Consider the following 67863-nt stretch of genomic DNA (forward strand, 5'->3'; position numbering starts at 1 on the left):
AGCCAATCCCATCCCCCTAGACAATCCCATCCACCAGCCATCCCACTACCATCCCACCACCATCCCACCAGCCATCCCCACCAGCCATCCCACCAGTCATCCTACCAGCCATCCAATCCTGCCATCCCACCAGCCATCCCACTGTCCCACCACCAGACAATCCCATCCCACCAGACAATCCCATCCACCAGCCATCCCACTACCATCCCACCAGCCATCCCACCACCATCCCACCAGCCATCCTGTCCCACCAGCCATCCCACCAGTCATCCTACCAGCCATCTCCTGCCATCCCACCAGCCATCCCATCCCATCCCTACCACCATCCCACCAGCCATCCTATCACTCTCTGGCTGAGTTGTGGCAGATGGAGTATAAAGCAATTCCCTTTGGTTCTCTTTCTCCCCCTGTGGTTCTCTTTCTGTGGTTCTCTCTCTCTCTCTCTCTGGCTCTTTTTCCGTGGCTCTGCTCTGTTTCCAGGAGCGGCTGTTAGCACTGAAGCGTAGCATGTCTTTCATGCAGGACATGGATTTCTCTCAGCAGGCGGCCATTTTAGGGGAGGAGGACTTGGCGTCTGAGGAGCCCCCTCCGGAGGTCATCTCCATGCCCGTGGAGTCGGCGTCGGCCAAGAAATCCAAGAAACCCAAAGACATGAAAGATATGAAGGAAGTCATCAGGTAGAATGGACTGGCCTACTCTCTAGTCCAGTGTCTTGACTTCGGTAGATGTTGGTCTCATGCATCATGTACTTCATCCCCTTCTGTTATCCCGGGCTTGGTACAATGTGATGGACGAGGCCCATAAACCACTGCTGTATGGTGCTCATTGTAGGACTCGTGTATCCTACATGTTCCATCCAACATGCAACATAACCAGGAACTGTAGAGTAACAGTGTGTATCTCTGTGGTCCCAGCCAGGGCCGGCCCGCTCATTAGGCAGGATTAGGCAGCCGCCTATGAGTTTAGCAATTTCTGAGCTAAACTAACCAAGGCGCATTTACAACAACACATAATTCTGCCCCAAAATAATGACAATTTCTCTCAGCCAGTGGCATAAGGGCTTTTTAGGTGAGAGCTGATGCCACACTATGATAAGCAGTGCCCATTTTGACAAAGGAAGAGACTCAAAATATTTATCTTGTCCATTCCTGTCGCGCCTCTCCAGGGTGCTGTCGGAGAGACGCGTCGCTGCGTCACACCACCAACATCCTGTCAATAAAGTCATCTACCACCATGTAACAGATGTAGATAGAAAGAGTAGGTGTCCTTTTCTGTAGCCTACAGGATGGAGATAAAATGGATGACAATGTAATGAGATGGAAACGTTTTTATCGTACAGGTTTCTCCCATCAAAGAGCGTAAATGATGCCTCGTCAAAATAGAAAAGTGCTGACATGTTAACATACAACACATCCTAACAACAGGACAGGTCAAAGTCAAATGGACAATCAGGCTGCTCACAACTTTTGTCCAGGAGTTTCATCCCGTGGGCTAAATTGTCATGATCAGTGGTTTCAAGTTTGTATCCATCAATTTTTCGACGAGCTGATCATAACGAAAACATGAACTACTTGTGCATTTCCCGCTGTGTAAACACACTGCAAATAGGCTCAGGATAACAACTCCTCCTGATGGAGTTGAGTAGCTGATATTCAGAGCTTAAAGAAGTTGATTAGTGACAGGAATCAGGATGAATAAAGCCACTGTACCTCAGTAAGCACGGACCAACACTGACGTCTTCTTTTGATTTGGCCTTGATTTACACGGACGTTGTGTTCTAGTCCAATCCGGATCAACTCTGAACCCATCATACACTTCTGTTTGTTTCAGATTTTGTCCGGTCTGGTCTAGCCTTGATTTAGCCAAAATTATATGTCTATTAATTAAATAATTTAATTAATCTTTTCACCTTTCATTTAGAACTGAAAATCACCTTTTATTCAGAACCTAAACTTCAACATCTGGAAAAAAAACCTATTTTAGACGTCTTTTCAACGTAGTTTTGCTTACTGGGACTATTCTTATAGGGGTGGCAGAATGTGGTCCCAGCAGTCACCTGTATTAACCAGTGATCTGTGGAGTGACCGTGTGCATCTCTGTGGTCCCAGCAGTCACCTGTATTAACCAGTGATCTGTGGAGTGACCGTGTGCATCTCTGTGGTCCCAGCAGTCACCTGTATTAACCAGTGATCTGTGGAGTGACCGTGTGCATCTCTGTGGTCCCAGCAGTCACCTGTATTAACCAGTGATCTGTGGAGTGACCGTGTGCATCTCTGTGGTCCCAGCAGTCACCTGTATTAACCAGTGATCTGTGGAGTGACCTCTGTGGTCCCAGCATCTCTGTGGTCCCAGCAGTCACTGTATTAACCAGTGATCTGTGGAGTGACCGTGTGCATCTCTGTGGTCCCAGCAGTCACCTGTATTAGCCAGTGATCTGTGGAGTGACCGTGTGCATCTCTGTGGTCCCAGCAGTCACCTGTATTAACCAGTGATCTGTGGAGTCCCATCTCTGTGGTCCCAGCAGTTACCTGTATGAGCCAGATCTGTGGAGTGACGCCTGCAGCCTGACTGACAGCACAGCCAGTGATCTGGAACACGTTCTGGCCCTGATCTGTGGAGTGACACGCTGCAGCCCAGAAGTCACCTGTATTAACCAGTGATCTGTGGAGTTTGACCGGGGGTCTTCTCTGTGGTCCCAACAGTCACCTGTATTAACCAGTGATCTGTAGTGACCAGTGTGCATCTTGTGGTCCCAGCAGTCACCTGTATTAACCAGTCTTCCAGGTGCATCTTTTCCCAGCAGTCACCTTTTAACCAGTGATCTGTGGAGTGACTGTGCATCTCTGTGGTCCCAGCAGTCACCTGTATTAACTAGTGATCTGTGGAAATCTCTGTGGTCCCAGCAGTTACCTGTATTAACCAGTGATCTGTGGAGTGACCGTGTGCATCTCTGTGGTCCCAGCAGTCACCTGATATTAACTTCAGTGATCTGTGGAGTGACCGTGTGCATCTCTGTGGTCCCAGCAGTCACCTGTATGACCAGTGATCTGTGGAGTGACCGTGTGCATCTCTGTGGTCCCAGCAGTCACCTGTATTAACCAGTGATCTGTGGAGTGAATGCTCTCTGTGGTCCCAGCAGTCACCTGTATTAACCAGTGATCTGTGGAGTGACTGTGTGCATCTCTGTGGTCCCAGCAGTCACCTGTATTAACCAGTGATCTGTGGAGTGACATCTCTGTGGTCCCAGCAGTCACCTGTATTAACCAGTGATCTGTGGAGTGAAATACCGACTGATGCAGCCTCCAGTGATCTGTGGAGTCCGTGTGCATCTCTGTGGTCCCAGCAGTCACCTGTATGACCAGTGATCTGTGGAGTGACCATGTGTGCATCTCTGTGGTCCCAGCAGTTGTACCTGTAACCAGTGATCTGTGGAGTGTGGAGTGACCATGTGCATCTCTGTGGTCCCAGCAGTCACCTGTATTAACCAGTGATCTGTGGAGTGACCATGTGCATCTCTGTGGTCCCAGCAGTTACCTGTATGAGCCAGTGATCTGTGGAGTGACCGTGTGCATCTCTGTGGTCCCAGCAGTTACCTGTATGAGCCAGAGGGGAAATGCAGCCTGAACAGCGGAGGAACACGTTCTGGCCCTGGTGGAGCACGCTGCAGATGAAGCACACGACCATCAACCTACATGCCCAACTCCAAGGTATATATATATAGTACCAGTCAAAAGTTTGGACACACTTACTCATTCCAGGGTTTTTCTTTATTTTTTAAACTATTTTCTGCATTGTAGAATAATAGTGAAGACATAAAAACTATAAAGTAACACATATGGAATCGTGTATTAACCAAAAAAGTGTTAAACAAATTGATATTCTTCAAATAGCCACCCTTTACCTTGATGACAGCTTTGCACACTCTTGGCATTCTCTCAACCAGCTTCACCTGGAATGCTTTTCCAACAGTCTTGAAGGTGTTCCCATATATGCTGAGCACTTGTTGGCTGCTTTTCCTTCACTCTGCGGTCCAACTCATTGAGGTCGGGTGATTGTGGAGGTCAGGTCATCTGATGCAGCACTCCATCACTCTCCTTCTTGATCAAATAGCCCTTACACAGCCTGGAGGTGTGTTGGGTCATTGTCCTGTTGAAAAACAAATGATAGCCCAAAATCAGATGGGATGGCGTATCACTGCAGAATGCTATGGTAGCCATGCTGGTTAAGTGTGCCTTGAATTCTAAATAAATCACATACATTGTCACCAGAAAAGCTCCTCCACACCATAACACTTCCTCCTCCATGCTTTACGCTGGGAAATACACATGCAGAGATCATTAGTTCACCCACACCATAACACCTCTTCCTCCATGCTTTACGGTGGGAAATACACGTGCGGAGATCATCCGTTCACCCACACCATAACACCTCCTCCTCCATGCTTCACGGTGGGAAATACACGTGCGGAGATCATCCGTTCATCTACTCTGCGTCTCACAAAGACAGTGGTTGGAACCAAAAATCTCCAATTTCGGTCTTCAGACCAAAGGACAGATTTCCACCGGTCCAATGTCCATTGCTCATGTTTCTTGGCCGAAGCAAGTCTTTTCTTCTTATTGTTGTCCTTTAGTTGTGGTTTCTTTGCAGAAATTCGACCACAAGGCCTGATTCACACAGTCTCCTCTGAACAGTTGATGTTGAGATGTGTCTGTTACTTGAACTCTGTGAAGCATTTATTTGGGCTGCAATTTCTGATACTGGTAACTCTAATGAACGTATCCTCTGCAGCAGAGGTAACTCTGGGTCTTGCTTTTCCTGTGGCGGTCCTCATTAGAGCCAGTTTCATCACAGCGCTTGATGGTTTTTGCGACTGCACTTGAAGAAACTTTCAAAGTTCTTTACATTTTCCGTATTGATTGACCTTCATGTCTTAAAGTAATGATGGACTGACGTTTCTTTTGCTTATTTGAGCTGTTCTTGCCTTAATTTGGATTTGGTATTTTACTAAATAGGGATATATTCTGTATAGCCCCACATACCTTGTCACAACACAACTGATTGCCTCAAACATATTAAGAAGGAAAGAAATTCCACAAATTAACTTTTAAGAAGGCACACTTGTTAATTGAAATACATTCCAGGTGACTACCTCATGAAGCTGGTTGAGAGAATGCCAAGAGTGTGCAAAACTGTCATCAAGGCAAAGGGTGGCTACTTGAAGAAACTCAAATATAAAATATATGTTGATTTTATTTACCACGTTTTTTGTTTACTACATGATTCAATGTGTTATTTCATAGTTGTGATTTCTTCACTATTATTCTACAATATAGAAAATAGTACAAATAAAGAAAAACCCTTGAATGTAAAACCTTTACCAGTAGTGTACACATTACCAAGTTTCTTTGTGTGTTTTTCTTAGTTTTTTACTGTTTTCTACATTGTAGAATAATAGTGAAGATATAAAAACTAGGAAATAACACATATGGAATCATGTAGTAACCAAAAACGTGTTAAATCAAAAATAAACACTGTACATAAAGATCAGCTGCTATATGCCCAGGTCCAAGGTACTGTACTCAATACAACAGTGTGTTTTAATCAGATATGACTGCTAGCCTAGAGGTTAGAGAAGCGGAGGGTTGCTGGTCCGAATCCCTGACTTTGAGTTAGGTTTAAAAGATGGATATTTAAAGTGGATGCCAGGGTTGATCTATGTTTAGTTATCCCGGTGACCACATGGTTCTAGTGTCCTGTTGACCACATGGTTCTAGTGTCCCGGTGACCATGATTGTAGTGTCCCAGTGACCACATGGTTCTAATGTCCCAGTGACCACATGGTTTTAGTGTCCCGGTGACCACACGGTTCTAGTGTCCTGTTGCCAACATGGTTGTAGTGTCCCGGTGACCACATGGTTCTAGTGTCCTGTTGACCACATGGTTGTATTGTCCCAGTGACCACATGGTTCTAGTGTCCCAGTGACCACATGGTTTTAGTGTCCCGGTGACCACACGGTTCTAGTGTCCCAGTGACCACACGGTTCTAGTGTCCCTGTGACCACATGGTTCTAGTGTCCCTGTGACCATTTACATTACATTTACATTTAAGTCATTTAGCAGACGCTCTTATCCAGAGCGACTTACAAATTGGTGCATTCACCTTATGACATCCAGTGGAACAGTCACTTTACAATAGTGCATCTAAATCTTAAAGGGGGGGGGGAATTACTTATCCTATCCTAGGTATTCATTAAAGAGGTGGGGTTTCAGGTGTCTCCGGAAGGTGGTGATTGACTCCGCTGTCCTGGCGTCGTGAGGGAGTTTGTTCCACCATTGGGGGGCCAGAGCAGCGAACAGTTTTGACTGGGCTGAGCGGGAGCTGTACTTCCTCAGTGACCACATGGTTCTAGTGCCCCAGTGACCACATGGTTCTAGTGTCCCAGTGACCACATGGTTCTAGTGTCCCAGTGTGACCACATGGTTCTAGTGTCCCAGTGACCACATGGTTCTAGTGTCCCAGTGACCACATGGTTCTAGTGTCCCAGTGACCACATGGTTCTTGTGTCCCAGTGACCACATGGTTGTAGTGTCCCAGTGACCACATGGTTCTAGTGTCCCAGTGACCACATGGTTGTAGTGTCCCAGTGACCACATGGTTCTAGTGTCCCAGTGACCACATGGTTGTAGTGTCCCAGTGACCACATGGTTGTAGTGTCCCAGTGACCACATGGTTCTAGTGTCCCAGTGACCACATGGTTGTAGTGTCCCAGTGACCACATGGTTGTAGTGTCCCAGTGACCACATGGTTCTTGTGTCCCAGTGACCACATGGTTGTAGTGTCCCAGTGACCACATGGTTGTAGTGTCCCAGTGACCACATGGTTGTAGTGTCCCAGTGACCACATGGTTGTGACCACATGGTGTCCCAGTGTCCCAGTGACCACATGGTTGTAGTGTCCCAGTGACCACATGGTTGTAGTGTCCCAGTGACCACATGGTTGTAGTGTCCCAGTGACCACATGGTTGTAGTGTCCCAGTGACCACATGGTTGTAGTGTCCCAGTGACCACATGGTTGTAGTGTCCCAGTGACCACATGGTTGTAGTGTCCCAGTGACCACATGGTTGTAGTGTCCCAGTGACCACATGGTTGTAGTGTCCCAGTGACCACATGGTTGTAGTGTCCCAGTGACCACATGGTTGTAGTGTCCCAGTGACCACATGGTTGTAGTGTCCCAGTGACCACATGGTTGTAGTGTCCCAGTGACCACATGGTTGTAGTGTCCCAGTGACCACATGGTTGTAGTGTCCCAGTGACCACATGGTTGTAGTGTCCCAGTGACCACATGGTTGTAGTGTCCCAGTGACCACATGGTTGTAGTGTCCCAGTGACCACATGGTTGTAGTGTCCCAGTGACCACATGGTTGTAGTGTCCCAGTGACCACATGGTTGTAGTGTCCCAGTGACCACATGGTTGTAGTGTCCCAGTGACCACATGGTTGTAGTGTCCCAGTGACCACATGGTTGTAGTGTCCCAGTGACCACATGGTTGTAGTGTCCCAGTGACCACATGGTTGTAGTGTCCCAGTGACCACATGGTTGTAGTGTCCCAGTGACCACATGGTTGTAGTGTCCCAGTGACCACATGGTTGTAGTGTCCCAGTGACCACATGGTTGTAGTGTCCCAGTGACCACATGGTTGTAGTGTCCCAGTGACCACATGGTTGTAGTGTCCCAGTGACCACATGGTTGTAGTGTCCCAGTGACCACATGGTTGTAGTGTCCCAGTGACCACATGGTTGTAGTGTCCCAGTGACCACATGGTTGTAGTGTCCCAGTGACCACATGGTTGTAGTGTCCCAGTGACCACATGGTTGTAGTGTCCCAGTGACCACATGGTTGTAGTGTCCCAGTGACCACATGGTTGTAGTGTCCCAGTGACCACATGGTTGTAGTGTCCCAGTGACCACATGGTTGTAGTGTCCCAGTGACCACATGGTTGTAGTGTCCCAGTGACCACATGGTTGTAGTGTCCCAGTGACCACATGGTTGTAGTGTCCCAGTGACCACATGGTTGTAGTGTCCCAGTGACCACATGGTTGTAGTGTCCCAGTGACCACATGGTTGTAGTGTCCCAGTGACCACATGGTTGTAGTGTCCCAGTGACCACATGGTTGTAGTGTCCCAGTGACCACATGGTTGTAGTGTCCCAGTGACCACATGGTTGTAGTGTCCCAGTGACCACATGGTTGTAGTGTCCCAGTGACCACATGGTTGTAGTGTCCCAGTGACCACATGGTTGTAGTGTCCCAGTGACCACATGGTTGTAGTGTCCCAGTGACCACATGGTTGTAGTGTCCCAGTGACCACATGGTTGTAGTGTCCCAGTGACCACATGGTTGTAGTGTCCCAGTGACCACATGGTTGTAGTGTCCCAGTGACCACATGGTTGTAGTGTCCCAGTGACCACATGGTTGTAGTGTCCCAGTGACCACATGGTTGTAGTGTCCCAGTGACCACATGGTTGTAGTGTCCCAGTGACCACATGGTTGTAGTGTCCCAGTGACCACATGGTTGTAGTGTCCCAGTGACCACATGGTTGTAGTGTCCCAGTGACCACATGGTTGTAGTGTCCCAGGTGACCAGGATGGTTGTAGTGTCCCAGTGACCACATGGTTGTAGTGTCCCAGTGACCACATGGTTGTAGTGTCCCAGTGACCACATGGTTGTAGTGTCCCAGTGACCACATGGTTGTAGTGTCCCAGTGACCACATGGTTGTAGTGTCCCAGTGACCACATGGTTGTAGTGTCCCAGTGACCACATGGTTGTAGTGTCCCAGTGACCACATGGTTGTAGTGTCCCAGTGACCACATGGTTGTAGTGTCCCAGTGACCACATGGTTGTAGTGACCAGATCCCAGTGACCACATGGTTGTAGTGTCCCAGTGACCACATGGTTGTAGTGTCCCAGTGACCACATGGTTGTAGTGTCCCAGTGACCACATGGTTGTAGTGTCCCAGTGACCACATGGTTCTAGTGTCCCAGTGACCACATGGTTGTAGTGTCCCAGTGACCACATGGTTCTTGTGTTCCTGTATTTTCAGATGGGTTACCTGAGGAAAGAGCCTGATGGTAATCTGTTGTACACTGTAGTGAATCAGCTGAATCCAGAAGCAAAAGGTTTGTTCCCTACTTTTCTCTGGTATTATCCAGTGGGAAACTCACAGTCCCAAATGGCAGCCTATTCCCTATATAGTACACTACTTTTGACCAGAGCCCTATGGACCCAATGGACCCTGGTCAAAAGTAGTGCACTACATTGGAATAGGTCCTGACCATTTGGGACAAGATATAGAACCTGTATAGATGTACTGTATCAGATAAATGTCCAAGGTGTTCTATACCATGTGACACAGAGGGCCTGTTCTGTCTCTGCTTCCCAGAGGAGGAGACCCACCCTGTGGACCTGAGCTCTCTGTCCAATAAGCTCCTTCCTGGATTAACAACACTGGGTTTCAAAGATGACAGGAGACACAAGGGTATGTACAGAAAGTACAAAGCTGCTTAGCGGTTAGCTAACACGTTGGATACATGTCCTGACCATGTAAAAAGTCAATGTGACCTCCTGCTGCTTAGCGGTTAGCTAGCGGTTAGCTAACACGTTGGATACATGTCCTGACCATGTAAAAAAGTCAATGTGACCTCCTGCTGCTTAGCGGTTAGCTAACACGTTGGATACATGTCCTGACCATGTAAAAAAGTCAATGGGACCTCCTGCTGCTTAGCGGTTAGCTAACACGTTGGATACATGTCCTGACCATGTAAAAAAGTCAATGTGACCTCCTGCTGCTTAGCGGTTAGCTAACACGTTGGATACATGTCCTGACCATGTAAAAAAGTCAATGTAACAATGGTCCTGACCTCCTGCTGCTTAGACGTTCTAGATTCTGTCTTTCATAATGTTGGCTATGATGAGAGAATTTCTTCCAAGGCTTCTTCCAAGCTCTTAGACGTTCTAGTTCTGTCTTTCATAATGTTGTATGATGTGGCTTCCTTCTTCTGCTCGTCGTGTGTGTGTGTGTGTGTGTGTGTGTGTGTGTGTGTGTGTGTGTGTGTGTGTGTGTGTGTGTGTGTGTGTGTGTGTGTGTGTGTGTGTGTGTGTGTGTGTGTGTGTGTGTGTGTGTGTGTGTGTGTGTGTGTGTGTGTGTAGTGACGTTCCTGAGCAGTACCTACAACACCCAGACCCTGCAGAACAACTCCATCTACCCAGACCTGCTGCCTGATGAGATGGACCTGCTCTACTCAGCCTACGGGGATGAGACTGGGGTGCAGTGTGCTCTCAGGTTAGTCGATGCTGTAGCAGCACTGGTATCATTACTGGAGCTCGGGTTCCTATTGGACCGTTCTTGGAATCAGGATGCAATAATGAGGAAATCCAGGGATTTCTGGGAATTTTGGGGGAAATTTACCACAATTTTGCTACCCTTCCTGCTGTGCACATCTAACGTGCTGTATGAGAAAGCCTTAACGTTGTAGTATATACTGTGTAAATGCTGTCTCCTTCCTCATTCCAGTATTCAGGAGTTTGTTAAAGGTTGTGGGAACGTTACTAAGCGTTTGGTTGACGGGCTGCTGGATAAGATGACTGCAGGGGACCACTCTAAGGCTGTCTACCAGATCAGACAGGTCTGTACCCCATTAACACACTCATACAGGCTGGGCCCCAAATGGCTATCTAGGGCTCTACCTTTGACCCGGGCCATCTGGGGGGGGCACCATCACACATATGACTTCCTAAAGCACACCGTGGGGTCCCGTCTGGGGGGGGGGGACACCATCACACATATGACTTCCTAAAGCACGCCGTGTGGGTCCTGTCTGGGGGGGGTCAGTCACATATGACTTCCTAAAGCACACCGTGGGGGTCCCGTCTGGGGGGGTCAGACTTCACATATGACTTCCTAAAGCACACCGTGGGGGTCCTGTCTGGGGGGGTCAGTCACATATGACTTCCTAAAGCACACCGTGTGGGTCCTGTCTGGGGGGGTCAGTCACATATGACTTCCTAAAGCACACCGTGGGGTCCCGTCTGGGGGGGGGGGGGTCAGTCACATATGACTTCCTAAAGCACACCGTGGGGGTCCCGTCTGGGGGGGTCAGTCACATATGACTTCCTAAAGCACACCGTGGGGGTCCTGTCTGGGGGGTCACAGTAAGTCCTGTGTTAGGGGGACAGTTCCTGTGTCCTGTCTGGGGGGGTCAGTAAGTCCTGTGGGGTGGGGTCCTGTGTTGGGGGTATTTACAGATAGATTATTTTTCCTGCTACTTTTATGTTAACTAGTCCTTCTGGGGGGACAGTAAGTCCTGGTTTTGACAGTGGTAGATTATTTTTCCTGTTCTAACTAGTGGTAGAAGCTGGGTATATAACTAGTTTTGACTAGTGGTAGAAGCTGGGTATATAACTTAGTTCTAACTAGTGATAGAAGCTGGGTCTATATAACATTATGTTAACTAGTTTTAACTAGTGGTAGAAGCTGGGTCTATATGTACATTATGTTAACTAGTTTTAACTAGTGATAGAAGCTGGGTCTATATGTACATTATGTTAACTAGTTTTAACTAGTGGTAGAAGCTGGGTCTATATGTACATTATGTTAACTAGTTTTAACTAGTGGTAGTAATATGTACATTATGTTAATGTGTTTCAGAAAAAAGAAACATGGCGTTTATGTTAACTTACCGGACGAACCCAAGAGCAACATTTACGATATGCAGGTAAAGTATTTTACAGCTGTTCAATTGAATATGCTTACAGTGATTTTGTTTAGTGGTTGGTGTGTGTGTGAGTGTGAGTGAGTGTGTGTGTGTGTGAGTGTGAGTGAGTGTGTGTGTGTGTGTCCATCCTGCTTGCCCAACATGGTTGACCCTCCAGATGTGTGTGTTTATTTGCCCAGATGGCTGATGGGACAGGTCTGGGAGAGGGCAGCTCAGTGCTGGACTTCATGTCCATGAAGAGCTACTCTGACATGTCTCTGGAGATGTCCATGCTCAACTCTTTAGGTGAGAATCCTACCTGGTTGTAAATCAGTAGTATCGCTTCCATTATCTTAACCACCTGTGTGTTTACCTCCACCTCCCATACAGACATATAAACACACACACAGACACACACAGAAACACACAGGCACACACACACACACACTCAGTCTTTATAGTGATTGTTTACCATAGCCCTATAGTAGTGCACTATACAGGGAATAGGGGGCTGTTCGGTATGCGGACCCTGTCATCTTCACCACTTGTATGACTGTAATGGTCTTCCCTGTGTGTCTCCTCTGCTCTCAGGGAAGTCAGTGAAGAAGGAGCCGGGGCATGAAGACGGGGTCAGCCAGCAGCACTTTGAGGAGGCAGCCAAGCTGCTGCAGGAGTTCCAGGAGGGCCAGGTGGAGAGGGGAGGCTCCAGACCCTCCTCTAACCTCTCCTCCCTGTCAGGGACCTCCGACAGGGACCAGCACCACCTGGGTGAGGACTGCAGGACAACACTGTCTGGAGCTCATCCACTTACCTGGCTGTATCAGTTCTTAAGTCCCAAATGACACCCTATTCCCTATATAGTGCACTACTTTTGACCAGAGCCCATACAGCTCTGGTCAAAAGTAGTGTGCTATGTATGGAATAGGGTGCCATTTGGGACGTAGAAGGTGCTCCTCCACCTGCCTCGCTGAGCCAGTGTCAGAAACATGCAGGATTTGGTCTGTCTGTGCCAGTTGCCATTTTGTGCCTTGTTGACACTTACAGGCTCGGTATATCCCATCAGTCACTTAAAACTGTAAGGACAGATGGTCTGGATAACATCTTCTGCCAAATTCATAAATATCATGTAAAATGATATGAGACATGAGTTTCAACGTTTCAAAGGCTTTGTAGACATGTGATTTATGTGCTTTGTTTCAATGACCGTTGGTTTTTCTATGTTCCTCCTCAGGGAGTCCCTCACACCTGGGTGTTGGTGACCAGTCTGAGATGGTTCATGACCCCTATGAGTTCCTCCAGTCTCCAGAGCCAGGCTCCACATCCAACAGCTGACCTATGAGTTCCTCCAGTCTCCAGAGCCAGGCTCCACATCCAACAGCTGACCTATGAGTTCCTCCAGTCCCCAGAGCCAGGCTCCACATCCAACAGCTGACCTATGAGTTCCTCCAGTCTCCAGAGCCAGGCTCCACATCCAACAGCTGACCTATGAGTTCCTCCAGTCTCCAGAGCCAGGCTCCTCCAGAGCCAGGCTCCACATCCAACAGCTGACCTATGAGTTCCTCCAGAGCCAGGCTCCACATCCAACAGCTGACCTATGAGTTCCTCCAGAGCCAGGCTCCACATCCAACAGCTGACCTATGAGTTCCTCCAGAGCCAGGCTCCACATCCAACAGCTGACCTATGAGTTCCTCCAGTCCCCAGAGCCAGGCTCCACATCCAACAGCTGACCTATGAGTTCCTCCAGTCTCCAGAGCCAGGCTCCACATCCAACAGCTGACCTATGAGTTCCTCCAGTCTCCAGAGCCAGGCTCCACATCCAACAGCTGACCTATGAGTTCCTCCAGTCTCCAGAGCCAGGCTCCACATCCAACAGCTGACCTATGAGTTCCTCCAGTCTCCAGAGCCAGGCTCCACATCCAACAGCTGACCCACACACTGGAGTTCCTCCAGTCTCCAACTGGCCAGGTCACACCAGTTCCTCCATCACTATACCATGATACTCAACTTTCCAAGGCTCCACATCCAACAGCTGACCTATGAGTTCCTCCAGAGCCAGGCTCCACATCCAAAAAAGGCAAAACAAAACTGTTTTAACTCTTTAAAAACATGCTTTATCTAAAATATTGTTTTCTGAGTTCAAACAAATGTGTCTCCAGAGCCATGAAGACTTCTGAGTATCCAACAGAAACTGACTAAGGAGATGGTAGAAGATGCCTCCAACTACTGAGTCTGAGATCAGACATTGTTTGATGGGTAATCTGATCCAACAGATCTGTGGCTTAGACCTAGAGTTCTGACGTCCTGAGCCACACTGGTTGTTTTGTTGTCTGACTCTGTGCTCTCAACACATCCAACAACGAGAGAGAACCTCAGACATGTTGTGGAAGGTCATCATGATTGTACAGATTATTTGTATGTGTGCTATACTTAAGAGAATAAAGTCCACATTGTGTTTTTACACAGTACTGTGTCATCAGGTTGTGTTTTTACCCAGTACTGTGTCATCAGGTTGTGTTTTTACCCAGTACTGTGTCATCAGGTTGTGTTTTTACCCAGTACTGTGTCATCAGGTTGTGTTTTTACCCAGTACTGTGTCATCAGGTTGTGTTTTTACCCAGTACTGTGTCATCAGGTTGTGTTTTTACACAGCACGGTGTCATCAGGTTGTGTTTTTAACAGTACTGACATCAGGTTGTGTTTTTACTCCAGTCGACCCAGGGGAGCCAGGGTAGACTGTCTTTGCAAATAAGCATTTGATTCTATCTACTTGCCTAATTAAATAAAGGTTAAAAATATGTATCAACCATCTCAGTGTAGGAGTGCTGATCTAGAATCAGACTCCCCCTGTCCATGTAATCCTGTTCATTGTTATCTAAATGGCTAAACTGATCCTAAATCAGCAGTCTTTTACTCTGAGACACAGATATATAATAAGGCCCCAGGAGCCTACCAACTCCTCCTTGTGAAGTCCTCCTCTCATAAAGGATGTTATCATGTGGGTTGTGTTGGTCCGCTGTGAAAGGACTGGTCCCTGTGTTTACATGGCTGCCCACTGTTAGTGAGAAAAGGACTGGTCCCTGTGTTTACATGGCTGCCCACTGTTAGTGAGAAAAGGACTGGTCCCTGTGTTTACATGGCTGCCCACTGTTAGTGTGAAAAGGACTGGTCCCTGTGTTTACATGGCTGCCCACTGTTAGTGAGAAAAGGACTGGTCCTGTGTTTACTGGCTGCCCACTGTTAGTGAGAAAAACTGGTCCCTGTGTTTACATGGCTGCCCACTGTTAGTGTTTGGTCCCTGTGTTTACATGGCTGCCCACTGTTAAAAAAGGACTGGTCCCTGTGTTTAATGGCTGCCCACTGTTAGTGAGAAAAGGACTGGTCCCTGTGTTTACATGGCTGCCCACTGTTAGTGAGAAAAGGACTGGTCCCTGTGTTTACATGGCTGCCCACTGTTAGTGAGAAAAGGACTGGTCCCTGTGTTTACATGGCTGCCCACTGTTAGTGAGAAAAGGACTGGTCCCTGTGTTTACATGGCTGCCCACTGTTAGTGAGAAAAGGACTGGTCCCTGTGTTTACATGGCTGCCCACTGTTAGTGAGAAAAGGACTGGTCCCTGTGTTTACATGGCTGCCCACTGTTAGTGTGAAAAAGGACTGGTCCCTGTGTTTACATGGCTGCCCACTGTTAGTGAAACTGGTCCCTGTGTTTACATGGCTGCCCACTGTTAGTGAGAAAAGGACTGGTCCCTGTGTTTACATGGCTGCCCACTGTTAGTGAGAAAAGGACTGGTCCCTGTGTTTACATGGCTGCCCACTGTTAGTGAGAAAAGGACTGGTCCCTGTGTTTACATGGCTGCCCACTGTTAGTGAGAAAAGGACTGGTCCCTGTGTTTACATGGCTGCCCACTGTTAGTGAGAAAAGGACTGGTCCCTGTGTTTACATGGCTGCCCACTGTTAGTGAGAAAAGGACTGGTCCCTGTGAAGTACATGGCTGCCCACTGTTAGTGAGAAAAGGACTGGTCCCTGTGTTTACATGGCTGCCCACTGTTAGTGAGAAAAGGACTGGTCCCTGTGTTTACATGGCTGCCCACTGTTAGTGAGAAAAGTGGTCCCTGTGTTTACATGGCTGCCCACTGTTAGTGAGAAAAGGACTGGTCCCTGTGTTTACATGGCTGCCCAGTTAGTGAAAAAAGGACTGGTCCCTGTGTTTACATGGCTGCCCACTGTTAGTGTCATCAAAAGGACTGGTCCCTGTGTTTACATGGCTGCCCACTGTTAGTGTGAAAAGGACTGGTCCCTGTGTTTACATGGCTGCCCAGTTAGTGTGAAAAGGACTGGTCCCTGTGTTTACATGGCTGCCCACTGTTAGTGAGAAAAGGACTGGTCCCTGTGTTTACATGGCTGCCCACTGTTAGTGAGAAAAGGACTGGTCCCTGTGTTTACATGGCTGCCCACTGTTAGTGAGAAAAGGACTGGTCCCTGTGTTTACATGGCTGCCCACTGTTAGTGTGAAAAGGACTGGTCCCTGTGTTTACATGGCTGCCCACTGTTAGTGAGAAAAGGACTGGTCCCTGTGTTTACATGGCTGCCCACTGTTAGTGAGAAAAGGACTGGTCCCTGTGTTTACATGGCTGCCCATTGTTAGTGTGAAAAGGACTGGTCCCTGTGTTTACATGGCTGCCCACTGTTAGTGAGAAAAGGACTGGTCCCTGTGTTTACATGGCTGCCCACTGTTAGTGAGAAAAGGACTGGTCCCTGTGTTTACATGGCTGCCCACTGTTAGTGACTGGTCCCTGTGTTTACATGGCTGCCCATTGTTAGTGTGAAAAGGACTGGTCCCTGTGTTTACATGGCTGCCCACTGTTAGTGAAAAAGTTAAAAATGGTCCCTGTGTTTACATGGCTGCCCACTGTTAGTGAGAAAAGGACTGGTCCCTGTGTTTACATGGCTGCCCATTGTTAGTGTGAAAAGGAGTCCCTGTGTTTACATGGCTGCCCACTGTTAGTGAAAAAGGACTGGTCCCTGTGTTTACATGGCTGCCCACTGTTAGTGTGAACTGGTCCCTGTGTTTAATGGCCCACTGGAGCCTACCAACTGGTCCCTGTGTTTACATGGCTGCCCACTGTTAGTGTGAAAAGGACTGGTCCCTGTGTTTACATGGCTGCCCACTGTTAGTGAGAAAAGGACTGGTCCCTGTGTTTACATGGCTGCCCACTGTTAGTGAGAAAAGGACTGGTCCCTGTGTTTACATGGCTGCCCACTGTTAGTGAGAAAAGGACTGGTCCCTGTGTTTACATGGCTGCCCACTGTTAGTGAGAAAAGGACTGGTTTACCCCCACTGTTAGTTTGGTCCCTGGCTGCCCACTGTTAGTGAGAAAAGGACTGGTCCCTGTGTTTACATGGCTGCCCACTGTTAGTGAGAAAAGGACTGGTCCCTGTGTTTACATGGCTGCCCACTGTTAGTGAGAAAAGGACTGGTCCCTGTGTTTACATGGCTGCCCACTGTTAGTGAGAAAAGGACTGGTCCCTGTGTTTACATGGCTGCCCACTGTTAGTGAGAAAAGGACTGGTCCCTGTGTTTACATGGCTGCCCACTGTTAGTGAGAAAAGGACTGGTCCCTGTGTTTACATGGCTGCCCACTGTTAGTGAGAAAAGGACTGGTCCCTGTGTTTACATGGCTGCCCACTGTTAGTGAGAAAAGGACTGGTCCCTGTGTTTACATGGCTGCCCACTGTTAGTGAGAAAAGGACTGGTCCCTGTGTTTACATGGCTGCCCACTGTTAGTGAGAAAAGGACTGGTCCCTGTGTTTACATGGCTGCCCACTGTTAGTGAGAAAAGGACTGGTCCCTGTGTTTACATGGCTGCCCACTGTTAGTGAGAAAAGGACTGGTCCCTGTGTTTACATGGCTGCCCACTGTTAGTGAGAAAAGGAACAAGCATGTTGGAGTGGAGTCTCTTACAGACCACCCAAGAGCTATTGTTGCTAAGCTACATGTCCAACCCACCAGTTTTAGCTGGACTGTCTGTTCTATTTAAGGACAATTCTAGAATGGAATCTTGTATTCGTGGAAAGGTAACACAGTTGTTCTGTCACAATGTTCCGTCTCTTCTCACAGCCACTGTATCTCTGTGACTGTGAGGAAAGAGACTGTAATGTTGAGTTCAAAACATCACACTGAAATGAATGTCAATGTTGTTAGTAGGTCTGTGCTGGTTTATGCCCATCAAGTTATGAAAAGGGTTCATTCAGACCATTAGGGACAGGATACAAAGCAACAATATACACTATATATACAAATGTATGTGGACAGCCCATCAAATTAGTGGATTCAGCTATTTCAGCCACACCCATTGCTGACAGGTGTATAAAACTGCGCTCGCAGCCATGCAATCTCCATAGACAAACATTGGCAGTAGAATGGCCTTACTGAAGAGCTCAGTGACTTTCAAGGTGGCACTGTCATAGGATGCCAGCTTTCCAACAAGTTCGTTTGTCAAATGTCTGCCCTGCTAGAGCTGGCCCGGTCAACTGTAAGAGCTGTTATTGTGAAGTGGAAACATCTAGTAGCAACAACGGCTAAGCCGCGAAGTCGTAGGCCACACAAGCTCACAGAACAGGACAACCGAGTGCTGAAGCGTGTAGGGCATAGAAATCATCTGTCCTCGGTTGTAAAACTCACTACTGATTTTCAAACTGCCCCTGGAAGCAACATCAGCACAAGAACTGTTTGTCAGGAGCTTCAAGAAATGGTTTTCCATGGCCGAGCAGCCGCACACAAGCCTGATATCACCATGCGCAATGCCAAGCATCGGCTGGAGTGGTGTAAAGCTCGCCGCCATTGGACTCTGGAGCAATGGAAATGCGTCCTCTTGAGCGATGAATCACGCTTCACGATCTGGCAGTCCGACAGACGAATCTGGGTTTGGCGGATGCCAAAGAGAACCCTACCTGCCCCAATGCATAGTGCCAACTGTAACGTTTGGTGGAGGAGGAATAATGGCCTGGGGCTGTTTTTCATGGTTCTGGCAAGGCTCCTTAGATCCAGTGAAGGGTACTCTCAACCCCATCGAACACCTTTGGGATGAACTGGAACAGACTCCGACACATACTTTAAAGGCTGCATCCTAAATGGGCCCTGGCACAAAGCGCACTATAAAGGGAACAGGGTTCTATTTAGGATGCAAGCTTTAAAGTATGTGTAGGAGTCTGTTAAGAAAGCAGAAGTTTCACTGACACAGTATGTCCTACCTGGTTTCAGTTCCCGTTATTCTGTGGAGGCTATAAATGATGTCGCATAATAACTGTCAGAGTCAATAACTGTAGAGTCAATAACTGTAGAGTCAATAACTGTAGAGTCAATAACTGTAGAGTCAATAACTGTAGAGTCAATAACTGTAGAGTCAATTACTGTAGAGTCAATAACTGTAGAGTCAATAACTGTAGAGTCAATAACTGTAGAGTCAATAACTGTAGAGTCAATAACTGTAGAGTCAATAACTGTAGAGTCAATAACTCCAAAAGAAACAAGTCATAGAAAGGAATCTCCCTAATTACGGCAACATGAATGGATGCAATGCCGAGGTCATAGGGCTAGAGTTCTAGGCTGCATATGTTACACACATGTTTCATTTTTATTAAAAATGATGTTTTAGGTATGCAAAATACTCAAACTTGGTTGTGCAGTCAGCCTGGTAAAAAGGCATCCTTTTAGAGGGAGTTCTATTATGACCGTGTACGGGGCATGCGCGTTTCTCCAAGGCCAGTTTCCATAGCAGTGGTCGCACCGCGAGATAAGTTCTCCAATTTATGATGATTGACTGACACACACCGTGCGAGTTCCTTTGATATGGATCTTACTATGGACTTACGTACGTTACATTTTATATAGCCTAGTAGCCTTCCTAATTGTTGCCTGCCCAATTGATTCAGTGCGCTTTTGCGTTTTGGCAAGAGACTGTAGCTGAGACAAAAGTCCGACTGATTGGGTAAAACAAACAATTATGGGAAATCAAGACGGTGAATTCTGCTTCTTAATTTGAGCAAATATTTATTTTTGTCATCACAGTGTGCTTTTCGTTTTTGTACGCCATCCGACAAAAGTAAGTCATTTTCTAATAATTTTGAATACACTTTACAGATGTAAAAAGGTCAACTTCAATAGCTTATTTGCTGTATTTTGATATGTGTATAATCAGTGTATGTATTTTATGTTTGCAGCTGTGCACGTTGGTGTTTTGGAAAATGTTTAGTTCTGATTGTGGTGTTTGCGTTGTTGAGTGTGTGACTGACAGATGAACACAAAACGCATCATGGAACATTCGCAGTTAAACGTCCGGTTGGTGGCATTTTGTTATGGCTTCTATATAATAAAGCCATTTGACTCACTATACATTTTCCTGTCTCGATTTATGTTTCAACTATTGTGGGAACTAGGGCTACATTATTTGCCTAGCAAAACAGTGTAGTCGGAGAAACCATCCGATTGGCAGGAGCGCAAATAAGAAGCCTGGGTCCTATTCATTAGTCCACACCGGAGCAAAACGTTTTGCAACTGCAAACGAAAACGAGGGTTTAGTCCAGACTAGTCTTTCCCAGTTTCAGTACATTTTCTTCCGCATGGCGCTTAATGAATACGCCAAAGGGATTCATTACTGAATTTGCTAGGCAACCGAATTTCAACCCCTGTCAATGAACTCAGGAGGCAGACAGGATCATACGCCCATGTCAACGCGCTGGCTCAATGCCCAGGTGATGATGACAAAACGATTAGCTCTACAGCATCATCATTTTTCATCCACTAACATTCTGACAATTGCATTTTGAGAATAAAGAGAATGGTCATTATGATTTTGATAGCTTAGTGGAGAAGGTAAGACGAGGAAGGGACCATTTTAAGTCAGATATAACGATAGAAACATAGTGGCATAGGAGGAGTTTGTCCGCGTAAATGTCATAGAAAAAGTTGAGCATTGATTGGGAAAGGTTCAAATGTTGTGCCTGCCTGACTACTCAAAGCAATATCCTCCTTGTGAAACGAACTTCTGTTTTTAAAAACCCGATAGTCCAAAGAAAAGGAAGTAGATTTGTTTTCATCTTAACCAAAAACCGTCCAGAAGGGTTGGATATTATGACCACAGTTGTGTCCGTCCCAAACGGCACCCTGTTCTTTATATGGGGCACTACATTCGACTAGAGCGCTATGGGTCCTGGTCAGAAGTAGTGTAATATATAGGGAATCGGGTGCCATTTGGGACGTCGGCCCAGAGTGTTTAGATATTATGCTGAACCGCTATGGACACTGTGAGAAAAGCTGTTAATACAGGGTGGTTGTGGGGGATGGTAACGATGCCGTCATGCTCCAACTCAACTCATTTCCCTGGCAAATGTAACCGCAGCCTACCAAGTGTGGCATCCTGCATTCTAAAAGAGACACAAAACATCCCTTTCACTTTTGGTGTGATGATGGAAGGGGGGGGCAAGTTGTCCTTGGCCGTTTGACACAAAAAATGAAGAACTTTGGATCCTAGTCATCATAGTCTATAACCAGGGTCATAGTCATTATAGTCTATAACCAGGGTCCTAGTCATCATAGTCTATAACCAGAGTCCTAGTCATCATAGTCTATAACCAGGGTTGTAGTCATCATAGTCTATAACCAGCGTCCTAGTCATCATAGTCTATAACCAGGGTCCTAGTCATCATAGTCTATAACCAGGGTCCTAGTCATCATAGTCTATAACCAGGGTCCTAGTCATCATGGTCTATAACCAGGGTCCTAGTCATCATAGTCTATAACCAGGGTCCTAGTCATCATGGTCTATAACCAGGGTCCTAGTCATCATAGTCTATAACCAGGGTCCTAGTCATCATAGTCTATAACCAGGGTCCTAGTCATCATAGTCTATAACCAGGGTTGTAGTCTATAACCAGGGTCCTAGTCGTCGTAGTCTATAACCAGGGTCCTAGTCATCATAGTCTATAACCAGGGTCCTAGTCATTATAGTCTATAACCAGGGTCCTAGTCATCATAGTCTATAACCAGGGTCCTAGTCATCATAGTCTATAACCAGGGTCCTAGTCATCATGGTCTATAACCAGGGTCCTAGTCATCATAGTCTATAACCAGGGTCCTAGTCATCATAGTCTATAACCAGGGTCCTAGTCATTATAGTCTATAACCAGGGTCCTAGTCATTATAGTCTATAACCAGGGTTGTAGACTATAACCAGGGATGTAGCCTAAAACCAGGGTTGTAGCCTATAACCAGGGTTGTAGTCTATAACCAGGGTCCTAGTCGTTGTAGTCTATAACCAGGGTCCTAGTCGTCGTAGTCTATAACCAGGTCCTAGTCGTCGTAGTCTATAACCAGGGTCCTAGTCGTCGTAGTCTATAACCAGGGTCCTAGTCATCATAGTCTATAATCAGGGTCCTAGTCAGCATAGTCTATAACGAGAGAGGTTTTCCTGGTCAGGTATTGTGTTCAGGAGAAATGCCTGGGCTGCCAAATGGCACACTAGTCTCTATATAGTGCACTACAGACAGAGCACTATGGGTCCTGGTTTAAAGTAGTGCACTGAATGGGGTGGCAGGGTAGCCTAGTGGTTAGAGCGTTGGACTAGTAACCGGAAGGTTGCAAGTTCAAACATAGGACCTTGATCCTATGTGTCGCTGTCTTCTGTGTTCCAGATGAGCTGTTTTGGGCGGGGGCTGAGGCGGACGGCCCCTGCACGCGGCAGCAGCAGGAATGATCTGGTGACCCCCTCGACGGCATCTCTCTCCAGGGTTAATGGCTGGGCCTGTCCCCCTCACTCCTTCCAGCTGGTGGGATGGACAATATACAGCTACATGGCTGTAGTTGGCTTTGGGATCTATATCCCACTACTACCTTCACCCTGGAGCCACATGGCCTACTCTGTAACCTTTACTCAAGGAGTCAAGGACTCTGGGTCGAAAGCAGAGGTTGAAGAGGTTTCAAGGGGGCCTGGGGTCAAACACTTTCAAATACTTGAGCTGCACTCGATTTACTTTGCCTGGTACAAGTAGAACCATTCGATTTAGTTTTCCAGGTACAAGTAGAACCATTCGATTTAGTTTTCCAGGTACAAGTAGAACCATTCGATTTACTTTGCCTGGTACACGTAGAACCATTTTAATTAGTTTTCCAGGTACAAGTAGAACCATTTTAATTAGTTTTTCAAGTACAAGTAGAACCATTCGATTTAGTTTTCCAGGTACAAGTAGAACCATTCGATTTAGTTTTTCAGGTACAAGTAGAACCATTTGAATTAGTTTTCCAGGTACAAGTAGAACCAATAGAATAGTACCAAAAGTCATTCTCAACTCATATAAGTGTAAATATTTGACCGAGGGGTTCCGGTCAGATGTTTTCTACGAGATGTCTTGCTTGGTTTCAGTTCCTGAACTATTTCTGCTTTAAGTGAAGAGCAAGACCTATAAATTGCACAGAAGGCTTTGGTGTTGCCTTGCGTCCCAAAATGGCACCCTATTCCCTACATAGTACACAACTTTTGACCTAAAGTAGTGCACTATGTAGGGAATAGGGTGCCATTTGGGATGTAAAGCCACTGTCATCACAGCTCTTTTGTCTTGATTTGACTGCAGTATGATGTCAGCTGCACCTCTTGTTTAAAGACGAGCAGGTTGGTGGCAGAAACAGAAAGGGTAGATTTATTCAGACTTGGCACTACTACTCCTCCTCACATAGAGAAGCTTTTGTGTACCTCGATGGCTCTCCTAAAGACCCCGTTTCTTATGTGTGGCTCTTCCACACACAATGGAATCTTCTGTGAGAAGATCATGAATGAGTTGAATGTTATATTATTCACTAGTATACCGTATAGTCACTTGAAGTCGCTGTAAGGTCTGTGAAAATGACATCTGGACTGAGAGTGGACGCTATGTCATCCGTCAATACTGAATCAGATATTCAAGCTGGTTTGGATTCTACTATGGTTCATGCTGTGGCTATTTGATCAATTGTATCAATATTTCCCTTGTTAGTCCCTTGACCTTTCCATATGCAGCTGACTGGCATAGCCTTCATTGTGCACCTGGTCACCCATCTAGCTGCCGTGTCTATAGACCCAGCAGAGGCAGGCGTCCGTGCCAAGAAGAGCTACTCCAACCCACTGCCTGTCTTTGACAAGAAGAAACAACCACATGTTATCCACAACCTGCACTGCTACCTGTGTAAAATCAATGTGTATGTATCTCACACAAGTCTCGTTAAAAAGGGCAATCTGGAATTGGTCAAATGTTTTCATTCACTTTTAAAAGTGGCGGCCGGACATTTTGTTCTGGTTTGAATTCAGGATTACCCCTTTATAAGTATATATTTATGACCTGCTGCATTATACTATAAAATTGAGATACAATTGTGTTTTTTTTTCTCATTGAAGAAATCAACAAGGTTGATGTGGTTTCTGTGTCTTTCTCCAGGGACCCAAAAGTGAAACACTGTGGTGTGTGCAACAAGTGTATTGAAGACTTTGACCACCACTGTAAATGGCTGAACAACTGTGTGGGGGGACAGAACTACTGGTAAGAGGAAGCATGGGAGGATGGCCCATTTCAGTCAACGTTGACTACTAAGAGTTTGAGGAAATATTGTTTTGAGTATTGTTCTTTTTAAATGTAGTTTATTTCAGCCACTTTGCTTTAGCTTCTGCTTTGCTTGCTCTTTGGGGTCTGGGCCGGGTAACTGGAAAGCACCTTGTGGCTCATATAAAAAGGACAAGGTTAAATCCAATACATTTGATTGAGATCAAAGCCACATTTCTCTATGTTTCTCTTCCTCAGGTACTTCTTTGTGACGGTGTTGTCTGCTACACTGGGCGTCCTTGTGCTTCTCATGGTGGTCCTGTTCATCTTCATCCAGCATTATATGGACCCTGCCAGTCTCCGCACCGCACCACAGTTTACCAGTGAGTTTATCTCTGCACCGCACCACAGTTTACCAGTGAGTTCATCTCCGCACCGCACCACAGTTTACCAGTGAGTTTATCTCCGCACCGCACCACAGTTTACCAGTGAGTTTATCTCCGCACCGCACCACAGTTTACCAGTGAGTTTATCTCCGCACCGCACCACAGTTTACCAGTGAGTTTATCTCCGCACCGCACCACAGTTTACCAGTGAGTTTATCTCCACACCGCACCACAGTTTACCAGTGAGTTCATCTCCGCACCGCACCACAGTTTACCAGTGAGTTCATCTCCGCACCGCACCACAGTTTACCAGTGAGTTTATCTCCGCACCGCACCACAGTTTACCAGTGAGTTCATCTCCGCACCGCACCACAGTTTACCAGTGAGTTTATCTCCGCACCGCACCACAGTTTACCAGTGAGTTTATCTCCACACCGCACCACAGTTTACCAGTGAGTTTATCTCCGCACCGCACCACAGTTTACCAGTGAGTTTATCTCCGCACCGCACCACAGTTTACCAGTGAGTTTATCTCCGCACCGCAACACAGTTTACCAGTGAGTTTATCTCCGCACCACAGTTTACCAGTGAGTTTATCTCCGCATCGCACCACAGTTTACCAGTGAGTTTATCTCCGCACCGCACCACAGTTCACCAGTAAGTTTATCTCCGCAACGCACCACAGTTTACCAGTGAGTTTATCTCCGCACCGCACCACAGTTTACCAGTGAGTTCTCCTCCACACCACAGTTTACCAGTGAGTTCTCCTCCACAACAAAGTTTACCAGTGAGTTCATCTCCACACCACAGTTTACCAGTGAGTTCATCTCCACACCACAGTTTACCAGTGAGTTCATCTCCACACCACAGTTTACCAGTGAGTTTATCTCCACACCACAGTTTACCAGTGAGTTCATCTCCGCACCGCACCACAGTTTACCAGTGAGTTCATCTCCGCACCGCACCACAGTTTACCAGTGAGTTTATCTCCGCACCGCACCACAGTTTACCAGTGAGTTTATCTCCGCACCGCACCACAGTTTACCAGTGAGTTTATCTCCGCACCGCACCACAGTTTACCAGTGAGTTTATCTCCGCAACGCACCACAGTTTACCAGTGAGTTTATCTCCGCACCGCACCACAGTTTACCAGTGAGTTCTCCTCCACACCACAGTTTACCAGTGAGTTCTCCTCCACACCAAAGTTTACCAGTGAGTTCATCTCCACACCACAGTTTACCAGTGAGTTCATCTCCACACCACAGTTTACCAGTGAGTTCATCTCCACACCACAGTTTACCAGTGAGTTTATCTCCACACCACAGTTTACCAGTGAGTTCATCTACACAACACAGTTTACCAGTGAGTTTATCTCCGCACCACACCACAGTTTACCAGTGAGTTCATCTCCACACCAAAGTTTACCAGTGAGTTCATCTCCACACCACAGTTTACCAGTGAGTTCATCTCCACACCACAATTTACCAGTGAGTTCATCTCCACACCACAGTTTACCAGTGAGTTCATCTCCACACCACAGTTTACCAGTGAGTTTATCTCCACACCACAGTTTACCAGTGAGTTCTCCTCCACACCACAGTTTACCAGTGAGTTCATCTCCACACCACAGTTTACCAGTGAGTTTATCTCCACACCACAGTTTACCAGTGAGTTTATCTCCGCACCAAAGTTTACCAGTGAGTTCATCTCCACACCACAGTTGTGTGATGAGTAACGGGGCGTGGCTGGTCCTCCTGTCTGTAGGTGTGATGAGTAACGGGACGTGGCTGGTCTTCCTGTCTGTAGGTGTGATGAGTAACGGGACGTGGCTGGTCTTCCTGTCTGTAGGTGTGATGAGTAACGGGACATAGCTGGTCTTCCTGTCTGTAGGTGTGATGAGTAACGGGACATGGCTGGTCTTCCTGTCTGTAGGTGTGATGAGTAACGGGACGTGGCTGGTCTTCCTGTCTGTAGGTGTGATGAGTAACAGGACGTGGCTGGTCTTCCTGTCTGTAGGTGTGATGAGTAACGGGACGTGGCTGGTCTTCCTGTCTGTAGGTGTGATGAGTAACAGGACGTGGCTGGTCTTCCTGTCTGTAGGTGTGATGAGTAACGGGACGTGGCTGGTCTTCCTGTCTGTAGGTGTGATGAGTAACGGGACGTGGCTGGTCTTCCTGTCTGTAGGTGTGATGAGTAACGGGACGTTGCTGGTCTTCCTGTCTGTAGGTGTGATGAGTAACGGGACGTTGCTGGTCTTCCTGTCTGTAGGTGTGATGAGTAACAGGACGTGGCTGGTCTTCCTGTCTGTAGGTGTGATGAGTAACGGGACGTTGCTGGTCTTCCTGTCTGTAGGTGTGATGAGTAACGGGACGTGGCTGGTCTTCCTGTCTGTAGGTGTGATGAGTAACGGGACGTGGCTGGTCTTCCTGTCTGTAGGTGTGATGAGTAACGGGACGTTGCTGGTCTTCCTGTCTGTAGGTGTGATGAGTAACGGGACGTAGCTGGTCTTCCTGTCTGTGATCTTCTTCCTGTCTGTAGGTGTGATGAGTAACGGACGTGGCTGGTCTTCCTGTCTGTAGGTGTGATGAGTAACAGGACGTGGCTGGTCTTCCTGTCTGTAGGTGTGATGAGTAACGGGACGTAGCTGGTCTTCCTGTCTGTAGGTGTGATGAGTAACGGGACGTAGCTGGTCTTCCTGTCTGTAGGTGTGATGAGTAACGGGACGTAGCTGGTCTTCCTGTCTGTAGGTGTGATGAGTAACGGGACGTAGCTGGTCTTCCTGTCTGTAGGTGTGATGAGTAACGGGACGTTGCTGGTCTTCCTGTCTGTAGGTGTGATGAGTAACAGGTTGCTGGTCTTCCTGTCTGTAGTCTTCCTGGTCTTCCTGTCTGTAGGTGTGATGAGTAACGGACGTTGCTGGTCTTCCTGTCTGTAGGTGTGATGAGTAACGGGACGTGGCCGGTCTTCCTGTCTGTAGGTGTGATGAGTAACAGGACGTGGCTGGTCTTCCTGTCTGTAGGTGTGATGAGTAACGGGACGTTGCCGGTCTTCCTGTCTGTAGGTGTGATGAGTAACGGGACGTAGCTGGTCTTCCTGTCTGTAGGTGTGATGAGTAACGGGACGTTGCTGGTCTTCCTGTCTGTAGGTGTGATGAGTAACGGGACGTGGCTGGTCTTCCTGTCTGTAGGTGTGATGAGTAACGGGACGTGGCTGGTCTTCCTGTCTGTAGGTGTGATGAGTAACAGGACGTGGCTGGTCCTCCTGTCTGTAGGTGTGATGAGTAACAGGACGTGGCTGGTCCTCCTGTCTGTAGGTGTGATGAGTAACAGGACGTGGCTGGTCTTCCTGTCTGTAGGTGTGATGAGTAACGGGACGTTGCCGGTCTTCCTGTCTGTAGGTGTGATGAGTAACAGGACGTGGCTGGTCTTCCTGTCTGTAGGTGTGATGAGTAACAGGACGTGGCTGGTCTTCCTGTCTGTAGGTGTGATGAGTAACAGGACGTGGCTGGTCTTCCTGTCTGTAGGTGTGATGAGTAACAGGACGTGGCTGGTCTTCCTGTCTGTAGGTGTGATGAGTAACGGGACGTGGCTGGTCTTCCTGTCTGTAGGTGTGATGAGTAACGGGACGTGGCTGGTCTTCCTGTCTGTAGGTGTGATGAGTAACAGGACGTGGCTGGTCTTCCTGTCTGTAGGTGTGATGAGTAACAGGACGTGGCTGGTCTTCCTGTCTGTAGGTGTGATGAGTAACAGGACGTGGCTGGTCTTCCTGTCTGTAGGTGTGATGAGTAACAGGACGTGGCTGGTCTTCCTGTCTGTAGGTGTGATGAGTAACAGGACGTGGCTGGTCTTCCTGTCTGTAGGTGTGATGAGTAACAGGACGTGGCTGGTCTTCCTGCCCCTGGTACCCATGGAAACAGGGTCAGAGAGTCTCCTGGTTGTCGCCTTCCTCACGGTCATGTTGGCTGCTGGCTCTCTACTGCTGCTGGTTCACCTACTGGGCTTCCACATCTATCTCTGTGAGTTACAAACTGGTCCAAGGGCTGTATGTATCAAGTGTCTCAGAGTAAAAGTGCTGATCCAGGATCAGGTTCCCCCCTGTCCATATAAGCGTTTTCATTATGATCATTGATCAGCAGTTCTGTTCTGAGACTTTGTGAATACGGGCCCAGACCTGGTTAAAATATTGCACATATGTGAAAATACTTTTGAATACCTTCCATATACTAGATGTTATATTGATTTAGTACAATGGAACCAATGGAATAGTGTATCTGTGTGTGAGTTGGCATGACAACACTTAATGTTTCTCTCTGAGGATGTTTCTCTTGCAGTGTTCTAACAATACACAAGGTCATCACAACCAGACGCTACAAACTGCATGTCTTCCTTCCTTCATTCCTGTCTTCTCTTCCTCTGGTCTCTGCAGTGTTAAACAACATGAGCACGTATGACTACATTATAACAAGACGTCGGAAACAGGCCAGCCAGCAGGACATAGAGATGGGCTTTCCCCAGTCATCTGACAGCAACGCAGGACAGGTCAGATCCTACTCCTATCTGGCCGTGGTGATTAACCAACCAGGATTTCTGGAAAAACTTGGCATTTTGGGAAAGATACTGGAATTTTGCAACTCTAATTCCAATAGTTGCATGCAAACTGTTTTGTTCAATCCCACAGCCATGAGTTTGGTACAAGTGAGACTACACAATCATGTGTTCTCAGGATCGATATGTTGATTTGATTTTTTTATAGAATCATCCGCAAATGGAGCCCTCCATCGATTGTGATGCGTTGTTGTCAGACAGTGTCAGGTAGGTAATCCCACGAGGAAATCATGACACCGATGCATTTGGTTATCATGTACAGTGTTGCAAGACACAGGTGCTGGAAGTTCTGCTATGCAGCTGTGGAATCGTAATCTTCCAAAGTGTCAAAGTTATCTCAAAGATAGACTTGTAGAATCACACATTATTGTAGATATCTCAACAATAGACTTGTAGAATCACACGTTATTGTAGATGTCTCAAAGATAGACTTGTAGAATCACACATTATTGTAGTTATCTCAACAATAGACTTGTAGAATCACACGTTATTGTAGATATCTCAAAGATAGACTTGTAGAATCACACATTATTGTAGATATCTCAAAGATAGACTTGTAGAATCACACATTATTGTAGTTATCTCAACAATAGACTTGTAGAATCACACATTATTGTAGATATCTCAAAGATAGACTTGTAGAATCACACATTATTGTAGATATCTCAAAGATAGACTTGTAGAATCACACATTATTGTAGATATCTCAAAGATAGACTTGTAGAATCACACATTATTGTAGATATCTCAAAGATAGACTTGTAGAATCACACATTATTGTAGATATCTCAACAATAGACTTGTAGAATCACACATTATTGTAGTTATCTCAACAATAGACTTGTAGAATCACACATTATTGTAGATATCTCAAAGATAGACTTGTAAAATCACACGTTATTGTAGATATCTCAAAGATAGACTTGTAGAATCACACATTATTGTAGATATCTCAAAGATAGACTTGTAAAATCACACATTATTGTAGATATCTCAAAGATAGACTTGTAGAATCACACATTATTGTAGATATCTCAAAGATAGACTTGTAGAATCACACATTATTGTAGTTATCTCAACAATAGACTTGTAGAATCACACGTTATTGTAGATATCTCAAAGATAGACTTGTAGAATCACACATTATTGTAGATATCTCAAAGATAGACTTGTAGAATCACACATTATTGTAGATATCTCAAAGATAGACTTGTAGAATCACACATTATTGTAGATATCTCAAAGATAGACTTGTAAAATCACACGTTATTGTAGATATCTCAAAGATAGACTTGTAGAATCACACATTATTGTAGATATCTCAAAGATAGACTTGTAAAATCACACATTATTGTAGATATCTCAAAGATAGACTTGTAAAATCACACATTCTGCATGGCACCTCCTTGTTTTTTCCTGTGGTAGCTGCAAGAATCAGGAAACGGGAACTATTGCAAGTCGACCTTCTGGATCTTTCTGTTCTGAGGTCAGTTACCCTAACCAAATTAAAGGTGATCACTAAACTACTTTTGTCATCGTATTCTAAAGTAATATTTGGGGTATTGTCTGTATGAAGGTGTTTTGTTTCTGTTTTTTTGTTTTTGTTTGAACTATCAGTTAGGACCATTTTGCACGAAAATATTTGAATAAAATAAGTCTATGTTCTTGTTCTAGTTGGACAACTTTACTAAATCATCAGAAAAGGAAAATGGCTTTTACTATGGCACAGAGCTACCCACCCAGATTATACCAGGTGAGTAAACCCACCCAGATTATACCAGGTGAGTATACCCGCCCAGATTATACCCGGTGAGTTTACCCGCCCAGATTATACCAGGTGAGTATACCCGCCCAGATTATACCCGGTGAGTATACCCGCCCAGATTATACCCGGTGAGTATACCCGCCCAGATTATACCCAGTGAGTTTACCCGCCCAGATTATGCCAGGTGAGTATACCCGCCCAGATTTTGCCAGGGGAGTATACCCGCCCAGATTATACCCGGTGAGTATACCCGCCCAGATTATACCCAGTGAGTTTACCCGCCCAGATTATGCCAGGTGAGTATACCCGCCCAGATTTTGCCAGGGGAGTTTACCCGCCCAGAATATACCGGGGGAGTATACCCACACAGATTATACCCGGGGAGTTTACCCACACAGATTATACCGGGGGAGTTTGAGCAGACATTTTCAATTCACCATGAACTTTTTTAAACACCTACGCTGAATTTAAGTCTCCGGGTCTTTCCTATTTAGCAAGAGCTGTGTCCCAAATGACACTCTGTTCCCTATTTAGTTCACTACCTTTGACCAGCCCCCAGTGAATATGGGTCCTGGTCAAAAGTAGTGCACTGCATAGGGAATATGGTGCAATTTGGGACACAGCCCTAGGTGATTATCAGTGTAACTAATTCCAATCTGCTGGTTTTCCTCACTGACATGTTTTAAATGTTCTGTCTGGAAGGTGAATGTAAAACAGGTTGTGATCGTCTCTTCCCTCAGAGAGTGAGTGCACCCCTCGACAGCAGCTCCTGGAACACTTCCTGCGCCAGCTTCAGAGGTAAGGCTCTCTGACAACATGGACCACGTTTACATGAACACCAATTATCCCGTTTATTATTCCAAATGCTCAACTATTCTGTTTTTGAGTTGACACATATAAACATATCAGTTTGTATCCTGGTTATGAAAAACCAGGATAAGATGCCTGGGATATGCTGATCTTAGACGGGATACTGCGGCATGTCAACATCTTATCCCGTTTACTGTTGTTTTTCATGTTCTGTGCTGTCGGGTTCAGGTTCACATATCAAAGGTGCATGTAAACAGCTTACCCTGAATAAGACCTGAAGTGGGATATGAGCTACTATCTGGAATACTGTGTGCATGTAAACAGCTTACCCTGAATAAGACCTGAAGTGGGATATGAGCTACTATCTGGAATACTGTGTGCATGTAAACAGCTTACCCTGAATAAGACCTGAAGTGGGATATGAGCTACTATCTGGAATACTGTGTGCATGTAAACAGCTTACCCTGAATAAGACCTGAAGTGGGATATGAACCACTATCTGGAATACTGTGTGCATGTAAACAGCTTACCCTGAATAAGACCTGAAGTGGGATATGAGCTACTATCTGGAATACTGTGTGCATGTAAACAGCTTACCCTGAATAAGACCTGAAGTGGGATATGAACCACTATCTGGAATACTGTGTGCATGTAAACAGCTTACCCTGAATAAGACCTGAAGTGGGATATGAACCACTATCTGGAATACTGTGTGCATGTAAACAGCTTACCCTGAATAAGACCTGAAGTGGGATATGAGCTACTATCTGGAATACTGTGTGCATGTAAACAGCTTACCCTGAATAAGACCTGAAGTGGGATATGAGCAGGAATACTGTGTGCACCTTACCCTGAATAAGACCTGAAGTGGGATATGAGCTACTATCTGGAATACTGTGTGCATGTAAACAGCTTACCCTGAATAAGACCTGAAGTGGGATATGAGCTACTATCTGGAATACTGTGTGCATGTAAACAGCTTACCCTGAATAAGACCTGAAGTGGGATATGAGCTACTATCTGGAATACTGTGTGCATGTAAACAGCTTACCCTGAATAAGACCTGAAGTGGGATATGAGCTACTATCTGGAATACTGTGTGCATGTAAACAGCTTACCCTGAATAAGACCTGAAGTGGGATATGAGCTACTATCTGGAATACTGTGTGCATGTAAACAGCTTACCCTGAATAAGACCTGAAGTGGGATATGAGCTACTATCTGGAATACTGTGTGCATGTAAACAGCTTACCCTGAATAAGACCTGAAGTGGGATATGAGCTACTATCTGGAATACTGTGTGCATGTAAACAGCTTACCCTGAATAAGACCTGAAGTGGGATATGAGCTACTATCTGGAATACTGTGTGCATGTAAACAGCTTACCCTGAATAAGACCTGAAGTGGGATATGAGCTACTATCTGGAATACTGTGTGCATGTAAACAGCTTACCCTGAATAAGACCTGAAGTGGGATATGAGCTACTATCTGGAATACTGTGTGCATGTAAACAGCTTACCCTGAATAAGACCTGAAGTGGGATATGAGCTACTATCTGGAATACTGTGTGCATGTAAACAGCTTACCCTGAATAAGACCTGAAGTGGGATATGAGCTACTATCTGGAATACTGTGTGCATGTAAACAGCTTACCCTGAATAAGACCTGAAGTGGGATATGAGCTACTATCTGGAATACTGTGTGCATGTAAACAGCTTACCCTGAATAAGACCTGAAGTGGGATATGAGCTACTATCTGGAATACTGTGTGCATGTAAACAGCTTACCCTGAATAAGACCTGAAGTGGGATATGAGCTACTATCTGGAATACTGTGTGCATGTAAACAGCTTACCCTGAATAAGACCTGAAGTGGGATATGAGCTACTATCTGGAATACTGTGTGCATGTAAACAGCTTACCCTGAATAAGACCTGAAGTGGGATATCTGAGCTACTATCTGGAATACTGTACTGTGCATGTAAACAGCTTACCCTGAATAAGACCTGAAGTGGGATATGAGCTACTATCTGGAATACTGTGTGCATGTAAACAGCTTACCCTGAATAAGACCTGAAGTGGGATATGAGCTACTATCTGGAATACTGTGTGCATGTAAACAGCTTACCCTGAATAAGACCTGAAGTGGGATATGAGCTACTATCTGGAATACTGTGTGCATGTAAACAGCTTACCCTGAATAAGACCTGAAGTGGGATATGAGCTACTATCTGGAATACTGTGTGCATGTAAACAGCTTACCCTGAATAAGACCTGAAGTGGGATATGAGCTACTATCTGGAATACTGTGTGCATGTAAACAGCTTACCCTGAATAAGACCTGAAGTGGGATATGAGCTACTATCTGGAATACTGTGTGCATGTAAACAGCTTACCCTGAATAAGACCTGAAGTGGGATATGAGCTACTATCTGGAATACTGTGTGCATGTAAACAGCTTACCCTGAATAAGACCTGAAGTGGGATATGAGCTACTATCTGGAATACTGTGTGCATGTAAACAGCTTACCCTGAATAAGACCTGAAGTGGGATATGAGCTACTATCTGGAATACTGTGTGCATGTAAACAGCTTACCCTGAATAAGACCTGAAGTGGGATATGAGCTACTATCTGGAATACCCAATTTGTAAGTCGCTCTGGATAAGAGCGTCTGCTAAATGACTTAAATGTAATGTAAATGTAATACTGTGTGCATGTAAACAGCTTACCCTGAATAAGACCTGAAGTGGGATATGAGCTACTATCTGGAATACTGTGTGCATGTAAACAGCTTACCCTGAATAAGACCTGAAGTGGGATATGAGCTACTATCTGGAATACTGTGTGCATGTAAACAGCTTACCCTGAATAAGACCTGAAGTGGGATATGAGCTACTATCTGGAATACTGTGTGCATGTAAACAGCTTACCCTGAATAAGACCTGAAGTGGGATATGAGCTACTATCTGGAATACTGTGTGCATGTAAACAGCTTACCCTGAATAAGACCTGAAGTGGGATATGAGCTACTATCTGGAATACTGTGTGCATGTAAACAGCTTACCCTGAATAAGACCTGAAGTGGGATATGAGCTACTATCTGGAATACTGTGTGCATGTAAACAGCTTACCCTGAATAAGACCTGAAGTGGGATATGAGCTACTATCTGGAATACTGTGTGCATGTAAACAGCTTACCCTGAATAAGACCTGAAGTGGGATATGAGCTACTATCTGGAATACTGTGTGCATGTAAACAGCTTACCCTGAATAAGACCTGAAGTGGGATATGAGCTACTATCTGGAATACTGTGTGCATGTAAACAGCTTACCCTGAATAAGACCTGAAGTGGGATATGAGCTACTATCTGGAATACTGTGTGCATGTAAACAGCTTACCCTGAATAAGACCTGAAGTGGGATATGAGCTACTATCTGGAATACTGTGTGCATGTAAACAGCTTACCCTGAATAAGACCTGAAGTGGGATATGAGCTACTATCTGGAATACTGTGTGCATGTAAACAGCTTACCCTGAATAAGACCTGAAGTGGGATATGAGCTACTATCTGGAATACTGTGTGCATGTAAACAGCTTACCCTGAATAAGACCTGAAGTGGGATATGAGCTACTATCTGGAATACTGTGTGCATGTAAACAGCTTACCCTGAATAAGACCTGAAGTGGGATATGAGCTACTATCTGGAATACTGTGTGCATGTAAACAGCTTACCCTGAATAAGACCTGAAGTGGGATATGAGCTACTATCTGGAATACCCAATTTGTAAGTCGCTCTGGATAAGAGCGTCTGCTAAATGACTTAAATGTAATGTAAATGTAATACTGTGTGCATGTAAACAGCTTACCCTGAATAAGACCTGAAGTGGGATATGAGCTACTATCTGGAATACTGTGTGCATGTAAACAGCTTACCCTGAATAAGACCTGAAGTGGGATATGAGCTACTATCTGGAATACTGTGTGCATGTAAACAGCTTACCCTGAATAAGACCTGAAGTGGGATATGAGCTACTATCTGGAATACTGTGTGCATGTAAACAGCTTACCCTGAATAAGACCTGAAGTGGGATATGAGCTACTATCTGGAATACTGTGTGCATGTAAACAGCTTACCCTGAATAAGACCTGAAGTGGGATATGAGCTACTATCTGGAATACTGTGTGCATGTAAACAGCTTACCCTGAATAAGACCTGAAGTGGGATATGAGCTACTATCTGGAATACTGTGTGCATGTAAACAGCTTACCCTGAATAAGACCTGAAGTGGGATATGAGCTACTATCTGGAATACTGTGTGCATGTAAACAGCTTACCCTGAATAAGACCTGAAGTGGGATATGAGCTACTATCTGGAATACTGTGTGCATGTAAACAGCTTACCCTGAATAAGACCTGAAGTGGGATATGAGCTACTATCTGGAATACTGTGTGCATGTAAACAGCTTACCCTGAATAAGACCTGAAGTGGGATATGAGCTACTATCTGGAATACTGTGTGCATGTAAACAGCTTACCCTGAATAAGACCTGAAGTGGGATATGAGCTACTATCTGGAATACTGTGTGCATGTAAACAGCTTACCCTGAATAAGACCTGAAGTGGGATATGAGCTACTATCTGGAATACTGTGTGCATGTAAATGTGTTCAGTGACAGATCCATCTCTGGATTAGTCCTGTTGGTGACATGAAAGTCAGTTCAGTCGGTACGAAGACTTCTGTTTGTCTCGTCTTTCCAGGAAGGATGCCCATGGGTTCTTCACTTTCCCAGTGACAGACGCCATCGCTCCAGGTTACTCTGTGATAATTAAACACCCCATGGATTTCAGCACCATGAACGACAAGATCACAGACAACGAGTACAAAACCGTCACAGAGTTCAAGGTAAGGAGTTGCTACAAGCGACCACATGGCGATCTGTCCACCACAGATCACAGGAACTGTCATGATTAGAATTTTGAGATGTACCTCAATACGTCCTTCGGTGATTCCTCACCTCTTTCTGAACTGTATTGGAGGAGAAGGTCCAAAGGGCCTCCCCTTGAGCATTTTAAGAAGGTGACAAGGATAGAAAATACAAGGAATCAGGGAAAGATGAATTGTGAAAGAGCCTTGGCGTTATCACGTTGATATAACTTGTGGAAGTGGAATGTGTGTGCTGTACATAATGGTTACATTCATAACATTGACAGTGTTTTCAAAGGGAGGATATTTATTTTCTTCAATTAAACAAATATTTGTGTTGAAGTATTTGTATCAGTTTTCTATTTGTAATTGAGTGGCGGGGAGCTTGTTGTTATAAAGCGGTTGCTTCCTCTGTTGCAGGCCGACTTCAAGCTGATGTGTGATAATGCCATGGTGTATAACCGTCCAGAGACCGTTTACTACAAGGCTGCCAAGAAACTGCTGCACACTGGCTTCAAGATGATGAGCAAAGTAATGAGTAGTGTCTCTACGAGGAGCGGATAGAGGCCTCATTGTCAGTGTATGATTTTGTGGTGCTGATGTTCATAACCCATCCATGTAATTCCCTTTCCTGTGACAGATGTCTTCACTGGTGGAGTCCTGTTTCTCCTTGTCCTTTTCTGTTCTCTCTCTGTCCTTTCACATGTTGGTCATTCTTCTTCCTCTCTGGTTTTGTGAAACAGATTTGCCTCTGTGTGGTTTTACTTCAGACACACCACACTGTAACGTCCTTGTATATTTCTTCATTGGAGTATTCAGGAGACTGTAGAACAACTAAGCAGATAGAAGGCAGACGTGTGACTCAAGATGTCTGATCAATGTTTTCCCTCCTAACAATCATCACCATCGCAGTTAGACTTACCACCACCATCCCACCAGCCATCCCATCCTGACTTCCCATTCCATCACCATCACCATCCCATCCCGACATAACATCCAGCCATCCCATCCTGACATAACATCCAGCCATCCCATCCTGACATAACATCCCACCAGCCAATCCCATCCCACCAGACAATCCCACCAGCCATCCCATCCTGACATACCATCCCACCAGCCATCCCACCACCAGACAATCCCACCAGCCAATCCCATCCCCCTAGACAATCCCATCCACCAGCCATCCCACTACCATCCCACCAGCCATCCCACCACCATCCCACCAGCCATCCTGTCCCACCAGCCATCCCACCAGTCATCCTACCAGCCATCCAATCCTGTCATCCTACCAGCCATCCCATCCCACCAGTCTTCCTACCAGTCATCCCACCAGCCATCCTATCACTCTCTGGCTGAGTTGTGGCAGATGGAGTATAAAGCAATTCCCTTTGGTTCTCTTTCTCCCCCTGTGGTTCTCTTTCTGTGGTTCTCTCTCTCTCTCTCTCTGGCTCTTTTTCCGTGGCTCTGCTCTGTTTCCAGGAGCGGCTGTTAGCACTGAAGCGTAGCATGTCTTTCATGCAGGACATGGATTTCTCTCAGCAGGCGGCCATTTTAGGGGAGGAGGACTTGGCGTCTGAGGAGCCCCCTCCGGAGGTCATCTCCATGCCCGTGGAGTCGGCGTCGGCCAAGAAATCCAAGAAACCCAAAGACATGAAAGATATGAAGGAAGTCATCAGGTAGAATGGACTGGCCTACTCTCTAGTCCAGTGTCTTGACTTTTACATTTACATTTACATTTAAGTCATTTAGCAGACGCTCTTATCCAGAGCGACTTACAAATTGACTTCGGTAGATGTTGGTCTCATGCATCATGTACTTCATCCCCTTCTGTTATCCCGGGCTTGGTACAATGTGATGGACGAGGCCCATAAACCACTGCTGTATGGTGCTCATTGTAGGACTCGTGTATCCTACATGTTCCATCCAACATGCAACATAACCAGGAACTGTAGAGTAACAGTGTGTATCTCTGTGGTCCCAGCCAGGGCCGGCCCGCTCATTAGGCAGGATTAGGCAGCCGCCTATGAGTTTAGCAATTTCTGAGCTAAACTAACCAAGGCGCATTTACAACAACACATAATTCTGCCCCAAAATAATGACAATTTCTCTCAGCCAGTGGCATAAGGGCTTTTTAGGTGAGAGCTGATGCCACACTATGATAAGCAGTGCCCATTTTGACAAAGGAAGAGACTCAAAATATTTATCTTGTCCATTCCTGTCGCGCCTCTCCAGGGTGCTGTCGGAGAGACGCGTCGCTGCGTCACACCACCAACATCCTGTCAATAAAGTCATCTACCACCATGTAACAGATGTAGATAGAAAGAGTAGGTGTCCTTTTCTGTAGCCTACAGGATGGAGATAAAATGGATGACAATGTAATGAGATGGAAACGTTTTTTATCGTACAGGTTTCTCCCATCAAAGAGCCTAAATGATGCCTCGTCAAAATAGAAAAGTGCTGACATGTTAACATACAACACATCCTAACAACAGGACAGGTCAAAGTCAAATGGACAATCAGGCTGCTCACAACTTTTGTCCAGGAGTTTCATCCCGTGGGCTAAATTGTCATGATCAGTGGTTTCAAGTTTGTATCCATCAATTTTTCGACGAGCTGATCATAGCGAAAACATGAACTACTTGTGCATTTCCCGCTGTGTAAACACACTGCAAATAGGCTCAGGATAACAACTCCTCCTGATGGAGTTGAGTAGCTGATATTCAGAGCCTAAAGAGACAAGTTGATTAGTGACAGGAATCAGGATGAATAAAGCCACTGTACCTCAGTAAGCACGGACCAACACTGACGTCTTCTTTTGATTTGGCCTTGATTTACACGGACGTTGTGTTCTAGTCCAATCCGGGTCAACTCTGAACCCATCATACACTTCTGTTTGTTTCAGATTTTGTCCGGTCTGGTCTAGCCTTGATTTAGCCCAAAATTATATGTCTATTAATTAAATAATTTAATGAATCTTTTCACCTTTCATTTAGAACTGAAAATCACCTTTTATTCAGAACCTAAACTTCAACATCTGGGAAAAAAAATACCTATTTTAGACGTCTTTTCAACGTAGTTTTGCTTACTGGGACTATTCTTGTAGGAGTGGCAGAATGTGGTCCCAGCAGTCACCTGTATTAACCAGTGATCTGTGGAGTGACCGTGTGCATCTCTGTGGTCCCAGCAGTCACCTGTATTAACCAGTGATCTGTGGAGTGACCGGGTGCATCTCTGTGGTCCCAGCAGTCACCTGTATTAACCAGTGATCTGTGGAGTGACCGTGTGCATCTCTGTGGTCCCAGCAGTCACCTGTATTAACCAGTGATCTGTGGAGTGACCGTGTGCATCTCTGTGGTCCCAGCAGTCACCTGTATTAACCAGTGATCTGTGGAGTGACCGTGTGCATCTCTGTGGTCCCAGCAGTCACCTGTATTAACCAGTGATCTGTGGAGTGACCGTGTGCATCTCTGTGGTCCCAGCAGTCACCTGTATTAACCAGTGATCTGTGGAGTGACCGTGTGCATCTCTGTGGTCCCAGCAGTCACCTGTATTAACTAGTGATCTGTGGAGTGACCGTGTGCATCTCTGTGGTCCCAGCAGTCACCTGTATTAACCAGTGATCTGTGGAGTGACCGTGTGCATCTCTGTGGTCCCAGCAGTCACCTGTATTAACCAGTGATCTGTGGAGTGACCGGGTGCATCTCTGTGGTCCCAGCAGTCACCTGTATTAACCAGTGATCTGTGGAGTGACCGTGTGCATCTCTGTGGTCCCAGCAGTCACCTGTATTAACCAGTGATCTGTGGAGTGACCGTGTGCATCTCTGTGGTCCCAGCAGTCACCTGTATTAACCAGTGATCTGTGGAGTGACCGTGTGCATCTCTGTGGTCCCAGCAGTCACCTGTATTAACCAGTGATCTGTGGAGTGACCGTGTGCATCTCTGTGGTCCCAGCAGTCACCTGTATTAACCAGTGATCTGTGGAGTGACCGTGTGCATCTCTGTGGTCCCAGCAGTCACCTGTATTAACCAGTGATCTGTGGAGTGACCGTGTGCATCTCTGTGGTCCCAGCAGTCACCTGTATTAACCAGTGATCTGTGGAGTGACCGTGTGCATCTCTGTGGTCCCAGCAGTCACCTGTATTAACCAGTGATCTGTGGAGTGACCGTGTGCATCTCTGTGGTCCCAGCAGTCACCTGTATTAACCAGTGATCTGTGGAGTGACCGTGTGCATCTCTGTGGTCCCAGCAGTCACCTGTATTAACCAGTGATCTGTGGAGTGACCGTGTGCATCTCTGTGGTCCCAGCAGTCACCTGTATTAACCAGTGATCTGTGGAGTGACCGTGTGCATCTCTGTGGTCCCAGCAGTCACCTGTATTAACCAGTGATCTGTGGAGTGACCGTGTGCATCTCTGTGGTCCCAGCAGTCACCTGTATTAACCAGTGATCTGTGGAGTGACCGTGTGCATCTCTGTGGTCCCAGCAGTCACCTGTATTAACCAGTGATCTGTGGAGTGACCGTGTGCATCTCTGTGGTCCCAGCAGTCACCTGTATTAACCAGTGATCTGTGGAGTGACCGTGTGCATCTCTGTGGTCCCAGCAGTCACCTGTATTAACCAGTGATCTGTGGAGTGACCGTGTGCATCTCTGTGGTCCCAGCAGTCACCTGTATTAACTAGTGATCTGTGGAGTGACCGTGTGCATCTCTGTGGTCCCAGCAGTCACCTGTATTAACCAGTGATCTGTGGAGTGACCGTGTGCATCTCTGTGGTCCCAGCAGTCACCTGTATTAACCAGTGATCTGTGGAGTGACCGTGTGCATCTCTGTGGTCCCAGCAGTCACCTGTATTAACCAGTGATCTGTGGAGTGACCGTGTGCATCTCTGTGGTCCCAGCAGTCACCTGTATTAACCAGTGATCTGTGGAGTTGTGCATCTCTGTGGTCCCAGCAGTCACCTGTATTAACCAGTGATCTGTGGAGTGACCGTGTGCATCTCTGTGGTCCCAGCAGTCACCTGTATTAACCAGTGATCTGTGGAGTGACCGTGTGCATCTCTGTGGTCCCAGCAGTCACCTGTATTAACCAGTGATCTGTGGAGTGACCGTGTGCATCTCTGTGGTCCCAGCAGTCACCTGTATTAACCAGTGATCTGTGGAGTGACCGTGTGCATCTCTGTGGTCCCAGCAGTCACCTGTATTAACCAGTGATCTGTGGAGTGACCGTGTGCATCTCTGTGGTCCCAGCAGTCACCTGTATTAACCAGTGATCTGTGGAGTGACCGTGTGCATCTCTGTGGTCCCAGCAGTCACCTGTATTAACCAGTGATCTGTGGAGTGACCGTGTGCATCTCTGTGGTCCCAGCAGTCACCTGTATTAACCAGTGATCTGTGGAGTGACCGGGTGCATCTCTGTGGTCCCAGCAGTCACCTGTATTAACCAGTGATCTGTGGAGTGACCGTGTGCATCTCTGTGGTCCCAGCAGTCACCTGTATTAACCAGTGATCTGTGGAGTGACCGTGTGCATCTCTGTGGTCCCAGCAGTCACCTGTATTAACCAGTGATCTGTGGAGTGACCGTGTGCATCTCTGTGGTCCCAGCAGTCACCTGTATTAACCAGTGATCTGTGGAGTGACCGTGTGCATCTCTGTGGTCCCAGCAGTCACCTGTATTAACCAGTGATCTGTGGAGTGACCGTGTGCATCTCTGTGGTCCCAGCAGTCACCTGTATTAACCAGTGATCTGTGGAGTGACCGTGTGCATCTCTGTGGTCCCAGCAGTCACCTGTATTAACTAGTGATCTGTGGAGTGACCGTGTGCATCTCTGTGGTCCCAGCAGTCACCTGTATTAACCAGTGATCTGTGGAGTGACCTGTGCATCTCTGTGGTCCCAGCAGTCACCTGTATTAACCAGTGATCTGTGGAGTGACCGGGTGCATCTCTGTGGTCCCAGCAGTCACCTGTATTAACCAGTGATCTGTGGAGTGACCGTGTGCATCTCTGTGGTCCCAGCAGTCACCTGTATTAACCAGTGATCTGTGGAGTGACCGTGTGCATCTCTGTGGTCCCAGCAGTCACCTGTATTAACCAGTGATCTGTGGAGTGACCGTGTGCATCTCTGTGGTCCCAGCAGTCACCTGTATTAACCAGTGATCTGTGGAGTGACCGTGTGCATCTCTGTGGTCCCAGCAGTCACCTGTATTAACCAGTGATCTGTGGAGTGACCGTGTGCATCTCTGTGGTCCCAGCAGTCACCTGTATTAACCAGTGATCTGTGGAGTGACCGTGTGCATCTCTGTGGTCCCAGCAGTCACCTGTATTAACCAGTGATCTGTGGAGTGACCGTGTGCATCTCTGTGGTCCCAGCAGTCACCTGTATTAACCAGTGATCTGTGGAGTGACCGTGTGCATCTCTGTGGTCCCAGCAGTCACCTGTATTAACCAGTGATCTGTGGAGTGACCGTGTGCATCTCTGTGGTCCCAGCAGTCACCTGTATTAACCAGTGATCTGTGGAGTGACCGTGTGCATCTCTGTGGTCCCAGCAGTCACCTGTATTAACCAGTGATCTGTGGAGTGACCGTGTGCATCTCTGTGGTCCCAGCAGTCACCTGTATTAACCAGTGATCTGTGGAGTGACCGTGTGCATCTCTGTGGTCCCAGCAGTTACCTGTATGAGCCAGAGGGAAACGCCTGCAGCCTGACTGACAGCACAGCGGAGGAACACGTTCTGGCCCTGGTGGAGCACGCTGCAGATGAAGCACACGACCGCATCAACCGATACATGCCCAACTCCAAGGTATATATATATATAGTACCAGTCAAAAGTTTGGACACACTTACTTATTTCAGGGTTTTTCTTTATTTTTTAAACTATTTTCTGCATTGTAGAATAATAGTGAAGACATAAAAACTATAAAGTAACACATATGGAATCGTGTATTAACCAAAAAAGTGTTAAACAAATTGATATTCTTCAAATAGCCACCCTTTACCTTGATGACAGCTTTGCACACTCTTGGCATTCTCTCAACCAGCTTCACCTGGAATGCTTTTCCAACAGTCTTGAAGGAGTTCCCATATATGCTGAGCACTTGTTGGCTGCTTTTCCTTCACTCTGCGGTCCAACTCATTGAGGTCGGGTGATTGTGGAGGTCAGGTCATCTGATGCAGCACTCCATCACTCTCCTTCTTGATCAAATAGCCCTTACACAGCCTGGAGGTGTGTTGGGTCATTGTCCTGTTGAAAAACAAATGATAGCCCAAAATCAGATGGGATGGCGTATCACTGCAGAATGCTATGGTAGCCATGCTGGTTAAGTGTGCCTTGAATTCTAAATAAATCACATACATTGTCACCAGAAAAGCTCCTCCACACCATAACACTTCCTCCTCCATGCTTTACGCTGGGAAATACACATGCAGAGATCATTAGTTCACCCACACCATAACACCTCCTCCTACATGCTTTACGGTGGGAAATACACGTGCGGAGATCATCCGTTCACCCACACCATAACACCTCCTCCTCCATGCTTCACGGTGGGAAATACACGTGCGGAGATCATCCGTTCATCTACTCTGCGTCTCACAAAGACAGTGGTTGGAACCAAAAATCTCCAATTTCGGTCTTCAGACCAAAGGACAGATTTCCACCGGTCCAATGTCCATTGCTCATGTTTCTTGGCCGAAGCAAGTCTTTTCTTCTTATTGTTGTCCTTTAGTTGTGGTTTCTTTGCAGAAATTCGACCACGAAGGCCTGATTCACACAGTCTCCTCTGAACAGTTGATGTTGAGATGTGTCTGTTACTTGAACTCTGTGAAGCATTTATTTGGGCTGCAATTTCTGATACTGGTAACTCTAATGAACGTATCCTCTGCAGCAGAGGTAACTCTGGGTCTTGCTTTTCTGTGGCGGTCCTCATTAGAGCCAGTTTCATCACAGCGCTTGATGGTTTTTGCGACTGCACTTGAAGAAACTTTCAAAGTTCTTTACATTTTCCGTATTGATTGACCTTCATGTCTTAAAGTAATGATGGACTGTCGTTTCTTTTTGCTTATTTGAGCTGTTCTTGCCTTAATTTGGATTTGGTATTTTACTAAATAGGGATATATTCTGTATAGCCCCACATACCTTGTCACAACACAACTGATTGCCTCAAACATATTAAGAAGGAAAGAAATTCCACAAATTAACTTTTAAGAAGGCACACTTGTTAATTGAAATACATTCCAGGTGACTACCTCATGAAGCTGGTTGAGAGAATGCCAAGAGTGTGCAAAACTGTCATCAAGGCAAAGGGTGGCTACTTGAAGAAACTCAAATATAAAATATATGTTGATTTTATTTACCACGTTTTTTGTTTACTACATGATTCAATGTGTTATTTCATAGTTGTGATTTCTTCACTATTATTCTACAATATAGAAAATAGTACAAATAAAGAAAAACCCTTGAATGTAAAACCTTTACCAGTAGTGTACACATTACCAAGTTTCTTTGTGTGTTTTTCTTAGTTTTTTACTGTTTTCTACATTGTAGAATAATAGTGAAGATATAAAAACTATGAAATAACACATATGGAATCATGTAGTAACCAAAAACGTGTTAAATCAAAAATAAACACTGTACATAAAGATCAGCTGCTATATGCCCAGGTCCAAGGTACTGTACTCAATACAACAGTGTGTTTTAATCAGATATGACTGCTAGCCTAGAGGTTAGAGAAGCGGAGGGTTGCTGGTCCGAATCCCTGACTTTGAGTTAGGTTTAAAAGATGGATATTTAAAGTGGATGCCAGGGTTGATCTATGTTTAGTTATCCCGGTGACCACATGGTTCTAGTGTCCTGTTGACCACATGGTTCTAGTGTCCCGGTGACCATGATTGTAGTGTCCCAGTGACCACATGGTTCTAATGTCCCAGTGACCACATGGTTTTAGTGTCCCGGTGACCACACGGTTCTAGTGTCCTGTTGCCAACATGGTTGTAGTGTCCCGGTGACCACATGGTTCTAGTGTCCTGTTGACCACATGGTTGTATTGTCCCAGTGACCACATGGTTCTAGTGTCCCAGTGACCACATGGTTTTAGTGTCCCGGTGACCACACGGTTCTAGTGTCCCAGTGACCACACGGTTCTAGTGTCCCTGTGACCACATGGTTCTAGTGTCCCTGTGACCATTTACATTACATTTACATTTAAGTCATTTAGCAGACGCTCTTATCCAGAGCGACTTACAAATTGGTGCATTCACCTTATGACATCCAGTGGAACAGTCACTTTACAATAGTGCATCTAAATCTTAAAGGGGGGGGGGAATTACTTATCCTATCCTAGGTATTCATTAAAGAGGTGGGGTTTCAGGTGTCTCCGGAAGGTGGTGATTGACTCCGCTGTCCTGGCGTCGTGAGGGAGTTTGTTCCACCATTGGGGGGCCAGAGCAGCGAACAGTTTTGACTGGGCTGAGCGGGAGCTGTACTTCCTCAGTGACCACATGGTTCTAGTGCCCCAGTGACCACATGGTTCTAGTGTCCCAGTGACCACATGGTTGTAGTGTCCCGGTGACCACATGGTTCTAGTGTCCCAGTGACCACATGGTTCTAGTGTCCCAGTGACCACATGGTTCTAGTGTCCCAGTGACCACATGGTTCTAGTGTCCCAGTGACCACATGGTTCTAGTGTCCCAGTGACCACATGGTTCTAGTGCCCCAGTGACCACATGGTTCTAGTGCCCCAGTGACCACATGGTTGTAGTGTCCCGGTGACCACACGGTTTTAGTGTCCCGGTGACCACACGGTTCTAGTGTCCCAGTGACCACATGGTTCTAGTGTCCCAGTGACCACATGGTTCTAGTGTCCCAGCGACCACATGGTTCTAGTGTCCCAGTGACCACATGGTTCTAGTTCCCCAGTGACCACATGGTTGTAGTGTCCCAGTGACCACATGGTTGTAGTGTCCCAGCGATCACATGGTTCTAGTGTCCCAGTGACCACATGGTTGTAGTGTCCCAGTGACCACATGGTTCTAGTGTCCCAGTGACCACATGGTTCTAGTGTCCCGGTGACCACATGGTTCTAGTGTCCCAGTGACCACATGGTTGTAGTGTCCCAGTGACCACATGGTTCTAGTGCCCCAGTGACCACATGGTTGTAGTGTCCCAGTGACCACATGGTTCTAGTGTCCCAGTGACCACATGGTTCTAGTGTCCCAGTGACCACATGGTTGTAGTGTCCCAGTGACCACATGGTTCTAGTGTCCCAGTGACCACATGGTTCTAGTGTCCCGGTGACCACATGGTTGTAGTGTCCCAGTGACCACATGGTTCTAGTGTCCCAGTGACCACATGGTTCTAGTGTCCCAGTGACCACATGGTTCTAGTGTCCCGGTGACCACATGGTTGTAGTGTCCCAGTGACCACATGGTTGTAGTGTCCCAGTGACCACATGGTTCTAGTGTCCCGGTGACCACATGGTTCTAGTGTCCCGGTGACCACATGGTTCTAGTGTCCCGGTGACCACATGGTTGTAGTGTCCCAGTGATCACATGGTTCTAGTGTCCCAGTGACCACATGGTTGTAGTGTCCCAGTGACCACATGGTTCTAGTGTCCCAGTGACCACATGGTTGTAGTGTCCCAGTGACCACATGGTTCTAGTGTCCCAGTGACCACATGGTTGTAGTGTCCCAGTGACCACATGGTTCTAGTGTCCCAGTGACCACATGGTTGTAGTGTCCCAGTGACCACATGGTTCTAGTGTCCCAATGACCACATGGTTCTAGTGTCCCAGTGACCACATGGTTGTAGTGTCCCAGTGACCACATGGTTGTAGTGTCCCAGTGACCACACGGTTCTAGTGTCCCAGTGACCACATGGTTCTAGTGTCCCAGCGATCACATGGTTCTAGTGTCCCAGTGACCACATGGTTGTAGTGTCCCAGTGACCACATGGTTGTAGTGTCCCAGTGACCACACGGTTCTAGTGTCCCAGTGACCACACGGTTCTAGTGTCCCAGTGACCACATGGTTGTAGTGTCCCAGTGACCACATGGTTGTAGTGTCCCAGTGACCACATGGTTCTAGTGTCCCAGTGACCACATGGTTCTAGTGTCCCAGTGACCACATGGTTCTAGTGTCCCAGTGACCACATGGTTGTAGTGTCCCAGTGACCACATGGTTCTAGTGTCCCAGTGACCACATGGTTCTAGTGTCCCGGTGACCACATGGTTCTAGTGTCCCGGTGACCACATGGTTGTAGTGTCCCAGTGATCACATGGTTCTAGTGTCCCAGTGACCACATGGTTGTAGTGTCCCAGTGACCACATGGTTCTAGTGTCCCAGTGACCACATGGTTGTAGTGTCCCAGTGACCACATGGTTCTAGTGTCCCAGTGACCACATGGTTGTAGTGTCCCAGTGACCACATGGTTGTAGTGTCCCAGTGACCACATGGTTCTAGTGTCCCAGTGACCACATGGTTGTAGTGTCCCAGTGACCACATGGTTCTAGTGTCCCAGTGACCACATGGTTGTAGTGTCCCAGTGACCACATGGTTCTAGTGTCCCAGTGACCACACGGTTCTAGTGTCCCAGTGACCACACGGTTCTAGTGTCCCAGTGACCACATGGTTCTAGTGTCCCAGTGACCACATGGTTCTAGTGTCCCAGTGACCACATGGTTGTAGTGTCCCAGTGACCACATGGTTCTAGTGTCCCAGTGACCACATGGTTCTAGTGTCCCAGTGACCACACGGTTGTAGTGTCCCAGTGACCACACGGTTCTAGTGTCCCAGTGACCACATGGTTGTAGTGTCCCAGTGACCACATGGTTGTAGTGTCCCAGTGACCACATGGTTGTAGTGTCCCAGTGACCACATGGTTGTAGTGTCCCAGTGACCACATGGTTGTAGTGTCCCAGTGACCACATGGTTCTAGTGTCCCAGTGACCACATGGTTGTAGTGTCCCAGTGACCACATGGTTGTAGTGTCCCAGTGACCACATGGTTGTAGTGTCCCAGTGACCACATGGTTGTAGTGTCCCAGTGACCACATGGTTGTAGTGTCCCAGTGACCACATGGTTGTAGTGTCCCAGTGACCACATGGTTCTAGTGTCCCAGTGACCACATGGTTCTAGTGTCCCAGTGATCACATGGTTCTAGTGTCCCAGTGACCACATGGTTGTAGTGTCCCAGTGACCACATGGTTGTAGTGTCCCAGTGACCACATGGTTGTAGTGTCCCAGTGATCACATGGTTCTAGTGTCCCAGTGACCACATGGTTGTAGTGTCCCAGTGACCACATGGTTCTAGTGTCCCAGTGACCACATGGTTCTAGTGTCAACGTGACCACATTGTTGTAGTGTCCCAGTGACCACACGGTTGTAGTGTCCCAGTGACCACATGGTTGTAGTGACCACATCCCAGTGACCACATGGTTGTACCACATGTGTCCCAGTGACCACATGGTTGTAGTGTCCCAGTGACCACATGGTTGTAGTGTCCCAGTGACCACATGGTTGTAGTGTCCCAGTGACCCACATGGTTCTAGTGTCCCAGTGACCACATGGTTGTAGTGTCCCAGTGACCACATGGTTGTAGTGTCCCAGTGACCACATGGTTGTAGTGTCCCAGTGACCACATGGTTGTAGTGTCCCAGTGACCACATGGTTGTAGTGTCCCAGTGACCACATGGTTGTAGTGTCCCAGTGACCACATGGTTGTAGTGTCCCAGTGACCACATGGTTGTAGTGTCCCAGTGACCACATGGTTGTAGTGTCCCAGTGACCACATGGTTGTAGTGTCCCAGTGACCACATGGTTGTAGTGTCCCAGTGACCACATGGTTGTAGTGTCCCAGTGACCACATGGTTGTAGTGTCCCAGTGACCACATGGTTGTAGTGTCCCAGTGACCACATGGTTGTAGTGTCCCAGTGACCACATGGTTGTAGTGTCCCAGTGACCACATGGTTGTAGTGTCCCAGTGACCACATGGTTGTAGTGTCCCAGTGACCACATGGTTGTAGTGTCCCAGTGACCACATGGTTGTAGTGTCCCAGTGACCACATGGTTGTAGTGTCCCAGTGACCACATGGTTCTAGTGTCCCAGTGACCACATGGTTGTAGTGTCCCAGTGACCACATGGTTGTAGTGTCCCAGTGACCACATGGTTGTAGTGTCCCAGTGACCACATGGTTGTAGTGTCCCAGTGACCACATGGTTGTAGTGTCCCAGTGACCACATGGTTGTAGTGTCCCAGTGACCACATGGTTGTAGTGTCCCAGTGACCACATGGTTGTAGTGTCCCAGTGACCACATGGTTGTAGTGTCCCAGTGACCACATGGTTGTAGTGTCCCAGTGACCACATGGTTCTAGTGTCCCAGTGACCACATGGTTGGTAGTGTCCCAGTGACCACATGGTTGTAGTGTCCCAGTGACCACATGGTTGTAGTGTCCCAGTGACCACATGGTTGTAGTGTCCCAGTGACCACATGGTTGTAGTGTCCCAGTGACCACATGGTTGTCCCAGTGTCCCAGTGACCACATGGTTGTAGTGTCCCAGTGACCACATGGTTGTAGTGTCCCAGTGACCACATGGTTGTAGTGTCCCAGTGACCACATGGTTGTAGTGTCCCAGTGACCACATGGTTGTAGTGTCCCAGTGACCACATGGTTGTAGTGTCCCAGTGACCACATGGTTCTAGTGTCCCAGTGACCACATGGTTGTAGTGTCCCAGTGACCACATGGTTGTAGTGTCCCAGTGACCACATGGTTGTAGTGTCCCAGTGACCACATGGTTGTAGTGTCCCAGTGACCACATGGTTGTAGTGTCCCAGTGACCACATGGTTGTAGTGTCCCAGTGACCACATGGTTGTAGTGTCCCAGTGACCACATGGTTGTAGTGTCCCAGTGACCACATGGTTGTAGTGTCCCAGTGACCACATGGTTGTAGTGTCCCAGTGACCACATGGTTGTAGTGTCCCAGTGACCACATGGTTGTAGTGTCCCAGTGACCACATGGTTGTAGTGTCCCAGTGACCACATGGTTGTAGTGTCCCAGTGACCACATGGTTGTAGTGTCCCAGTGACCACATGGTTGTAGTGTCCCAGTGACCACATGGTTGTGTCCCAGTGTCCCAGTGACCACATGGTTGTAGTGTCCCAGTGACCACATGGTTGTAGTGTCCCAGTGACCACATGGTTGTAGTGTCCCAGTGACCACATGGTTGTAGTGTCCCAGTGACCACATGGTTCTAGTAGTGTCCCAGTGACCACATGGTTGTAGTGTCCCAGTGACCACATGGTTGTAGTGTCCCAGTGACCACATGGTTGTAGTGTCCCAGTGACCACATGGTTGTAGTGTCCCAGTGACCACATGGTTGTAGTGTCCCAGTGACCACATGGTTGTAGTGTCCCAGTGACCACATGGTTGTAGTGTCCCAGTGACCACATGGTTGTAGTGTCCCAGTGACCACATGGTTGTAGTGTCCCAGTGACCACATGGTTGTAGTGTCCCAGTGACCATGGTTGTATGGTTGTAGTGTCCCAGTGACCACATGGTTGTAGTGTCCCAGTGACCACATGGTTGTAGTGTCCCAGTGACCACATGGTTGTAGTGTCCCAGTGACCACATGGTTGTAGTGTCCCAGTGACCACATGGTTCTAGTGTCCCAGTGACCACATGGTTGTAGTGTCCCAGTGACCACATGGTTGTAGTGTCCCAGTGACCACATGGTTGTAGTGTCCCAGTGACCACATGGTTGTAGTGTCCCAGTGACCACATGGTTGTAGTGTCCCAGTGACCACATGGTTGTTGTCCCAGTGACCACATGGTTGTAGTCCCAGTGACCACATGGTTGTAGTGTCCCAGTGACCACATGGTTGTAGTGTCCCAGTGACCACATGGTTGTAGTGTCCCAGTGACCACATGGTTGTAGTGTCCCAGTGACCACATGGTTGTAGTGTCCCAGTGACCACATGGTTCCCAGTGAGTGTCCCAGTGACCACATGGTTGTAGTGTCCCAGTGACCACATGGTTGTAGTGTCCCAGTGACCACATGGTTGTAGTGTCCCAGTGACCACATGGTTGTAGTGTCCCAGTGACCACATGGTTGTAGTGTCCCAGTGACCACATGGTTGTAGTGTCCCAGTGACCACATGGTTGACCACATGGTAGTGACCACATGGTTGTAGTGTCCCAGTGACCACATGGTTGTAGTGTCCCAGTGACCACATGGTTGTAGTGTCCCAGTGACCACATGGTTGTAGTGTCCCAGTGACCACATGGTTGTAGTGTCCCAGTGACCACATGGTTGTAGTGTCCCAGTGACCACATGGTTGTAGTGTCCCAGTGACCACATGGTTGTAGTGTCCCAGTGACCACATGGTTGTAGTGTCCCAGTGACCCAGTGACCACATGGTTGTAGTGTCCCAGTGACCACATGGTTGTAGTGTCCCAGTGACCACATGGTTGTAGTGTCCCAGTGACCACATGGTTGTAGTGTCCCAGTGACCACATGGTTGTAGTGTCCCAGTGACCACATGGTTGTAGTGTCCCAGTGACCACATGGTTGTAGTGTCCCAGTGACCACATGGTTGTAGTGTCCCAGTGACCACATGGTTCTTGTGTTCCTGTATTTTCAGATGGGTTACCTGAGGAAAGAGCCTGATGGTAATCTGTTGTACACTGTAGTGAATCAGCTGAATCCAGAAGCAAAAGGTTTGTTCCCTACTTTTCTCTGGTATTATCCAGTGGGAAACTCACAGTCCCAAATGGCAGCCTATTCCCTATATAGTACACTACTTTTGACCAGAGCCCTATGGACCCAATGGACCCTGGTCAAAAGTAGTGCACTACATAGGGAATAGGCTGCCATTTGGGACACAGATATAGAACCTGTATAGATGTACTGTATCAGATAAATGTCCAAGGTGTTCTATACCATGTGACACAGAGGGCCTGTTCTGTCTCTGCTTCCCAGAGGAGGAGACCCACCCTGTGGACCTGAGCTCTCTGTCCAATAAGCTCCTTCCTGGATTAACAACACTGGGTTTCAAAGATGACAGGAGACACAAGGGTATGTACAGAAAGTACAAAGCTGCTTAGCGGTTAGCTAACACGTTGGATACATGTCCTGACCATGTAAAAAAGTCAATGTGATCTCCTGCTGCTTAGCGGTTAGCTAACACGTTGGATACATGTCCTGACCATGTAAAAAAGTCAATGTGACCTCCTGCTGCTTAGCGGTTAGCTAACACGTTGGATACATGTCCTGACCATGTAAAAAAGTCAATGGGACCTCCTGCTGCTTAGCGGTTAGCTAACACGTTGGATACATGTCCTGACCATGTAAAAAAGTCAATGTGACCTCCTGCTGCTTAGCGGTTAGCTAACACGTTGGATACATGTCCTGACCATGTAAAAAAGTCAATGTAACCTCCTGCTGCTTAGCGGTTAGCTAACACGTTGGATACATGTCCTGACCATGTAAAAAAGTCAATGGGACCTCCTGCTGCTTAGACGTTCTAGATTCTGTCTTTCATAATGTTGGCTATGATGAGAGAATTTCTTCCAAGGCTTCCTTCTTCTGCTCGTCGTGTGTGTGTGTGTGTGTGTGTGTGTGTGTGTGTGTGTGTGTGTGTGTGTGTGTGTGTGTGTGTGTGTGTGTGTGTGTGTGTGTGTGTGTGTGTGTGTGTGTGTGTGTGTGTGTGTGTGTGTGTGTGTGTGTGTGTGTGTGTAGTGACGTTCCTGAGCAGTACCTACAACACCCAGACCCTGCAGAACAACTCCATCTACCCAGACCTGCTGCCTGATGAGATGGACCTGCTCTACTCAGCCTACGGGGATGAGACTGGGGTGCAGTGTGCTCTCAGGTTAGTCGATGCTGTAGCAGCACTGGTATCATTACTGGAGCTCGGGTTCCTATTGGACCGTTCCTGGAATCAGGATGCAATAATGAGGAAATCCAGGGATTTCTGGGAATTTTGGGGGAAATTTACCACAATTTTGCTACCCTTCCTGCTGTGCACATCTAACGTGCTGTATGAGAAAGCCTTAACGTTGTAGTATATACTGTGTAAATGCTGTCTCCTTCCTCATTCCAGTATTCAGGAGTTTGTTAAAGGTTGTGGGAACGTTACTAAGCGTTTGGTTGACGGGCTGCTGGATAAGATGACTGCAGGGGACCACTCTAAGGCTGTCTACCAGATCAGACAGGTCTGTACCCCATTAACACACTCATACAGGCTGGGCCCCAAATGGTCCCCTATGCCCTATCTAGGGCTCTACCTTTGACCCGGGCCGTCTGGGGGAGGCACCATCACATATGACTTCCTAAAGCACACCGTGGGGGTCCTGTCTGGGGGGGGTCAGTCACATATGACTTCCTAAAGCACACCGTGGGGTCCCATCAGTCACATATGACTTCCTAAAGCACACCGTGTGGGTCCTGTCTGGGGGGGACAGTCACATATGACTTCCTAAAGCACACCGTGGGGTCCTGTCTGGGGGGGGGGTCAGTCACATATGACTTCCTAAAGCACACCGTGGGGTCCTGTCTGGGGGTCAGTCACATATGACTTCCTAAAGCACACCGTGGGGGTCCTGTCTGGGGGGGGTCAGTCACATATGACTTCCTAAAGCACACCGTGGGGTCCCGTCTGGGGGGGTCAGTCACATATGACTTCCTAAAGCACACCGTGGGGGTCCTGTCTGGGGGGGTCAGTCACATATGACTTCCTAAAGCACACCGTGGGGGTCCTGTCTGGGGGACAGTAAGTCCTGTGTTAGGGGGACAGTAAGTCCTGTGTTAGGGGGACAGTAAGTCCTGTGTTAGGGGGGGCATGTGTTGCGTGGGTATTTACAGATAGATTATTTTTCCTGCTACTTTTATGTTAACTAGTTTTGACTAGTGGTAGAAGCTGGGTATATAACTAGTTCTAACTAGTGGTAGAAGCTGGGTATATAACTAGTTCTAACTAGTGGTAGAAGCTGGGTATATAACTAGTTTTAACTAGTGGTAGAAGCTGGGTATATATACATTATGTTAACTAGTTTTAACTAGTGATAGAAGCTGGGTCTATATGTACATTATGTTAACTAGTTTTAACTAGTGGTAGAAGCTGGGTCTATATGTACATTATGTTAACTAGTTTTAACTAGTGGTAGAAGCTGGGTCTATATGTACATTATGTTAACTAGTTTTAACTAGTGGTAGAAGCTAGGTCTATATGTACATTATGTTAACTAGTTTTAACTAGTGGTAGAAGTTGGGTCTATATGTAATTATGTTAACTAGTTTTAACTAGTGGTAGAAGCTGGGTCTATATGTACATTATGTTAACTAGTTTTAACTAGTGGTAGAAGCTGGGTCTATATGTACATTATGTTAACTAGTTTTAACTAGTGGTAAAGTGGGTCTTATGTACATTATGTTAACTAGTTTTAACTAGTGGTAGAAGCTGGGTCTATATGTACATTATGTTAATGTGAGTTTTCATCTGGTTTTCAGAAAAGAAACATGGTTACCGGACGAACCCAAGAGCAACATTTACGATATGCAGGTAAAGTATTTTACAGCTGTTCAATTGAATATACTTACAGTGATTTTGTTTAGTGGTTGGTGTGTGTGTGTGTGTGAGTGTGAGTGAGTGTGTGTGTGTGTGTCCATCCTGCTTGCCCAACATGGTTGACCCTCCAGATGTGTGTGTTTATTTGCCCAGATGGCTGATGGGACAGGTCTGGGAGAGGGCAGCTCAGTGCTGGACTTCATGTCCATGAAGAGCTACTCTGACATGTCTCTGGAGATGTCCATGCTCAACTCTTTAGGTGAGAATCCTACCTGGTTGTAAATCAGTAGTATCGCTTCCATTATCTTAACCACCTGTGTGTTTACCTCCACCTCCCATACAGACATATAAACACACACACAGACACACACAGAAACACACAGGCACACACACACACACACACAGTCTTTATAGTGATTGTTTACCATAGCCCTATAGTAGTGCACTATACAGGGAATAGGGGGCTGTTCGGTATGCGGACCCTGTCATCTTCACCACTTGTATGACTGTAATGGTCTTCCCTGTGTGTCTCCTCTGCTCTCAGGGAAGTCAGTGAAGAAGGAGCCGGGGCATGAAGACGGGGTCAGCCAGCAGCACTTTGAGGAGGCAGCCAAGCTGCTGCAGGAGTTCCAGGAGGGCCAGGTGGAGAGGGAGGCTCCAGACCCTCCTCTAACCTCTCCTCCCTGTCAGGGACCTCCGACAGGGACCAGCACCACCTGGGTGAGGACTGCAGGACAACACTGTCTGGAGCTCATCCACTTACCTGGCTGTATCAGTTCTTAAGTCCCAAATGACACCCTATTCCCTATATAGTGCACTACTTTTGACCAGAGCCCATACAGCTCTGGTCAAAAGTAGTGTGCTATGTATGGAATAGGGTGCCATTTGGGACGTAGAAGGTGCTCCTCCACCTGCCTCGCTGAGCCAGTGTCAGAAACATGCAGGATTTGGTCTGTCTGTGCCAGTTGCCATTTTGTGCCTTGTTGACACTTACAGGCTCGGTATATCCCATCAGTCACTTAAAACTGTAAGGACAGACGGTCTGGATAACATCTTCTGCCAAATTCATAAATATCATGTAAAATGTTATGAGACATGAGTTTCAACGTTTCAAAGGCTTTGTAGACATGTGATTTATGTGCTTTGTTTCAATGACCGTTGGTTTTTCTATGTTCCTCCTCAGGGAGTCCCTCACACCTGGGTGTTGGTGACCAGTCTGAGATGGTTCATGACCCCTATGAGTTCCTCCAGTCTCCAGAGCCAGGCTCCACATCCAACAGCTGACCTATGAGTTCCTCCAGTCCCCAGAGCCAGGCTCCACATCCAACAGCTGACCTATGAGTTCCTCCAGTCTCCAGAGCCAGGCTCCACATCCAACAGCTGACCTATGAGTTCCTCCAGTCCCCAGAGCCAGGCTCCACATCCAACAGCTGACCTATGAGTTCCTCCAGTCTCCAGAGCCAGGCTCCACATCCAACAGCTGACCTATGAGTTCCTCCAGTCCCCAGAGCCAGGCTCCACATCCAACAGCTGACCTATGAGTTCCTCCAGTGTCCAGAGCCAGGCTCCACATCCAACAGCTGACCTATGAGTTCCTCCAGTCTCCAGAGCCAGGCTCCACATCCAACAGCTGACCTATGAGTTCCTCCAGTCTCCAGAGCCAGGCTCCACATCCAACAGCTGACCTATGAGTTCATCCAGTCTCCAGAGCCAGGCTCCACATCCAACAGCTGACCTATGAGTTCCTCCAGAGCCAGGCTCCACATCCAACAGCTGACCTATGAGTTCCTCCAGTCTCCAGAGCCAGGCTCCACATCCAACAGCTGACCTATGAGTTCCTCCAGTCTCCAGAGCCAGGCTCCACATCCAACAGCTGACCTATGAGTTCCTCCAGTCTCCAGAGCCAGGTTCCACATCCAACAGCTGACCTATGAGTTCCTCCAGAGCCAGGCTCCACATCCAACAGCTGACCTATGAGTTCCTCCAGTCTCCAGAGCCAGGCTCCACATCCAACAGCTGACCTATGAGTTCATCCAGTCTCCAGAGCCAGGCTCCACATCCAACAGCTGACCTATGAGTTCCTCCAGAGCCAGGCTCCACATCCAACAGCTGACCTATGAGTTCCTCCAGTCTCCAGAGCCAGGCTCCACATCCAACAGCTGACCTATGAGTTCCTCCAGTCTCCAGAGCCAGGCTCCACATCCAACAGCTGACCTATGAGTTCCTCCAGTCTCCAGAGCCAGGCTCCACATCCAACAGCTGACCTATGAGTTCCTCCAGTCTCCAGAGCCAGGCTCCACATCCAACAGCTGACCTATGAGTTCCTCCAGTCTCCAGAGCCAGGTTCCACATCCAACAGCTGACCTATGAGTTCCTCCAGAGCCAGGCTCCACATCCAACAGCTGACCTATGAGTTCCTCCAGTCTCCAGAGCCAGGCTCCACATCCAACAGCTGACCTATGAGTTCCTCCAGTCTCCAGAGCCAGGCTCCACATCCAACAGCTGACCTATGAGTTCCTCCAGTCTCCAGAGCCAGGCTCCACATCCAACAGCTGACCTATGAGTTCCTCCAGTGTCCAGAGCCAGGCTCCACATCCAACAGCTGACCTATGAGTTCCTCCAGAGCCAGGCTCCACATCCAACAGCTGACCTATGAGTTCCTCCAGTCTCCAGAGCCAGGCTCCACATCCAACAGCTGACCTATGAGTTCCTCCAGTCTCCAGAGCCAGGCTCCACATCCAACAGCTGACCTATGAGTTCCTCCAGTCTCCAGAGCCAGGTTCCACATCCAACAGCTGACCTATGAGTTCCTCCAGAGCCAGGCTCCACATCCAACAGCTGACCTATGAGTTCATCCAGTCTCCAGAGCCAGGCTCCACATCCAACAGCTGACCTATGAGTTCCTCCAGAGCCAGGCTCCACATCCAACAGCTGACCTATGAGTTCCTCCAGTCTCCAGAGCCAGGCTCCACATCCAACAGCTGACCTATGAGTTCCTCCAGTCTCCAGAGCCAGGCTCCACATCCAACAGCTGACCTATGAGTTCCTCCAGTCTCCAGAGCCAGGTTCCACATCCAACAGCTGACCTATGAGTTCCTCCAGAGCCAGGCTCCACATCCAACAGCTGACCTATGAGTTCCTCCAGTCTCCAGAGCCAGGCTCCACATCCAACAGCTGACCTATGAGTTCATCCAGTCTCCAGAGCCAGGCTCCACATCCAACAGCTGACCTATGAGTTCCTCCAGAGCCAGGCTCCACATCCAACAGCTGACCTATGAGTTCCTCCAGAGCCAGGCTCCACATCCAACAGCTGACCTATGAGTTCCTCCAGTCTCCAGAGCCAGGCTCCACATCCAACAGCTGACCTATGAGTTCCTCCAGTCTCCAGAGCCAGGCTCCACATCCAACAGCTGACCTATGAGTTCCTCCAGTCTCCAGAGCCAGGCTCCACATCCAACAGCTGACCTATGAGTTCCTCCAGTCTCCAGAGCCAGGTTCCACATCCAACAGCTGACCTATGAGTTCCTCCAGAGCCAGGCTCCACATCCAACAGCTGACCTGACCTGAGTTCCTCCAGTCTCCAGAGCCAGGCTCCACATCCAACAGCTGACCTATGAGTTCCTCCAGTCTCCAGAGCCAGGCTCCACATCCAACAGCTGACCTATGAGTTCCTCCAGTCTCCAGAGCCAGGCTCCACATCCAACAGCTGACCTATGAGTTCCTCCAGTGTCCAGAGCCAGGCTCCACATCCAACAGCTGACCTATGAGTTCCTCCAGAGCCAGGCTCCACATCCAACAGCTGACCTGTGAGTTCCTCCAGTCTCCAGAGCCAGGTTCCACATCCAACAGCTGACCTATGAGTTCCTCCAGTCTCCAGAGCCAGGCTCCACATCCAACAGCTAACCCACACACTGGCAAGTTGCCTCTAACTGGGGTCGCTCTGGTCACAATACCAGCATCACTATACTATGATACTCAACTTTCCAAGGCAAAAAAGGAAACAAAACTGTTTTAACTCTTTAAAAACATGCTTTATCTAAAATATTGTTTTCTGTAGCTTGAAAAACAAACAAATGTGTCTCTGGTGTATCTAACATGAAGACTTCTGAGTATTGCGATACTGTTATTGAGAAACTACTAAGGAGATGGTAGAAGATGCCTCTAACTACTGGTCTGAGATCAGACATTGTTTGATGGGTAATCTGATCCTAGATCTGTGGCTTAGAGGAAACTTCTACTCAGAGCTGATCTGACGTCCTGTATTTAACCACACTGGTTGTTTTGTTGTCTGACTCTGTGCTCTCAACACACCGGGGACAACGAGAGAGAACCTCAGACATGTTGTGGAAGGTCATCATGATTGTACAGATTATTTGTATGTGTGCTATACTTAAGAGAATAAAGTCGACACAGGTTGTGTTTTTACACAGTACTGTGTCATCAGGTTGTGTTTTTACCCAGTACTGTGTCATCAGGTTGTGTTTTTACCCAGTACTGTGTCATCAGGTTGTGTTTTTACCCAGTACTGTGTCATCAGGTTGTGTTTTTACCCAGTACTGTGTCATCAGGTTGTGTTTTTACACAGCACGGTGTCATCAGGTTGTGTTTTTACACAGCACGGTGTCATCAGGTTGTGTTTTTACACAGCACGGTGTCATCAGGTTGTGTTTTTACACAGTACTGTGTCATCAGGTTGTGTTTTTACACAGTACTGTCGACCGGCTTAGGGGAGGGTTTGGCCAGGGTAGACTGTCTTTGCAAATAAGCATTTGATTCTATCTACTTGCCTAATTAAATAAAGGTTAAAAATATGTATCAACCATCTCAGTGTAGGAGTGCTGATCTAGAATCAGACTCCCCCCTGTCCATGTAATCCTGTTCATTGTTATCTAAATGGCTAAACTGATCCTAAATCAGCAGTCTTTTACTCTGAGACACTTGATATATAATAAGGCCCCAGGAGCCTACCAACTCCTCCTTGTGAAGTCCTCCTCTCATAAAGGATGTTATCATGTGGGTTGTGTTGGTCCGCTGTGAAAAGGACTGGTCCCTGTGTTTACATGGCTGCCCACTGTTAGTGAGAAAAGGACTGGTCCCTGTGTTTACATGGCTGCCCACTGTTAGTGAGAAAAGGACTGGTCCCTGTGTTTACATGGCTGCCCACTGTTAGTGTGAAAAGGACTGGTCCCTGTGTTTACATGGCTGCCCACTGTTAGTGAGAAAAGGACTGGTCCCTGTGTTTACATGGCTGCCCACTGTTAGTGAGAAAAGGACTGGTCCCTGTGTTTACATGGCTGCCCACTGTTAGTGTGAAAAGGACTGGTCCCTGTGTTTACATGGCTGCCCACTGTTAGTGAGAAAAGGACTGGTCCCTGTGTTTACATGGCTGCCCACTGTTAGTGTGAAAAGGACTGGTCCCTGTGTTTACATGGCTGCCCACTGTTAGTGAGAAAAGGACTGGTCCCTGTGTTTACATGGCTGCCCACTGTTAGTGAGAAAAGGACTGGTCCCTGTGTTTACATGGCTGCCCACTGTTAGTGTGAAAAGGACTGGTCCCTGTGTTTACATGGCTGCCCACTGTTAGTGAGAAAAGGACTGGTCCCTGTGTTTACATGGCTGCCCACTGTTAGTGAGAAAAGGACTGGTCCCTGTGTTTACATGGCTGCCCACTGTTAGTGAGAAAAGGACTGGTCCCTGTGTTTACATGGCTGCCCACTGTTAGTGAGAAAAGGACTGGTCCCATGGCTGTTTACATGGCTGCCCACTGTTAGTGAGAAAAGGACTGGTCCCTGTGTTTACATGGCTGCCCACTGTTAGTGAGAAAAGGACTGGTCCCTGTGTTTACATGGCTGCCCACTGTTAGTGAGAAAAGGACTGGTCCCTGTGTTTACATGGCTGCCCACTGTTAGTGTGAAAAGGACTGGTCCCTGTGTTTACATGGCTGCCCACTGTTAGTGAGAAAAGGACTGGTCCCTGTGTTTACATGGCTGCCCACTGTTAGTGAGAAAAGGACTGGTCCCTGTGTTTACATGGCTGCCCACTGTTAGTGAGAAAAGGACTGGTCCCTGTGTTTACATGGCTGCCCACTGTTAGTGTGAAAAGGACTGGTCCCTGTGTTTACATGGCTGCCCACTGTTAGTGAGAAAAGGACTGGTCCCTGTGTTTACATGGCTGCCCACTGTTAGTGTGAAAAGGACTGGTCCCTGTGTTTACATGGCTGCCCACTGTTAGTGTGAAAAGGACTGGTCCCTGTGTTTACATGGCTGCCCACTGTTAGTGAGAAAAGGACTGGTCCCTGTGTTTACATGGCTGCCCACTGTTAGTGAGAAAAGGACTGGTCCCTGTGTTTACATGGCTGCCCACTGTTAGTGAGAAAAGGACTGGTCCCTGTGTTTACATGGCTGCCCACTGTTAGTGTGAAAAGGACTGGTCCCTGTGTTTACATGGCTGCCCACTGTTAGTGTGAAAAGGACTGGTCCCTGTGTTTACATGGCTGCCCACTGTTAGTGAGAAAAGGACTGGTCCCTGTGTTTACATGGCTGCCCACTGTTAGTGAGAAAAGGACTGGTCCCTGTGTTTACATGGCTGCCCACTGTTAGTGAGAAAAGGACTGGTCCCTGTGTTTACATGGCTGCCCACTGTTAGTGAGAAAAGGACTGGTCCCTGTGTTTACATGGCTGCCCACTGTTAGTGTGAAAAGGACTGGTCCCTGTGTTTACATGGCTGCCCACTGTTAGTGAGAAAGGACTGGTCCCTGTGTTTACATGGCTGCCCACTGTTAGTGAGAAAAGGACTGGTCCCTGTGTTTACATGGCTGCCCACTGTTAGTGAGAAAAGGACTGGTCCCTGTGTTTACATGGCTGCCCACTGTTAGTGAGAAAAGGACTGGTCCCTGTGTTTACATGGCTGCCCACTGTTAGTGTGAAAAGGACTGGTCCCTGTGTTTACATGGCTGCCCACTGTTAGTGAGAAAAGGACTGGTCCCTGTGTTTACATGGCTGCCCACTGTTAGTGAGAAAAGGACTGGTCCCTGTGTTTACATGGCTGCCCACTGTTAGTGTGAAAAGGACTGGTCCCTGTGTTTACATGGCTGCCCACTGTTAGTGTGAAAAGGTCTGGTCCCTGTGTTTACATGGCTGTCCACTGTTAGTGTGAAAAGGACTGGTCCCTGTGTTTACATGGCTGCCCACTGTTAGTGTGAAAAGGACTGGTCCCTGTGTTTACATGGCTGCCCACTGTTAGTGAGAAAAGGACTGGTCCCTGTGTTTAAACTGTTAGTGACTGGTCCCTGTGTTTACATGGCTGCCCACTGTTAGTGAGAAAGGACTGGTCCCTGTGTTTACATGGCTGCCCACTGTTAGTGAGAAAAGGACTGGTCCCTGTGTTTACATGGCTGCCCACTGTTAGTGAGAAAAGGACTGGTCCCTGTGTTTACATGGCTGCCCACTGTTAGTGAGAAAAGGACTGGTCCCTGTGTTTACATGGCTGCCCACTGTTAGTGAGAAAAGGACTGGTCCCTGTGTTTACATGGCTGCCCACTGTTAGTGAGAAAAGGACTGGTCCCTGTGTTTACATGGCTGCCCACTGTTAGTGAGAAAAGGACTGGTCCCTGTGTTTACATGGCTGCCCACTGTTAGTGAGAAAAGGACTGGTCCCTGTGTTTACATGGCTGCCCACTGTTAGTGAGAAAAGGACTGGTCCCTGTGTTTACATGGCTGCCCACTGTTAGTGAGAAAAGGACTGGTCCCTGTGTTTACATGGCTGCCCACTGTTAGTGAGAAAAGGACTGGTCCCTGTGTTTACATGGCTGCCCACTGTTAGTGAGAAAGGACTGGTCCCTGTGTTTACATGGCTGCCCACTGTTAGTGAGAAAAGGACAGGTCCCTGGTTTACATGGCTGCCCACTGTTAGTGAGAAAAGGACTGGTCCCTGTGTTTACATGGCTGCCCACTGTTAGTGAGAAAAGGACTGGTCCCTGTGTTTACATGGCTGCCCACTGTTAGTGAGAAAGGACTGGTCCCTGTGTTTACATGGCTGCCCACTGTTAGTGAGAAAAGGACTGGTCCCTGTGTTTACATGGCTGCCCACTGTTAGTGAGAAAAGGACTGGTCCCTGTGTTTACATGGCTGCCCACTGTTAGTGAGAAAAGGAACAAGCATGTTGGAGTGGAGTCTCTTACAGACCACCCAAGAGCTATTGTTGCTAAGCTACATGTCCAACCCACCAGTTTTAGCTGGACTGTCTGTTCTATTTAAGGACAATTCTATAATGGACTCTTGTATTCATGGAAAGGTAACACAGTTGTTCTGTCACAATGTTCCGTCTCTTCTCACAGCCACTGTATCTCTGTGACTGTGAGGAAAGAGACTGTAATGTTGAGTTCAAAACATCACACTGAAATGAATATCAATGTTGTTAGTAGGTCTGTGCTGGTTTATGCCCATCAAGTTATGAAAAGGGTTCATTCAGACCATTAGGGACCGGTAAGAAACAGGATACAAAGGAACAATATACACTATATATACAAAAGTATGTGGACAGCCCATCAAATTAGTGGATTCAGCTATTTCAGCCACACCCATTGCTGACAGGTGTATAAAACCGCGCTCGCAGCCATGCAATCTCCATAGACAAACATTGGCAGTAGAATGGCCTTACTGAAGAGCTCAGTGACTTTCAAGGTGGCACTGTCATAGGATGCCAGCTTTCCAACAAGTTAGTTTGTCAAATTTCTGCCCTGCTAGAGCTGGCCCGGTCAACTGTAAGAGCTGTTATTGTGAAGTGGAAACATCTAGTAGCATCAACGGCTAAGCCGCGAAGTCGTAGGCCACACAAGCTCACAGAACGGGACAACCGAGTGCTTAAGCAGGTAGGGCATAGAAATCATCTGTCCTCGGTTGTAAAACTCACTACTGAGTTTCAAACTGCCCCTGGAAGCAACATCAGCACAAGAACTGTTTGTCAGGAGCTTCAAGAAATGGTTTTCCATGGCCGAGCAGCCGCACACAAGCCTGATATCACCATGCAATGCCAAGCATCGGCTGGAGTGGTGTAAAGCTCGCCGCCATTGGACTCTGGAGCAATGGAAATGCGTCCTCTTGAGCGATGAATCACGCTTCACGATCTGGCAGTCCGACAGACGAATCTGGGTTTGGCGGATGCCAAAGAGAACCCTACCTGCCCCAATGCATAGTGCCAACTGTAACGTTTGGTGGAGGAGGAATAATGGCCTGGGGCTGTTTTTCATGGTTCTGGCAAGGCTCCTTAGATCCAGTGAAGGGTACTCTCAACCCCATCGAACACCTTTGGGATGGACTGGAACAGACTCCTACACATACTTTAAAGGCTGCATCCCAAATGGGCCCTGGCACAAAGCGCACTATAAAGGGAACAGGGTTCTATTTAGGATGCAAGCTTTAAAGTATGTGTAGGAGTCTGTTAAGAAAGCAGAAGTTTCACTGACACAGTATGTCCTACCTGGTTTCAGTTCCCGTTATTCTGTGGAGGCTATAAATGATGTCGCATAATAACTGTAGAGTCAATAACTGTAGAGTCAATAACTGTAGAGTCAATAACTGTAGAGTCAATAACTGTAGAGTCAATTACTGTAGAGTCAATAACTGTAGAGTCAATAACTGTAGAGTCAATAACTGTAGAGTCAATTACTGTAGAGTCAATTACTGTAGAGTCAATAACTGTAGAGTCAATAACTGTAGAGTCAATAACTGTAGAGTCAATAACTCCAAAAGAAACAAGTCATAGAAAGGAATCTCCCTAATTACGGCAACATGAATGGATGCAATGCCGAGGTCATAGGGCTAGAGTTCTAGGCTGCATATGTTACACACATGTTTCATTTTTATTAAAAACGATGTTTTAGGTATGCAAAATACTCAAACTTGGTTGTGCAGTCAGCCTGGTAAAAAGGCATCCTTTTAGAGGGAGTTCTATTATGACCGTGTACGGGGCATGCGCGTTTCTCCAAGGCCAGTTTCCATAGCAGTGGTCGCACCGCGAGATAAGTTCTCCAACTTATGATGATTGACTGACACACACCGTGCGAGTTCCTTTGATATGGATCTTACTATGGACTTACGTACGTTACATTTTATATAGCCTAGTAGCCTTCCTAATTGTTGCCTGCCCAATTGATTCAGTGCGCTTTTGCGTTTTGGCAAGAGACTGTAGCTGAGACAAAAGTCCGACTGATTGGGTAAAACAAACAATTATGGGAAATCAAGACGGTGAATTCTGCTTCTTAATTTGAGCAAATATTTATTTTTGTCATCACAGTGTGCTTTTCGTTTTTGTACGCCATCCGACAAAAGTAAGTCATTTTCTAATAATTTTGAATACACTTTACAGATGTAAAAAGGTCAACTTCAATAGCTTATTTGCTGTATTTTGATATGTGTATAATCAGTGTATGTATTTTATGTTTGCAGCTGTGCACGTTGGTGTTTTGGAAAATGTTTAGTTCTGATTGTGGTGTTTGCGTTGTTGAGTGTGTGACTGACAGATGAACACAAAACGCATCATGGAACATTCGCAGTTAAACGTCCGGTTGGTGGCATTTTGTTATGGCTTCTATATAATAAAGCCATTTGACTCACTATACATTTTCCTGTCTCGATTTATGTTTCAACTATTGTGGGAACTAGGGCTACATTATTTGCCTAGCAAAACAGTGTAGTCGGAGAAACCATCCGATTGGCAGGAGCGCAAATAAGAAGCCTGGGTCCTATTCATTAGTCCACACCGGAGCAAAACGTTTTGCAACTGCAAACGAAAACGAGGGTTTAGTCCAGACTAGTCTTTCCCAGTTTCAGTACATTTTCTTCTGCATGGCGCTTAATGAATACGCCAAAGGGATTCATTACTGAATTTGCTAGGCAACCGAATTTCAACCCCTGTCAATGAACTCAGAGGCAGACAGGATCATACGCCCATGTCAACGCGCTGGCTCAATGCCCAGGTGATGATGACAAAACGATTAGCTCTACAGCATCATCATTTTTCATCCACTAACATTCTGACAATTGCATTTTGAGAATAAAGAGAATGGTCATTATGATTTTGATAGCTTAGTGGAGAAGGTAAGACGAGGAAGGGACCATTTTAAGTCAGATATAACGATAGAAACATAGTGGCATAGGAGGAGTTTGTCCGCGTAAATGTCATAGAAAAAGTTGAGCATTGATTGGGAAAGGTTCAAATGTTGTGCCTGCCTGACTACTCAAAGCAATATCCTCCTTGTGAAACGAACTTCTGTTTTTAAAAACCCGATAGTCCAAAGAAAAGGAAGTAGATTTGTTTTCATCTTAACCAAAAACCGTCCAGAAGGGTTGGATATTATGACCACAGTTGTGTCCGTCCCAAACGGCACCCTGTTCTTTATATGGGGCACTACATTCGACTAGAGCGCTATGGGTCCTGGTCAGAAGTAGTGTAATATATAGGGAATCGGGTGCCATTTGGGACGTCGGCCAGAGTGTTTAGATATTATGCTGAACCGCTATGGACACTGTGAGAAAAGCTGTTAATACAGGGTGGTTGTGGGGGATGGTAACGATGCCGTCATGCTCCAACTCAACTCATTTCCCTGGCAAATGTAACCGCAGCCTACCAAGTGTGGCATCCTGCATTCTAAAAGAGACACAAAACATCCCTTTCACTTTTGGTGTGATGATGGAAGGGGGGGGGGGGGGGCAAGTTGTCCTTGGCCGTTTGACACAAAAAATGAAGAACTTTGGATCCTAGTCATCATAGTCTATAACCAGGGTCATAGTCATTATAGTCTATAACCAGGGTCCTAGTCATCATAGTCTATAACCAGAGTCCTAGTCATCATAGTCTATAACCAGGGTTGTAGTCATCATAGTCTATAACCAGCGTCCTAGTCATCATAGTCTATAACCAGGGTCCTAGTCATCATAGTCTATAACCAGGGTCCTAGTCATCATAGTCTATAACCAGGGTCCTAGTCATCATGGTCTATAACCAGGGTCCTAGTCATCATAGTCTATAACCAGGGTCCTAGTCATCATGGTCTATAACCAGGGTCCTAGTCATCATAGTCTATAACCAGGGTCCTAGTCATCATAGTCTATAACCAGGGTCCTAGTCATCATAGTCTATAACCAGGGTTGTAGTCTATAACCAGGGTCCTAGTCGTCGTAGTCTATAACCAGGGTCCTAGTCATCATAGTCTATAACCAGGGTCCTAGTCATTATAGTCTATAACCAGGGTCCTAGTCATCATAGTCTATAACCAGGGTCCTAGTCATCATAGTCTATAACCAGGGTCCTAGTCATCATGGTCTATAACCAGGGTCCTAGTCATCATAGTCTATAACCAGGGTCCTAGTCATCATAGTCTATAACCAGGGTCCTAGTCATTATAGTCTATAACCAGGGTCCTAGTCATTATAGTCTATAACCAGGGTTGTAGACTATAACCAGGGATGTAGCCTAAAACCAGGGTTGTAGCCTAT

At 47.0% G+C, this 67863-nt stretch overlaps 3 protein-coding genes across 8 annotated transcripts in view; all 3 read left to right on the forward strand.

Annotated features, from left to right (window-relative positions):
* The window catches only part of LOC124025851 (bromodomain-containing protein 9-like), a 20742-nt gene extending 7505 nt beyond the window's left edge, over nt 1-13237 (forward strand). Inside the window, 12 exon segments of the mRNA XM_046339165.1 lie at nt 481-677; nt 2525-2583; nt 3629-3679; nt 3682-3707; nt 9104-9179; nt 9443-9538; nt 10210-10342; nt 10574-10685; nt 11715-11774; nt 11954-12059; nt 12345-12521; nt 12985-13237. Of these exon segments, the coding sequence (XP_046195121.1) occupies nt 481-677; nt 2525-2583; nt 3629-3679; nt 3682-3707; nt 9104-9179; nt 9443-9538; nt 10210-10342; nt 10574-10685; nt 11715-11774; nt 11954-12059; nt 12345-12521; nt 12985-13085 (1194 nt within the window). The 3' untranslated portion in view covers nt 13086-13237.
* A 6280-nt stretch (nt 13238-19517) lies between these two features.
* Nucleotides 19518-31764, forward strand: zdhhc11 (zinc finger DHHC-type containing 11). Of its 6 annotated transcripts, none has more exons than XM_046339164.1 (10): nt 19566-19854; nt 22442-22669; nt 23800-23978; nt 24215-24316; nt 24575-24699; nt 28520-28717; nt 29128-29240; nt 29455-29513; nt 30732-30817; nt 30981-31764. In XM_046339164.1, the coding sequence occupies exons 2-10, from the start codon at nt 22442-22444 to the stop codon at nt 30995-30997; spliced, it is 1107 nt and encodes a 368-aa protein (XP_046195120.1). In that variant the 5' UTR covers nt 19566-19854; the 3' UTR covers nt 30998-31764. The 6 variants fall into 6 exon arrangements, with proteins under 6 accessions (XP_046195117.1, XP_046195116.1, XP_046195120.1 ...); XM_046339162.1 differs by having other exon boundaries at nt 30732-30792; XM_046339163.1 differs by having other exon boundaries at nt 28562-28717; nt 30732-30792.
* A 43-nt stretch (nt 31765-31807) lies between these two features.
* On the forward strand, nt 31808-59832 carry LOC124025849 (bromodomain-containing protein 9-like; the record flags this gene model as incomplete). Its single annotated transcript, XM_046339157.1, is given in 16 exon segments — nt 31808-31869; nt 36645-36789; nt 37231-37341; nt 38290-38486; nt 43470-43605; nt 52445-52520; nt 52783-52878; nt 53542-53674; nt 53906-54017; nt 55312-55368; nt 55523-55628; nt 55914-56015; nt 56018-56089; nt 56553-58148; nt 58285-58863; nt 58960-59832. Coding segments are annotated over 14 exon segments (1506 nt in total), but the record flags the coding sequence as incomplete, so codon positions are not given.
* Nucleotides 59833-67863: the final 8031 nt, after the last annotated feature.

This window comes from Oncorhynchus gorbuscha, unplaced genomic scaffold, assembly GCF_021184085.1.
Source record: "Oncorhynchus gorbuscha isolate QuinsamMale2020 ecotype Even-year unplaced genomic scaffold, OgorEven_v1.0 Un_scaffold_2475, whole genome shotgun sequence".
Classification (NCBI taxonomy): domain Eukaryota; kingdom Metazoa; phylum Chordata; class Actinopteri; order Salmoniformes; family Salmonidae; genus Oncorhynchus; species Oncorhynchus gorbuscha.

What these genes read in the sequence shown, in the direction of transcription:
- zdhhc11 (XM_046339161.1), top strand. Translation starts at nt 22,442, where the DNA reads ATGAGCTGTTTTGGGCGGGGGCTGAGGCGGACGGCCCCTGCACGCGGC. An exon ending in TACCTGTGTAAAATCAATGT is followed by an intron (nt 23,979 to 24,214) that starts GTATGTATCTCA and finishes GTCTTTCTCCAG; the next exon opens with GGACCCAAAAGTGAAACACT. An exon ending in GTGGGGGGACAGAACTACTG is followed by an intron (nt 24,317 to 24,574) that starts GTAAGAGGAAGC and finishes TCTCTTCCTCAG; the next exon opens with GTACTTCTTTGTGACGGTGT.